At 42.3% G+C, this 72,089-nt stretch overlaps 1 protein-coding gene across 2 annotated transcripts; it reads right to left on the bottom strand.

The window, feature by feature from the left end:
* Window positions 1–27,294: 27,294 nt before the first annotated feature.
* LOC126481173 (uncharacterized) lies at window positions 27,295–67,797 on the bottom strand. Of its 2 annotated transcripts, XM_050104741.1 has the most exons (4): window positions 67,624–67,790; window positions 42,887–43,063; window positions 28,517–28,646; window positions 27,295–27,470 (listed from the first exon to the last, which is right to left on the bottom strand). In XM_050104741.1, the coding sequence occupies exons 1-3, from the start codon at window positions 67,667–67,669 to the stop codon at window positions 28,540–28,542; spliced, it is 330 nt and encodes a 109-aa protein (XP_049960698.1). In that variant the 5' UTR covers window positions 67,670–67,790; the 3' UTR covers window positions 27,295–27,470; window positions 28,517–28,539. The 2 variants fall into 2 exon arrangements, with proteins under 2 accessions (XP_049960698.1, XP_049960700.1); XM_050104743.1 differs by lacking the exon at window positions 28,517–28,646 and having other exon boundaries at window positions 67,624–67,797.
* Window positions 67,798–72,089: the final 4,292 nt, after the last annotated feature.

Raw genomic sequence — 72,089 nt, 5'->3', positions numbered from 1 at the left:
TTATTTCCTGCTAGTCAAACACACTTCCAGTTAATAAAAAACATTCGGGTAAGTGCGAGTAGGACTCACGCACCAAGGGTTGCGTACCAACTTAATGATGTGTATAGATAGTTTGTCCTTCCCTGAAACCGAGAATTTCGACAATTTTTGCCTGTTGTCGATATCAATGCTGGTAAGCTATGATAACGTAGAAGCTTAAATTTTGTACACCACCAAGGGACGGTAGGCATTAGGTTGTGACGTAAATTTCAGCTCAGTACTACCCGTTTGTGAGGCAATGTGGTCTTCACAGGCGGACATGAAGGTGGTCAGATAACGTGGCAAAAAAATATTTTTTTTCGTATGATGTAATTACAAATGAACACTCTTAGGACTTTTTCCTTCACTTGTACTATGACACCTTGCTTCTTGTCAAAATTCATGATCCTGAGTCAGTGGGAAATCCCCTATAGGTTTTGATGAGTGAGTTTGCGAGTGTCAAAATATGTGACATAAATGGGCATACGAGTATATTCTGATTGCATCGACCTGGAAGCTTAAGTTTATTACATTGCCGAGGAACCATATATCTTAGTACGTGACATAAATTTCAACTCGGTACGTCTTAACAGACAGACAGACACACAGTCGATAACAAAAGACAAGAACAATATTTGTTTCGTTTGAGATTAATGATTTTAGGATTTTTTTCCTTTACTCGTAGGTGGAACCTTGCTTCCTTCCAAATTTCATGATTTTATGTAGTAACATGTAGGTTGTGGCGAGTTTGTTCGTGAGTATGAAAGTTATTGACATAAATGGCCGTATCTTTTGATACCACTGACGTAGAAACTTAAAATTTTTACATCGTCAGGGAACCGTAGACCTTAGGGGACCTTTACATATTCCGATTTGTCTGTGCAGACTGGATTCACAACGACTGTCTGCGCATAGTGTCTGCGTATTTAACGTCGCATTTACACGTTCCGACCACAGGTACAGTTTTTGTCAGTGTTGAATTCATCGGACAACAGCATGGGGGCTCTGGTCAAACTGAATAAATTTGCTTATAAAGTAATTCTGCTGTCTACAGCTGTCATTTCGGAAGTTGAAAAAAGAAAGAGACCACAGCGTAACAAGTGGACAAGGAACTGGCTTCTAAAACGTGCGTCACTCTCACATGTTAATCTTTTGAAAGAGTTAAAATTTGAAAAAAGGTGAATGATTCACCTATTTAAGAATGGACGAAGAGAAATTTTTAGTGCTTTTGCAACATGTCACACCACACATACGGAGACATTTTACCGTAATTAGTAAATCAGTAAATGCTTACGAGAAGTTTTTAATGACACTGAGATTTCTAGCTACGGGCAGAAGCTGTGCTGATCTTAAATTTTCTGCTTGCTGTCATCAACATGATTAAGTCACGTCATGTCGTGCTATATATGCAGTATTAGGGCTGCAATATTTGAAGGTGGGAATAGAAAATCAAACTCATTTTTTTTTATTTTTTACTGTGATTAAGTTTCTTAATCTTGCACAGTGGAGGAAAGTTGTCACAGTTATTAAACTAATATATTTGCAATTTGTGTATATGTAATGTAGGCCCATTAAAATGAGTGACACAAAAAAATACATAGTCTAATTTTGATTGAAGACCTGTAAAGATTTATAAATTCTGTTACAAACTCTCCGGAGTAAATCCACGAATCTCGAGAATCTCCAGAAACATCACTCATTGAATTCTGTGTATCAGAACACCGAATCAACAAAGACACGACGCTCGCCAAAGCAACAATGGATTGGGCGTTAATCTGAGATACCGTTTACACGCTCAGACCTGTCTGTATGCTGTCTGCGTGAATTCAAACCCTCCCAGACATAGCGCAGGCCGGACACCGATCAACAGCGCAGACCAAAGCTTCCGTCGATGAGTAATTGACACGCACCGACTTGTCTGTGAAAGCAAGGTCTGTACAGACAGATCTGAGCACATATAATTTCAACTTGACACGTCCACCAGTCCCTGACAAAAAGGATTCTTTACACTCGGACAGATAGACAAGTAGATGAACAACAAAGTGATCCTATAAAGCTAGTGTGTCTATCCCGGGGCCCGCGGGCAGCGGACCACATGGGGCTCATAGTACGTATCAGCTTGGTCCAAAGCAAGTATCAACGTGGCCCAAGGCGTGAGCATCTATTACACGACCTGTAATATAAAAAAAAGACACACTGTCTGTTATCGTACTGAGAGTTCAGTTGCTACTGCGAAACTAAAGATTTAGTCATAAACCCAAAGATGGGATGAAATACTCAGCCATACTTTTCATTTTGATGCAACAATTTGAAAATAGATGTCAAGATCTTCGAAAAACTAATCAAAAGTTTTGTATTTATGTGACAACTCTTACGCCCATTATGGACAATCTGCCAGACGATTTTCACATAAAAGGCATAGAATTGCAGTTGGCATTCAACTAACAGAAAAATTTGATCAAGTATCTTTGCTCGACCTTTAAAAATCATACCAGTTCACAGACAAATAGCCCTTGCTGTCCACTGATGTGTTATTCAAATGGTTCAAATGGCTCTGAGCACTATGGGACTCAACTGCTGAGGTCATTAGTCCCCTAGAACTTAGAACTAGTTAAACCTAACTAACCTAAGGACATCACAAACATCCATGCCCGAGGCAGGATTCGAACCTGCGACCGTAGCGGACTGATGTGTTATACACTGAAGAGTGTGATCTAACAAAATAGAAGTGATGTTGTTATTCAATGGAAAAGTTGGAAATTGAGATTTCGCTTACTGTTTTATCAATCACAATTGGCGTAAGAATCATGGATTGACCATTGTCATAAAATATTGCATTATGAAATGTGAATAGTCTTTACTCGCAGTTTTGCGTGGCTTGAAGCAGTCACAGCTAGAGTCCTATCGATCAAGAAATTGCATTATCGTCTTTCTAATTACTTCATGATCGTAGATACGATCATACCCGGTGGTGAAGTTATTGTTGCCGGCCGCGGTGGTCTAGCGGTTCTGGCGCTGCAGTCCGGAACCGCGGGACTGCTACGGTCGCAGGTTCGAATCCTGCCTCGGGCATGGGTGTGTGTGATGTCCTTAGGTTAGTTAGGTTTAAGTAGTTCTAAGTTCTAGGGGACTTATGACCTAAGATGTTGAGTCCCATAGTGCTGAGAGCCATTTTTTTGAAGTTATTGTTATGACAAAACAATTTCCTAAGGGACCAGAAAGTTCTTAAGGGCGCAAGAACAACTGTAACATCACACAAAAGGGAAATTCAATATTAAAGCTGATGCAAAAAGACGATAAAATAGTTTTCTTTTTATCAATGTAACGCGCACATTGGACTGCTGATCTTGGTGTCTGTAATCTTAGCAAAATGTGTAATTAAAATGAAAATAATACTAAGGAGATGATAGAAATGAGCACTGCTAAATGATTCAGTATTCCCAGAACAAATATTTATTATAACTAAAACATATATCGTACCTTAAGCGTAGTACTACAATGACAGTAGATTTTTATGTCCGTTTCATGTCCATTGAGCGCTCTTTTATATAGCCATTGTCCTCTTGAGTCGCTCGTGCGTCGTCACGATAAGTTATAACAGTTCTTTTTACACTTCACTCAAACCTAGACGGAACACGTTTTTATTTAGTTAGTAAAAATTAGATCAGACTGCCACAAATCTGCGTCCGTCTTACTTAAGAAAAACAGTACAAGTCTTTAGCGCTCAAGGCTTCATTTGTTCTCCAGCGAACAAAATAGTGAAGGATCGCATATCTATCCGTATTTTTCTGTTTATATTGCCGCCCAAAGACGACGAATTACGTTATTTAGGAAAATCCACCGTCGCTGTGCGGCGCCTTATTAATACATTAATCATTCTTTATATACAAGTATTTGCCTTCTGGCTGAAAGTATTAACTATTTTCTGTTTGAATGAAGCAAAAAATAGCGAATATCACAAGAGCCAAAGAAACTGGTGCACCTGCCTAATATTGTGTAGGGCCCCCGCGAACATGCAGAAGTGCCGCAACACGACTTGGCATGGACTCGGCTTATGTCTGAAGTGGTGCTGGGAGAACTGACACCATAAATCCTGCAGATCTGTCCATAAATCCGTAACAGTACGAAAGGGTGGAGATCTCTTCTAAACAGCAGGCTGCAAGGCGTCCCAAATGTGTTCAATAATGTTCATGTCTAGGGAGTCTGACGGCCAGCGGATGTGTTTAAACTCAGAAAGGTGTCCCAGTAGCCTCTCTGTTCCCATTTTGGAAGTGTGCGGTGTCGCATTGTCCTGCTGGAACTTCTCACGTCCGTCGGAATGCACAATGGACCTGAATGGATGCAGTGCACACGCCCCACACCATTATAGGGCCTCCACCAGCTTGAACAGCCGTCCGTTGACATGCAGGTTCCATGGATTCAAGTGGTTGTCTCCATACTTGTACACGTCCATCCGCTCGATACAATTTGAAACGAAACTCGTCCAACCAGGCAACATGTTTCCAGCAATCAATAGTGCAATGTCGGTGTTGACGAGTCCAGGCGAGGCGTAAAGCTTTCTGTCATGCACTCACCAAGGGTACACGAGTGGGCCTTCCGCTCCTAAAGCCCATACCGATAATGTTTCGTTGAATGGTTCGCAGCTGACGCTTGTTGATGGCCCAGCATTGAAGTCTGCAGCAATTTGCGGAAGAGTTACATTTCTGTTACGTTGGCCGAGCGGTTCTAGGCGCTACAGTCTGGAACCGCGCGACCGCTACGGTCGCAGGTTCGAATCCTGCCTCGGGCATCGATGTGTGTGATGTCCTTAGATTAGTTAGGTTTAAGTAGTTCTAAGTTCTATAGAACTGATGATCTCAGAAGTTAAGTCCCATAGTGCTCAGAGCAACTTTTTTCTGTTACGTTGAACGATTTCTCTTCAGTCGTCTTTGATCTTATTCTTGCAGGATCTTTTTCCTGCCGCAGCAATGTTGAAGATTTGATGTTTTACCAGATTCCTGATAATAACCTTACACTGGTGAAGTGGTCGTACGGGAAAATCCTCACTTCATCGCTATCTCGGAGTGCTTTGTCCCATCGTTCGTGCGCCGACTACAACACCACGTTCAAACTCACTTAAATCTTGATAACCTGCAATTATAGTAGCAGTAACCGATCTAACAACTGCACCAGACACTTGTTGTCTTGTATAGGCGTTGGCCATCGTAGCTCCGTATTCTGCCTGTTTACATATCTCTATATTTGAATACACGTGCCTATATGAGTTTCTTTGGCGCTTCAGTGTGAGTTTCATGTTTGGTTGGAACCACTTACCTTCTTGAACAGTTATTTTCAAGAGTAAAGCACACAGAAAGCAAAAATATACCAGAATCTCAGATGAACACCGGGAGGATTGCAGCCACTTCGATCGAACCTGATATTGATAGATTAGTTTCCCAAATTCGAAGAAAAATGTCATTTTAATTCTTTGATTTGTAATTATATATAAAATATTTAGGGAAATCACATATATAAAATGAAATGTCAAATTAATTACATCTTGCTTTTTATAATGAAGAATCATAATGTATACTAAATTACGTAAATGTTTTCACTATATACCTCCGACGGCCTGTATCTTTTTTTTCGGTGGTTATTAGTAGTGTTCGCATACTATGTGCGGCCCAGAAATACTCGTCTTTTTCCAATGTGGCTCAGATAAGCTATAAGGTTGAACACCTCTACTGTAAAGCTTTCGTCTTTACCGCCTGAGGTACGTAACTCTACAATCACTTCCAGTTAATAAAAAGCATTTTCATTATCTCGCAAAATCGCCATAGCTTCATTTTTCTCCTTTTAATCTCATGTTACAGCTCAGGTCTGTTTATACTCAATAGCTTCCACCTCAGATAATCGAGAATGATTTAACTTCGGCAACACGTTGTTAACAATGACACGCAACCGGTCTTAGCACTTAACGATAGTCCAATGTGACAGCGGTAAGGACCTCATTTGCAAATTAAATAGATTCCGACAGTTAGAAAACATCCACGTATTCGCTATATTATCGCCAGGTTGCAACACATGAAGAGCTGCAGCCGAGAGAAAATCGTTTAAGTGCCATTTTGGAATAACCTTGTACCGCAACAGAATAATATTTCATTCTCCTTACATAAGGACTTTTATTTTCTATTACACCCATAAATATTCCGGAGAAGATATTCATAAATACTCAGAGCGAAGGCAAGAAGGCAACGCGTCTCCTAGCCGAGTAACGCTGCGGCCTATTCAAGCTGTCCGGACGAGCAGAGAACTCAGATTCTGCAGGACCAGTCGTCCTCCAATAACCGCTTCTCGCCATCCCTCACCACTGCAGACAGTTCTCAGTACTGGCGTCGTGCTGCGGCAATTCGATATTAGCATTTTCGTTGTGGAGTATTAATCGAAAATAAACGTATGCATATATTCATTTGACCATTTCGTCGGTGCATGCAGGAGATGGAGCGTGAAATTACAAGGCAATCAACAATACCAACACACACCGACTGCTAATGGCTGTGTCAGTTCTCAGACAGGGGTCACAACAATTCAGTGAGCTGTATGCAGCGGGCAATGTGGGCTCACATCCACACCTACGGACCTTTACAATGCGAAAACGAAGTCTCCACAGAGTAGATTTTCCGTTTACGGAAGTTCACAGATGATTCGAGATGATAAAAATTTAGTTTCAAACCGAAAGAAGAAATTTTCTCCGCCATATTTGTGTTAATAGATACGTCTAATAGTAACCGCTATCAGTGTGTGGTGGAGTGAAGTTAGTTGACACTGTTGGTTATTCGTTTGCTGTTGAGTACGTTAAGTGAGCTCAGTTGCCGCAGCTGAATTATATCACATGACAAAAGTTCCACCCTCGGGCTTCTCTCACTCACCTTCATAAAAAAAAATGGATGTGAAATCTTATGGGACTTAACTGCTAAGGTCATCAGTCCCTAAGCTTGCACACTACTTAACTTAAACTATCCTAAGTACAAAAACACACACCCATGCCCGAGGGAGGACTCGAACCTCCGCCGGGACCAGCCGCACAGTCCATGACTGCAGCGCCTGAGACCGCTCGGCTAATCCCGCGCGGCCCACCATCATCAATAACACAAAGGCAACACTAGAGATGGGTCGTTCGCGAACTAGCGGGTCCAAAGGAACGGTTCACCAAGACGAACGGAACGAGCGAGGAACGAATTCTAAGGAACGGACTTTCATAGTACACTTCGGTCGCGGTTTTCTACTTATAGCTCCCGGGAACGGGAAACTGTCGATCTTGTTCTGTCGGCGATTTATTTCAATCTTTTTTTATCTCTGAACTTCTGGTTTTTTTCGTATTCTATTCAGCGTCCACGACAGGTAATTAAAATGTATTTTATAATTACGTAAATTACATAAAAATTATGTGGTATATAATACATACATCTTTCCAGGTAACAAAACGGCGTATCAGCTTACTTCACTTATTTCGATAAACAGCAGGAGAAATACCTGTAAAAAGGCAAGATTTTTTTTGTTATTACTAATGCAAACGAAGTCGGCACGGCACACACAAGCGGCCATTTTCCGTCTATTTTGATCCAAGGTAAAAGGGCATGTTCATTGTTATGGAAGGCAGACCGACTTACAACCGAATAAAGCCCACGCTCCATAATAGAGAGTCTGGTGTCACATTTTGTAAAGAGAATATGATAACTTCTACAATATTATTTCAGTGGTACAGGGTGGCGCACGAAAAATCGGTCCCGATTGTCGCCCACCAATCGTCATCTAATGTTTGGAAGTTGTTGCTTGCATTAGCTTATTTGCTGTTTCTTCACTGCCTAATTATTACATGTTGATCTATTCTGCTAGTAGCAGTCAACAAATCGAGCGTAATTGGCGAGCAGTCTGTACTCGGGGCCGGTTTTTCGTGCGCCATCTTATATTATTTCACTGCAATCAGCCACCTAATGCTACAGTTGGCTAAACGAGAGGTTTTGCAGACTCACGAAAATTACAAGTGTGTGAGAATTTTGTTATGAATAAAAACTCTTTACTCCAGGGGGAGGCAAGTGCCCCCTCTTGGCGCCTTCCATCTACAGTCACCTATGCTACTAATTTTCTATTTTTCGTAAGAACCATATACCAAGTACAAATGAACAGTGAACGAGTAAAAATGAACGGTTCCCAAAAAAGAGCGATCACCAGTGATATAGTTCCCAAGGATGAACGAGTTTGTCCATCTCTAGGCAACACTGCTGCTCTACTTACACTTCCATCAAAGCCAACGTAACTTTGCCCTACGGTAATACACATCTGTCGATGCATATACGCAAGCCACAAAAATGACGTCCAGTCCATAGTAAGGTTTGAACTAAGTTATCGGCGACATGAATGGTATTTAAATTGATTCCAGAAATCGTCTCGTATAAGACAACGGCTCGGAGCATTACTCTTTGTGATGGTGTTAGCAGAATCTGCCACGTTTTCTTCTCGCAGTTCCTTTCAAATGAGTCCCCATTGTTAACTACAATTCTCAATACATGTACAGGGATGGCAGAATCAGATTTTCGAAGAACGTTCTGCAGGAAGTTTGCAAACTGACACAGCAGATCGTTTTGACGCCCTGTTCTACGCTGAGATTACTCTTCCTGAGCGCGCATAATTGTCTCAAAATATGAAACCATAGAACAGAGAGCGAATGTGTGCTAAGTAAACAAACTTTTTCACTTTTTTTTTTCAGAGTCGGTGAAGATTGTCCTTACTTTAGAGACGGGAACTTTTAGTTTCTTCACGAGATCATGAATGTGATAATACCAAGAGCGCTTTTCACCATAAGATATAACTGTAAGTTATAAACTATAACGAACGATTTCCGTGATTATCTGATCAGCTCGAGACAGTAAATTGATTCCACGCGAGTTCCGAGTCAGAAACAGTATACACTGTGATGTTTTTATTTTTCTTTTTTTTCAGTTCACTTGAGTCCATGTTCTGTTACCCATGTACTAATGTTATCCACTGCCCTGTTTGCTAAATCATTTGTAATACATCCAGAGTCTTTCACGTTGATATCATCTTCAGAAAGAATTATTTTTGCAATGTTTTATGACAGGTCAATCATATATAAAGCAATGGAAGCAGGACAGAACCCAGTGGGAACCCTCATTTTACAGCGTCTCACTCTGTGACCGAGAGGTTCTAGGCGCTTCAGTCCGAAACAACGGTGCTGCTACGGTCGCAGGTTCGAATCCTGCCTCGGGCATGGATGTGTGTGATGTCCTTAGGTTAGTTAGGTTTAAGTAGTTCTAAGTCTAGGGGACTGATGACCTCAGATGTCAAGTCCCATAGTGCTTAGAGCCATTTAAACCAATAAGAGTCAAATCTGTTTCTGAAGAACAACTTTCTGTCTCATATACTCTAGGCTAGTAGAAATCCTTGGGTAACAGAAGAAATATTGAATTTAATTGATGAAAGGAGAAAATATAAAAATGCAGTAAATGAAGCAGGCAAAAAGGAATACAAACGTCTCAAAAATGAGAGCAACAGGAAGTGCAAAATGGCTAAGCAGGCATGGCTAGAGGACAAATGTAAGGATGTAGAGGCTTATATCACTAGGGGTAAGATAGATACAGCCTACAGGAAAATTAAAGAGACCTTTGGAGAAGAGAGAGCCACTTGTATGAATATCAAGAGCTCAGATGGAAACCCAGTTCTAAGCAAAGAGGGGAAAGCAGAAAGGTGGAAGGAGTATATAGAGGGTCTATACAATATTATGGAAATGGAAGAGGATGTAGATGAAGATGAATTGGGAGATACGATACTGCGTGAAGAGTTTGACAGAGCACTGAAAGACCTGTGTCGAAACAAGGCCCCGGGAGTAGACAACATTCCATTGGAACTACTGACGGCCTTGGGGGAGCCAGTTCTGAAAAAACTCTACCATCTGGTGAGCAAGATGCATAAGACAGGCGAAATACCCTCAGACTTCAAGAAGAATATAATAATTCCAATCCCAAAGAAAGCAGGTGTTGACAGATGTGAAAATTACCGAACTATCAGTTTAATAAGTCACAGCTCCAAAATACTAACGCGAATTATTTACGGACGAATGGAAAAACTGATAGAAGCCGACCTCGGGAAAGATCAGTTTGGATTCCGTAGAAATGTTGGAACACGTGAGGCAAAACTGACCTTACGACTTATCTTAGAAGAAAGCCTAAGGAAAGGCAAACCTACGTTTCTAGCATTTGTAGACTTAGAGAAAGCTTTTGACAATGTTGACTGGAATACTCTCTTTCAGATTCTAAAGGTGGCAGGGGTAAAATACAGGGAGTGAAAGGCTATTTACAATTTGTACAGAAACCAGATGGCAGTTATAAGAGTCGAGGGGCACGAAAGGGAAGCAGTGGTTGGGAAGGGAGTGAGACAGGGTTGTAGCCTCTCTCCGATGTTATTCAATCTGTATATTGAGCAAGCAGTAAGGGAAACAAAACAAAAATTTGGAGTAGGTATTAAAATCCATGGAGAAGAAATAAAAACTTTGAGGTTCGCCGATGACATTGTAATTCTGTCAGAGACAGCAAAGGACTTGGAAGAGCAGTTGAACGGAATGGACAGTGTCTTGAAAGGAGGATATAAGATGAACATCAAAAAAAGTAAAACGAGGATAATGGAATGTAGTCGAATTAAGTCGGGTGATGCTGCGGGAATTAGATTAGGAAATGAGACGCTTAAAGTAGTAAAGGAGTTTTGCTATTTGGGGAGCAAAATAACTGATGATGGTCGAAGTAGAGAGGATATAAAAGGTAGACTGGCAATGGCAAGGAACTCGTTTCTGAAGAAGAGAAATTTGTTAACATCGAGTATAGATTTAAGTGTCAGGAAGTCGTTTCTGAAAGTATTTGTATGGAGTGTAGCCATGTATGGAAGTGAAACATGGACAATAAATAGTTTGGACAAGAAGAGAACAGAAGCTTTCGAAATGTGGTGCTACAGAAGAATGTTGAAGATTAGGTGGGTAGATCACGTAACTAATGAGGAGGTGTTGAATAGTATTGGGGAGAAGAGAAGTTTGTGGCACAACTTGACTGGAAGAAGGGATCGGTTGGTAGGACATGTCCTTAGGCATCAAGGGATCACAAGTTTAGGATTGGAGGGCAGCGTGGAGGGTAAAAATCGTAGAGGGAGACCAAGAGATGAATACACTAAACAGATTCAGAAGTATGTAGGTTGCAGTAGGTACTGGGAGATGAAGGAGCTTGCACAGGATAGATTAGCATGGAGAGCTGCATCAAACCAGTCTCAGGACTGAAGACCACAACAACAACATACTCTAATTATGAAATTAACCATTATTCATCAACTCCCCTAATCACGAAATGATCTAACTTAATAACACCCCACAAGTAGTGACATTATTACCATGAACTGTGTTGGCCTGTTGGAACCGAAAATTAGCCTTTACCGGAAGTACATCACCTGCTAAGTTGGTGTCAGTCACACGCATTGACCCATGCAGGTGTTATCCTGTTATGCGCGTATCACCTGTACCTTATCACAAAGTTTATGGCAATTGCAAGCAGCTTTCTCACTTTGTCCATCTTTTAAGCTGAGTGCGCACAATTTGCTGGGTGAGATGAGAGTCTGGAAGATAGACCACATGAGCAGTCATCCTCAGTTGATGTTTGTTAGTTGTCGCTACGTAGTACATAGCATTAGCCATCAGTTCGTCCGTCTTGGAAATTGATTCCATGGATTTTCATCAGACAGAACAAATATCTATTTCCTCATGCAAATTATGCGCTTCCTATTGGTGATTCAAGTTCTACAGACGTGTACTCATTCTGAGTCCTGACGTTGCGATTATCAAAAACCTTTCCCTCAGGATAGCGAAAGCCGTGTTTCCACATTCGAGGTGACATTAGATTTCGGCATCAACGTTTGTACTTGTCGATACATGACTACGGAGGTAAGGAAAATGCAATATGCTCTGCTGAATTCGCCAGTGATTGTGATGGCAGGAGGAACTGGGTGGAAATGCGAATAGCTTGACGCAGGATATGTCTTTTTTACGTTAAGATCAAGGCGTTGTTTTCATCTGCTTCACTGGAAGCATTTAGAATAGCCTGTGTATCATCTTCTGAACCGTCAGAAACGACTTTGTCATCCAAGTATTGGAGCTGAATTGACGCTAGTTGAAGATACTTCTGTACCGGTCCTTATTTTTTAGACGTTGATAATCCTCAGTTTCAACATCTGGCGGTAATTTTGGTTTGACAAGACGAATGACTGCACCAACAAATAGTGAGAATATAGTGAACACAGCGACACATCCCTGTTTAATATTAAAGATTTCAAATGATTCTCCTTGTTATTACTGGTGAAGACAGTGTCTTCAAAGAAGAATCTAAGTATTTTCTCTGCAGAACAGATGCGACCAATTTTTGAAAAAAGAAGTAAAGTGTAATTTGCTGTTTCGCACGCAACAGAGAGAAATAAAATAAGAATTCTTGAGGATGGCTATGTAGACTGGCAGTTTGCCGTGAAGGCGACGAATTTGCCTCAGGATTTCACGTTAAATGCAAGTAAATGACATTTATAGCAAGTTGTTAATGGCAACTGAATCCTGCAGGTGACGGACATTTTACGTCGTAACGAGAACAGCGAACTGTTCATCAGTACAGTTTTCTATCCGCAGTCTGAGATCGCAAAGTCTATTCAGATATAGTCACAGCGGAAGCGATCTTCGTTGCGACATAAAAGAGTCTAACTTTTGTAAATTGTTACCCTTTCAGACTACTGGAGACATGTGAAAGTTTATTAGGATAAAACTGAAGACACTGAAGATAATATTTAAGCACACCTTTTCGATCCCAAACTGCTAAGCAAAAACTTGTATGAATGACATATTTCTGAAGCTATTGGTAAAAAGAAGATAAAGTACGGTAAACTTTTCAGGCTGTTTTCTAGGACCTATCGCAACATTTCGTAACTTAATGTCTAACATTACAGTTTTTATCCTGCTATCGTGCTTTCATAAGTTCACCGTCCGTCTGAAACAGTGGTCGTCAAACTGCGGCCCGAATGAAGTATTCGTGCTGCCCGCGGTTATCAGCCGTGTTTTGTAACAAAATGCGTTTAGCAACTAACAGTCGAATAATCCAAAGATTCACCTAACGTCAATATTATAGTGTTCATGTTCAGTAACGAACTAATATACTTACAGAGACAGTAATATTTTAAGAAATGCCTAATTTTAATTGACGTTGTTGAATTCGTTCGTTGGTTGTATGGCCTTCAGGCCAAAAGTCACAAATCAAAAGAAAAAATCGTTCGTGAGCTAGGAGAAGTTGGCCTTTTACGTCATGGGCAGAGGGATAAGTAGTACGGTCACTGCGGGGTTAGAGCACGTGAGGAAAAGGAATGTTTTATTATTTTCTTCCAGTACTAACATCTCACAGGCTTGAGCAACTTGTACCGATCAGCTGCTAAGGTATAAATTTTGACACAGCAGTAACATGGTGAACGAGCTTTACACAGACGGTCATCTTCAAATGCTTTGTATATTTGAAACAACGCATAAAATTAATTAAGGCTGTTGTAATACAACATAATGAATAGTAGAAGACAGGCATTTAAATAATTTATCAAACTGTATGATGGTGGCTAACATTCAGTAGCGTATTTAAATATAAAAGCAAATACTATTATTGATGAAAGTCATTCCAAACTGAAACCAACAACACTTCACTACCCAACTATAATGTCACAACTGCTAGATCTATGTGGCAGCCCCAGATAACAAATGTAAGCAACGGATGAGCATTTGACAAGTCAGCTGCAAGCAGGCAGTGTTAAATAGTGGAAGTTCGTCCGTTGTGTGTCAACGGTGTTGTCTCACAAACTGTAGTGCAGCAACGAACTTAACATGTGTAAATCAATTGTTCAAGATATGCTCCAATATGTTTTAAAAAAGAGAAACGTGTGTGCAGAATTTGTCCTACGCACCCTATCTCTCGAAAAACATCGAATATAAATTTAAGTGTTAGGAACTCTGTTCAGAAGGTGTTTGCCCGGAGTGTAGCGATATACGGAAGTGAAACATGGACGATAAGCAGTTCAGAGAAGAAGAGAATAAAAGCTTTTGAAATATGGTGCTGTAGAAGAATACTGAAGATTAGATGGCTAGATCGAATAATTAATCAGAAGATACTGAATCGAATGATCGAATGGGGGAGAAAAGAGATTTATGGATTTATGGTACAACTTGTCTAACGGAAGCGATCGATTGATAGCAGGCATCCTGTGACACCAAGAAATAGTCAGTTTGGTAACAGAGAGAAGTGTGAGAAGTAAAAAGGGTACAGCGAGTTCTAGCATTAATACACTAAGCAGGTTCAGATGGATGTAGACTGCAGTAGTTTTTTGAAGATACAGAGGCTTGGACAGGATGGACTGTTAGGGAGAGCTGCATCAAACAAGTCTTCGTTCTGAAGGCAACAGCATGAATAAAATAAAAGAGGAGACTTTAAAGGAAAAGGGAATAGACAAACTTCCTTTGCTGTGTGAAATTCTTTAACCTTTACGTCCAGAACCTACTGATAACAGTTAGCATTTTTTTAGGGTTCCGTAGCTCAATCTATAAAAACAGAACCCTTTCTTGTTTTTCTGTCTGTCAGTCGGTCTGTCCGACTATTAAAGACTCTTTTCCTCAGAAATGGGAAGGCATATCAAGTTGAAATCTATGTTGTATACTAAGATCTATGGTCCCTTGGCGGTGTAGAACATTGAAGCTTCTAAGTAAATTCAATCAGAAGAAACGGCTTCTATGCCATATGCCTATAGGGTACTTCCCATTGACCCAGAATCATTAAATCTGGCAAGAAGGGCAATGTTTCACAGTACAACCAAAGGAAAAAATTAGAAAATTGTTAATTTGTAATTTTACCACACGAAAAAAATTATATTTGTCATTTGTTATCCGACTATCTGTCAGTCTGTCCTCCTGTTAAGACCCCTTTTTCTCGGGAACGGGTAGACATACCAATTTCAAATTCATGTCACATACTAATATCTATGGTCCCTTAGAGGTACAATAAAAGTTAGCCTCTTAGTCAATACAATCAAAAGATGTGGGCATCTATGTCACATTTTGATATTCGTAAACACAATCATAAAAATCTATAGGGTACATCCCATTGATCTCGAATCATGAAATTTGGATGTAAACAACGTTTCATAGTACAAGTAAGAGAAAAAATCGGAACAATGTTAATTTGTAATTATATCACGTGAAAAAAATTTTTTTGTCATTTCTTACAAAGTCTGTGAGTCTGTTCGTCAGTCTGCTAAGACTCCTTTTTTCTCTTCGACAGGTAGACATATCAAGCTGAAATTTATGTCGCATACAAAGGTCTGTCGTCCCTTAGTGGTGCAATGAATGTAAATCTATAAGTCAGTGCAACCAAAAGATACGTCAACTTGTGCCACATATTTTTATACTGGCAAACTCATTAAAACCTATGGAGTACTTGTTGTTGACGTACAATCATGAAATTTGTCAAACAGTGACAGTAAAGGGAAAATCCGAAATTATTAATTCGCAGTTATGTAATATGAGAAATAATGTTGTCATTTGTTATCCAACAGTGTCTGTTCATCCATCTATTGAGACGCCATTTTTTTAGGAACAGATAGATGTATCAAGCTGAAATTTATGTTGCATAGTAAGGTCTATGGTCCCTTGCTGCTGTAAGGAAGTTAAGCTTCGAAATCAATGCAGGCAAGAGATATAGCCTTATGTGTCACATATTTTGATACTTGGAAACACACTCAATTAAACCTATAGGTTACTTCCCGTCGACGCGTCATCTAATTTGGGAGGAAACAAGGTTTCACAGTATAAGTACAGGGAAAAAAATCAGAAAACTGCTAAACTTGTAATTATGTCAGGCAAAAAAAATTTCTTGTATCATTTGTTATCCGATTTCTAAGTTGAAATTAAAAATTCTCTACAGTCTCCGAATCACCGGGTCCGAAATCTTACCAGTGTCAATGTCGATAAAAGGCAAAAACCTATAGATTACTTCCCGTTGACGTGTCATCTAATTTGGAAGGAAACAAGGTTTCACAATATAAGTAAAGGAAAAATCAGAAAAATGTTAACTTGTAAGAATTTCACTCGAAAAAAATTTTCTTGTATCATTTGTTATCCGATTTCTAAGTTGAAATTAAAAAATTCTCTACAGTCTTCGAATCACCGGGCCTGAAATCTTGCCAGTGTCAATGTCGATAAAAGGCAAAAATCGTCGATGTTCTCGATTCCCGAAATGGCTGAACCGTCTATGTACATAATAAAATTTTTTCGGGACCCTCAGAGTGCGAAATTTACTCGCACTGTCAATTTTATACAAACTATAGTTCTAATGGCACTGCTAATGACAATAGTGCTACAACAGATTAACGTCCAATACGATTCGCAGCGGCTCAGCTTGCAGTCCCTCACGGACACATTTAATGGTATGCGATAACCTGTTTGCACACTTACCTATGACAATCATCTGTGCTGACAGCATGTCTAAGCAGTGGCGAGCTCTGAGGACGCAGCAAGACTGCGCGTCTGTGCGCTGTCCGCGGCCTTATATAGCAGGCTGGACCAATCTGCAGCCGGCTGGTCGATTCAGGAATACACAGCGGGAAAACTACACAGATCGATAACCGACCTAGCGGATCCCACGCAGCAGCAAACCGTGCGCTATACTTGTGTAATAACCGCGTAACAGCGCTGGCTTGCGCTGAAAATGGCGTCAGTTTACGGCGCCTGCTTCGAGGTGCCGAGCTCATCAAGTGCGAGACGTATCTGTGGAGGGATGATGTTTATGCTCTTACTGAACATATAGTTACGCTCTTACAAGAATGAACGCGTAACGAGTTGTGAGGTCGCCGTTTCTGCATCTCCACCGACACGAGAACAAACAAAACCTCTATGGGACGGGACAAAGTGTGATTAAACTTTTCTGTGATCAGTACGACTTTTACTGCTGCTTGCTTTTGATCGCTCTCCAGTCATTAATGTGGAGTCTTCAGATGTGGTCGATCGCTAAAATGGATGTCTCGTAACGTAGCGCAGAAGGATATATCGGGCCAAACCAGCGCCATGTGGGCGACTATTTGCTCTTCAGCTTCACATTGGTCGCATCAGAGACATTCTGAAGTCCCTGTGCGAATCGTGCTGATGTTGCACGACTGTCTTCTGGGAAGAGAAAATCCTGGTACATTCCAAGTTGGAGCTGACTCGAGATGGGAGTTCGTGACTTGCAGATCGTGTCAAACTGATGTCCGATGATCATTGATGCTGAAGGTGTTGAGGTGGTTGGGGACAGCTGCAGATGGATGTCTTGACTTCAGTCTCTATTGCTAGCGTTTAAGGAAATCTGTATCGCTATGAATGGGAATGGATGGGTTGCCATTACATTTTTTTCAGCTTTGATTTCAAGGCTACCAGTCTTCTAGTATGGGGAGGTGCGATATTACTCATTAATGATAGCTACTGGATAGCGGAGTTGTTTTAATAGTTCCACTTACGGTTCGAAACGCCTGGTTTGGCTGTGGGTCGACAAGGTTGGTACTGAACAGTAATTCTCAAGTAGGGAATGCCGTTTGGGACTGAACCATTCACGAAATTTGAAGCTTTACTCGGATCCTGTGGCATGGTTTTGTTACTGTATTTCAGTAACACCTTTCGGCAAATGAAATCATAAACTAACAGTGGCATGTCAACGCATTATGCTTAACAAACTTCACCTAACCGATTATCAGTGAATACTAATAATGAAAAGGTGCATCTTCGGTAAGCAGAGGAGTAGTTATGAACGAACTAACCAACGAGAAGGAGCCAGTGTGCAACTGTGAGCTGTTTATTAAAGCATCCCACACAGTATCACTTACAGGAATAACGTAACATAATTGCATGTAAAAAAAAAAAATCGAACTCTGCAGTAGTATACGTAACGTAAATCTTCGCTTTTGAGATCGCCGTCTTCTTTTTATCTCCACATACATAAAAAACATTTTGCCTGAGCAGGTACGAATTACGTTTTCCTGTCCTTTAACATTTTGCAGTGATATTTCACGAGTTCAGCCACTGGCCAGTTTGGGCGCGATTTACCGTGTATTCCAGGCCTTGACACAGCGTCCACCTCTGACGTCACGCAGTATTTCACGGCGAAAATCCAGACGCACAGTGCGTGGCTAGCGTGTACTGCGCGTGAGGAGCACCTTAACAATTCGCTGACTAATTTACGCGTACAGCGCCTCTTCCCTCTCGTTCCCAGTTTGTTGCTGAACCAACTTCTCTTGCCTTCTGGCGTTTCCGACAGAAAATAACCTTTAAAATTCTGACTTGTATATTATTAGTCTTGACTTATATATTCTCTACTTCACAGTTACTATTTTCTTTGCGTAAGTAATTCGGATAACTTGTTGCAATTGACATGTGAGTCATATTTCCAATAGCTTGTAGTGAGTATATTTAATGTGTCTTTGTTCGTTTTTATATTCATCCGTAATTTCTGTCCGTTGAGAGAATACTGTAGCCGCACGAGCTGCATTTAATAAATTACCCATTTTAATCTTTCACCTAACTTCATCGTGCCGTTGCATATCGATAGTCGCTGAGAGGTATGTGATTAAATATACGCCAGTAGTTGCAAGAATAAAGAAGTTAGGGATGTGAGAGATGGAGAAATCATCAGCACTGGCAAAATTTCAGTCTGACATAATTTATTCATTGTTGTGGTATACGGGCATCTTACGTAGTTCAAAATGGTTCAAATGGCTCTTGAGCACTATGGGTCTTAACATCTGAGGTCATCACTCCCCTAGAACTTAGGACTACTTAAACCTAACTAAGCTAAGGACATCACACACATCCATGCCCGAAGCAGGATTCGAATCTGCGCCCGTAGCGGTCGCGTGGTCCCAGACTGAAGCGCCTAGAACCGCTCGGACACTCCGGCAGGCCTTTCGTAGTAAAGTGCATGATTCTCTATCACTGGTGTTCGTGTAACAGGTGGTGCGATAAATAAAAGAATAGCTACCTATAATTAGCCCTTCTAACTTGAAACATTCGTTATCAACGTCATCGTCCGATCTTGTTCATTATTAGGAAACTGGATATAGTTTGTTGTAAAACAAATCGTAGTATTCGAACTACACATAGTGTAGGGGAAGGTAGGCTGGAACTGAAGACGAGAACAGGAATGATGTGACGTCACCATTTAGGTGGAGATTTCAAACCATATCCGTCCCCCCTCCCTGCCCCTTGGAGTAGGAGAGACCGGCCAATATCGACACGTTAAGACATTTTTCGGTTTGCTTTGGAATCTGTCACTCCCATGGCATCGTGTCTGATCCAGGAACGTTAGACGTATACCTGTACCAGAAAAATCGAAAAATATTAAATGCCTTAGAAGCTATATAAATATTTTTTAAGCGTGCAACCTGTCAGTATTGCCCCGAGTACCTGGGTAAGAAATACAGACAGAATAATATTCCTAGTCGGCCGGGGTGGCCGAGCGGTTCTAGGCGCTACAATATGGAACCGCGCGACCGCTACGATCGCAGGTTCGAATAGTGCCTCGGGCATGGATGTGTGTGATGTCCTTAGGTTAGTTAGGTTTAAGTAGTTCTAAGTTCTAGGGGACTGATGACCTTAGAAGTTAAGTCCCATAGTGCTCAGAACCAATAATATTCCTATTCTACCAAATAACATATCTAATTATCTTAACATGTATCAAAATATATACACAAAAAGTGTTTATAAAAGTTGTTCAAGGTAGAAAAAAATATATCAGCCTCAGCTTTATTGAAACCTAGAAATCTATTTGGTACTTGTTGCTGATAGTTTTCTGAAGCTTACAAATATTTTTCTTTTTAAAAACAGAAGTGTAGTCTTCTCCAGATATTTTGGTAATTTTAATCAAATTGTTCTTATGGCCTAGTTTTTCAGCAAGTTCATGGGCAATTCACCCCAACTCAATCAGGGAAATGTCATAGAATTATTGTGCCAATGTAGTCACATTGTTGACCAATTATTGTTTTTGTTCAGCAATAAAAATAAATCTTCTCCTCAAGATCTTGTGTGAATTTGATTTTAATAGGTCATAAAGTGTAATGCCTGGTATTTTCAATTCCTCCTATACGATATTCAGTGATCTCCCTGACTTCATTAAACTAAAATGCCATTTTTAGTGTTACTGCACTCCACTTAGCACCTACCGATTTTCTTTTTCTTGTCCTCGCCATTTAAAATTGGATATAAGGCCTTACTTAAGTGTAAACACCTTTTTCCTGACGTTTAGAGCATGGGGAAATACCGACAGCCTGTCGACATTGCCCTACATTCATTTGTCAACATTACCTCACTCAGCTTCATGGCTGAGATTTTAATGGCTTTGCTAGTGCCCGAAAAGTTACAAAACCCACACTAAAAGACGCAGTAATAAACATACTATCTGCCTCCCTTATAGTTAATACCTTTAAACATGTTTACGTTCTTAACGCTGTATGATAGTGAACGAAATATAGTATGAAAATTCACTAAAAATTAATTTATAACCCCTCAATAAGACAGTCGTTTACAAGAACTCTCCGCCTCTGCACCCTGCTCCTGGCATCATCCGCTATGCTTCAGTAGTTTCTCCTACTCACTCCAGCGCTACTCAGCTGAGAAAACGATTTGTCGGTATTAACTGATATGCCGGTGTTCTCCCAGTCTCCCCTACACTGTTTACCTTGAGCAAAAAGAAAATGGATTACTTATCAGCAGTGTATAAGATTTTTCTTAGTAAAATATTTCTGTAACATAATTGTAATTATCGTTTCATAAAATAAAACATATAAAGTGCACATAACGTGTGTCATACCAGTAACCATTATGAGTAATGATTTTCTTGATGTGCTACTTCATAGTTTTTTTAGGTATTAACAAAATCGATATCGTCATCAGCGTCAACCATTAAGTTACAGGTTATTTAGGAAAACTATAATCAGGAAATAATGCTTTTAAACTGGTTCATTATATTCCGAACCGTATTTTTGTTATGAAGTTAGTATTTTTAGCAACTTTTAGTCTGCTGCTGAGTTGTGTGAATAAATATTTTACTGTGCAGGAATGGCAAGGCGATGACAAAGTTAATGTATCATATGTGAGATGTTAATTATTCGATGACACAGAAATAGAAGGAACTATACTGACTTAGACGTACACCAGTGACCAATTTTTTAATCGATTGGCGACAGAATTAGATTTTCTGAAAATATTCGCTACATCAGGGCAACGGACAACATTTTGCTTTCAAATATTCTATCGTCAGACATATATTTAAGAAGCAATCTTTTGCTTCAGAGGCTAAGACTCTCTTAAGTAAACATGGAAACGGGTTTCTATTAAGCAAAGGCTCAAAAATTTTAGTGTAGGTGTGGATAATATAGTTTTTTATTCGTGCAAATAACTAAATTTCATGTGCGAAAAGTAATAATTGATGTTTTAAAACGTATATATGATGCTTTTCGTCTTCCTTCCTTCCTTGCAGTTTGTGTAATTTATTACGGAAGTTCCATTATCAACAACATCGATTAAAATTTTAGCTTTAATTATTTATCAATGCTGTTACTAGCGCTGATAATCCCTTAGTGCTGGGACTAATACTTTTGTAATCTCACATTCACCGCTCAGTGAAAAAGGCCACTACGTGCACTCAGATGGGATTTTATTACTTCGATAGTACATATATGAGCGAGGTTTCTACGGCCTCTCGCATCCCAAACACCATCGTTCACGGTCATTTCAGTCGCCTTCATTAAGAACTATCGCCGCCATTGCTTCGTTGAGGTCGTCTTTCCAGCATCTCGCAGGTCTACCGCGCTTTCTTCTTTGATGTGGAGTCCATTGCCATACACGTTTTGGCCATCTTGTGTCTGGCATACGCTGTAAGTGACCATACCAGAGTAGGCGCTTCCTTTCTATGTAGTTTAGGATTGTGCTTTCGACATTCATAACCTCTCTGATCCTATCATTTCTAATATGATCAAGCTTGGAAAATCCACAACCCCGTCTCCAGAAATTCATCTCGACAGCCAGCAGGAGATCTTTCTGCCTCTGAGTTAGTTCCCACAACTCTGCACCATAAGTTGTGATTATTTCAATAATTGTGTGGTGGATGGTATGTTTTGTTCTGCGCGTTATGTTTTTGTTCCAGATAATACCATTCAGTTCCAGAATGAGATTTTCATTCTGCAGCGGAATGTGCGCTGATATGAAATTTCCTGGCATATTAAATCTGTGTGCCAGACCGAGACTCGAACTCGGGACCTTTGCCTTTCGCGGGCAAGTGCTCTACCAACTGAGCTGCCCAAGCACGACTCACGCCCCGTCCTCACAGCTTTACTTCCGGCAGTACCTTGTCTCCTACTTTCCAACCTTCACAGAAGCTCTCCTGCGAAATATTAATACCATTAGTTGTTTTATGGCTCGCTTGCCCTGGCCAATTTTATTGTTTATATCGTCCATACTTCTACCATTGACAACCTTTAATAGTATCAGCACCAAGTTGTAAGTCGTTAACAGCATTTTCTCCCACTTTCAGATATTCTGTTTTAGATGCGTTTATGTAAATACCCCATTTTTCATATACTTCTTTCAATTTGCGCAGCATGTAATTTGCAACTTCCTCATATCCAGCTACTAACACTTGGTCGTCTGTAAAAAATAAAGTGAACAAGATCTCATCGTCGCTGGGGATACCCATTCCTCCTCATTTCCTTTTCCGGAATTTTAGTGCCTCCTCTACGTGGATCTTAAAGTGTGTTGGGGCGAGTGCGCATCCCTGGCTTAGTCCCTTTGTCACCTCAAGCTCTTGAGATAGTTGATTTCTCACTTTGACCATTGTCGTGCAACCTTGGTAGAGGAGTCCGACAGCTTTCACACAGCGTGTCACCGAGCTATGTGAAAGCTGTCAGACGCCTCTACCAAGGTTGCACAGCAATGGTAATAGAAATAGTAATGGAGATATTCTCAAGTATAATAGACCTTCTTTTGGACCACTCAAGTATTGTTGTCAAGAAGAGTAAAATATCATCAACGTACCACGGTCCTGCTTCCTCGTTGCTAATGCTGCTCGTGAGGCCAGCGACCCATTAAAGCTGGTGCTACTGCCTAGACCTAGATTTATAGAATTCACAGTCCAGCATGGCCCTTCAGCTATTCTTCATGGCCGTGGTGATCCGCTGTGTCGGGATGCTCCACAGGAAACAGGGCTTTAAATGAGGAGTTGGTTTGAGAAACCACATTGATGTAGCCCAGCAGGAGTATTAAATATTAAATTTGTATTTATTTTTAAAGCAGACATGTACGAGCACAACAGCACTGCAAGTCAACGGTAAAAGCTCAATGAATAACTTTATCGAATGTTTACTATTAATGGCAGTTCATCGTCCTATGAAAGGTGTAAGTGCGACAGCCCACGAACAAGGTGTATCGCAAACAGCGCTCTCAGACTCACCGACAAGGGAACCACAGCAGCACGTCTGAAATCGAAGACTTACTGCCGACCACTTGTGCTACCGCCGCTGATCGTTGCAAATCTCCCCATGCGCTGCTCTCTGCTCTTATTTTTAGACGGTACCTTATCCCACACAGTAGCCTGTCGTTCTACCGCTGCAAAAAGTACATATTGATTGCTATATGTTGTACGATAAGCTGGGTATTCAAAATAAGCATCTCAGCGTTCTGATCATTTTGGTACGTTCTGCTATGTGTGAGGAATAAACAGCATTTCTATAGAGACCCATATTATTCTCGATCTACATGGACCTCCATCAAATGGCTACCAAAGGCCGTGCATTATATTGGGTAGCAACTGGTTACTCGGTATGTCCCGGTTTCTGATTTACCTTACTAACTGAGTTCCCGACGTTGCACGGGTATGTATTTATTCCATTCTTCTGTTCGTCCGTCTGCTCCTTCTCCATTTGTCCGTCCGCCCCGACAGCTGAGTGGTCACTGCAGCGGACTGTCGTGCCAGGGGGCCCGGGTACGCTGGGTCGGAGTTTTCTCTGCTCGAGGACTGGGTGTTGTGTTGTCTTTATCACCATCATCACCTCATTCCCATCGACGAGCCAAGTCGCCGAAGTGGCGTCAACTCAAAAGACTTGCACCAAGTGACCGGTCTACCCGACGGGAGGCACTGGCCACACATTTTTTCCCTTTGTCCATCTCCTCTTCCCACCGCTCTCTTTGCGTCACCTCCTGCCCTTCTTTCTGCCCATATGCTCCTCTCCCCTCTCCATCCATCATCTTCTCCCCCCTAAGTCGATCTGCTACTACATCTCTCGCTGTCCTCTCTCCAAAACGAGCGAGGTGGTGCAGTGGTTATCACACTGGACTCTCGCATTCGGGAGGACGACAGTTCAAATCCGAGGCAAGCCATCCTGATTTAGGTTTTCCGTGATTTCCCCAAATCGCTTCAAGCAAATGCCGGGATGGTTCCTTTCAAAGGGCATTGCCGATTTCCTTCCCCATCCTTCCCTTGTGCTCCATCTCTAATGACCTCGTTGTCGACGGGACGTTAAACACTAATCTCCTCCTCCTTCCCCTTCCTCTTTCTCTCTAAGTTATGATGCCCACCCCAATAGCAGGCTGGCAGTTCTTACCACTACAATATTTCTTTCCAGGCGGTAAATAATATGTGAACCAGATTTGGGTGAAATCGGTGCAGGGGCTTAGAGGATCTTTTCAGCCACGACTTTGCCAGAGTACGCACATGTCCCATACATTTAATATATTTCACACGTATTTGTACCGTATTTCATCTGTATCTGTAGCGAATTTCACCCTGTAGTTTGTCTCTACGTCGTATCTCCTAAACAATATGTCGTGTAATGACATAATTCCTCATGTACATACAGTGGTTTATTTGGATAGTGTCTGCGAAATGTATTGCGAATACAGTAAGTATCAAAGACGAAATAAATTAAAACATCAGGTATGATGCGCATTTTTTCAGGTATCTCAATGATTATGACGTCATATATCCTGAAATAAGTGTCGTACAATAAGTTTAAAAGTCATGCGTGATACGGCAGTTTCTTACTCATCTCAGTGTTTATGACGTCATGTTTCCTGAACTATGTATGTACATGTGAACACTGTCTGCAAAATCTGTCGCGAATACAGTTAGCAACAAAGAAGTAATAAATTAAAACGTCGTGCTCGATGCGTCAGTCTTACTGCATGAACAGCGAAAACCTAGTAAGCGATAAACTTTCTTCCTTTCATCATTTTGCTGGGGTTGTTACAAAGATTAAATGTCGTTAAGGTTTGAAATTATGTATAAAGTTCGTCGCAAGTCAATAAGTGCTCTCATTTTCAAATACTGGATGAATATATTCTGGGTATTCGCGCGTCATGGGCTACACTACTTTTTCGTACCCACCCCCACACTTTTGATAAGTAGGTGGTTCTTACATCAACAATGATTTTTTACAGAGAGAAAGTGACATGTCTAGAAAGTCTGGTTGCAATCGTTACAATGTTTTAGGGGGAAATGTGGAACACACATACATACGTATATAAAAACACACGTACAAATATCCATTTTTGTAATATGTATGGATTTATCTTACTGAGACCTGGTTAGAGTACAAAGATCCTTTAGTTTATTTAGACGTACTAATGCAGTACAGAAATTATAAAGTAAAATGTGTATGTATTCTAGTTTTGTTTGCAATGAACCTGTCACCCCCGAAAACGGATGATTCGACTCTGACACTAATATTGTTCGTTATCGATTATTTTGATATGTCACCCACTTGTATATCCCGTCCGCTCCAAGTACAATGCATAGAACGGTCATGGATATAACTCGCTCGTCAGACTGGCATGAATTTTTGCGTTTTGTCGGTTTTGGTTGGTTTCATTTTATAACAAAAATCTCGTCACTCTTGACATTTCTTTCCGGCAAAGAATTATCTACGTTTTGCACTCCAATCAAATCTCGGAAGACATTCAAAAGTCGTTGATTTTATTTGTGAGTCACATTCTGGAAAAGATCCTGAACACCTGATGTAGAGATGTTGCTCCACGTCCTCTACTAAACACTGCGTGGTTGCAATTGACTAGTAGAAAACACATCTGTTGTTGTACACCAAGAATGAAATCAGTCTCGGAAATTTTTGGACGGATGATATATGAACCCCACGCGCAACGGGGCACTGGCTGTCTTACCCAATAATTATATACGTACCAATCTCCGTTGCAATTGCTCTGGGCGTTTCAGAGCATTTTGACTAATGTCGTGAAACTGTAACAGAGTTGATGAAATTATTTCGGATGATCAGCCGAGTAACAGCATCGTCTCGAAGCAATTTTGCTAATTGTCAACTTCAGGTTAACTGAAATTCCCATCTCCACGTTGCTCTAGCACAGAGATCTGTCATGTGTAAATATTGCCGTGGTCACATACAGGCTAACCAAGTGCTGTGCTGCGGTGGAGCAAGTCACAATTTCTCCTGAAGAAAACTGCAGCTAAAACTCGAAGATGTCTTATCTCCTAGCGTTTGCGCCTCTCGCAGGATAACTTGATAACGTTTTCCTCTATCACTTATTTACAGACAACTCGACACACATTATTTGGAACAGCGCTTCTCTGCTACATCTGAAATGTTTTCTTATCACTTATTCTTTTCCAGACAAGTCTTAGCTTCCCCGCGTGATGTATTTGGCAGCTAGCACTGCTATGCACAATATTTTACCTCTACAGTATGGCGCCTACCTATATCCTATCCTCCACTTGTGTAAATAGATGGTTGTGTCGCCTCTCTTGTGTCTTGGATACATTTCGTTTGGGGGGGGGGGGGGGTACATGAATAGACATGGTATTCACTTAAATGCATTAGGTTAATCAGCTCAGTAGACGCTACTTACACTACGTTTCCTATATATTTTGTGGGAACATTGACTGAGATAAAATATGGATCACGAACTCTAGAACGTACACTTTCAGTTGTATAACCACGTTGAAGATTGTATTTTTAGGATCGTGTGTTCGACGACAGGTCAAGTCATTCGAATCAGCCCCAACATCGCTTGTAGTGTAAGCAGTAAAGAATGTCGTTGTTTTCGGACTTGATGTAACGTTTGCAGGCAGCGTACCCCAATGTGTCTACTATTATACGAAATTTAGATACAGAAATAAATAGAGAAAACAGAAGTTATTGAGTACTGATATCGTTTATTAAATAAATTGTTAATAAATACAACGATGGCGAAGCTGAAGTGTGGTCCCAGTATTACCGCTGGTCTGGAATTCGATTAACGTTTGTTGGTTTCTTGGTAGACGCCGCGCTGCTTAGAGCTATACAGTCTTCTTTCATCGCGAACTGGAAATCTGAAAGATATAAGAAAGATGTTCCATCAAACAATGAAAATAATTAAATTTCTTATCTTTTATGAGTTATTAGCATTTGAAGATCTCTTCAAAATAAATATTTGAAACACAGAAAAATATAAAAGTCTCTAACTAATCGCCAAATCTCTAATTCATAATCGTGGTGAAGAAGTTCCTACGATCAACATCTTATCAAGTAAAGGGATGTATACATACTGATGAGAGGAAAGAACAGTAGGAGTGCTAAATTAACGATGGTTGTTTTGAGACACTTTATACAAAATTTCAAACATAACAGACCCTGTGTCTCGATTATCATAACCAATGAGATCCTACATTTAAAATACTCATTGTTTTATTTCTCTGTACTCCAAGATCTACCTATGTTCTGCTCTAATTGTTTGGTGAATTACTTAAGAAAGCAGTCTTTGTCTTTCGAAAACAACGTATGTTGTTTAAGTGAGACTAGATGGCAAACATGTTAGTCTGTTATACAAACGTACACTTTTCCGCAGCCTAATTTTTATTTTCGTACAACCTAGACTCGAAGCTATGAGCTCAGTTTCCAATACAATAGTATTACAATGAAACAAGTTTTATTACATATCTCAATAAATATCTAGCAGCCAAATCAGTGAATAAGCCTAATGTCTACAATACAATAATTGTAATAATACAAGAAACTAAGTTAACAAAATCCCGAAAGAAACAGTTATCGTAGAATGGAAAATCAGTAAAGTTTGAATCATTATACTTTTCGTAGGTACTACAACACAAACTAATCAAGGTTGTGTCTTTTAAAATCATTCCAGGTGACAATTTTTAGTGACCCTTCATTTCCAGAACTTCTAAATCAATAAGTCCCTGTTCTCCGTGGCCTGTTCTACGCTCCTAGTACACCAGCACCGTAGCCATCATGACTGCAAAGTAACTGCTTTGAATTCACAGATTCATCTTCTGCGCTCATTTTCCCCTTCCGTCTCGATGACACTAAGATTAAATTGACAATGCAGTACTAAACGTCAACTATAAGTAAAAATACGTACTTGGCAAGTTGACTAGCAATATTTCATAACGCATTGACAGAGTCGTTCGGTGAATTCTTGTTGGGGGATGGTTTCGGACGTCCACTGTTGACCAGGGCTGGGCAGTTTTTGTCAAGCGTTATTCGAAAATCTGAAACATTTAAACAACAACTGCAGAATTCGGAAACAGCGTATTTAACCGTCGCGAAATGTTAGTTTACTCATACATACATGGCAGCATTCTTTTGCAGAACCATTAATTGTTTACTGCCACCTGGTCAGTCTACTTTGTACATGTAGCTCTCTTCTGTCATCTACCTTCCCTGTCTTCCTGCATCGACTCTGCAATTCCTATCCTCCAGTGTTATAGGAATGATTCAAAATAAGTTTTACACTACCCTAGTGACATATTGGTTGAGGATATTTTTTCATAAAAACTACTTGGGTCACAGGAAATCGTCACGTTTGAAGTGGAGGTACTATGGAACTTCGTTTGAATGTGGTAGTTTGGGCCATATATCAGCCGAATAATCGAAAATATACGTACACGCGGGAATTCAGAAAAAAAATAGAATGACAGATAATACAATATTTTACATAAATGTTGACCAGATATTAAAAAAAAGAGTACGTTTCGTACACTGAAATAATCAGTTACGTATCTGTTGAGCCAGATTCGTATGTCGTTTACGTGTAGAACGATCACGTTATAGCTCGGCCGACATTGTTTCATCATGCCGTTCCAAAAAACCGTTATTTGTCCAGCTGCGATGTGGCAACTGTATGCGTCGTAATGTCTTCAGACTGAGTGTCAAATTCGTGAGATAATCCGTCATCACCATCAGAAACCATTGTCATTTCGCAGCGAGTCGTTTACGTTGATAACGCCTATGTCTGAGTATCTCGAGATCCTTGTAAATGTTGCAACACCAAATTCATCAGCAATGTCTTTCTACAATTGAAGCCATTAATTAAAAAACAGCACAAATGAATAGTTTGACACTACACGAGTTGTGGCTATTTGGTATCAGTGTATTCATTGACGGAATCCATTCCTCTGACAAATGATCGAGATAAGTGGAAAGCGACGACATGTAAAATCATTTGAGTACCATAAGAACTCTATGACTGTGAGTAATACTGGAAGTGGACCGGTCACCAACAGAAACAGATGCTTAATCACTGGTTCTTTGACTGTGCTTATGAACATGACATACCAATAAAAGCCCCTAAGGCAAAGGACGTTGGGAAGTATATAGCATCCGTTGATGCTCGTCATCCCGATATTTTGAAGAACTGGTGCAGAAACACAGAACGCAACAGATGAAACATGCTGACTCAGATAGTCAAGTCTGGACACAGATTAAAACTGACACTGTATTATTCACAGTATCATAAACACGTTAGAGTCAAAATAAGTACGGTTTATATCTTGCCAATTTAATTCGGACTCCCTTACTGTGGAGTTGCACAACATGAAATATAATGATTTCCCAACCAGCAACAAAAAAAAGCAAGATTTCTGGCAGTGCTTCACACTTAAGCCGTCGGATTTCACTAATTTGAATCAAAGTTATATATATATATATATATATATATATATATATATATATATATATATATATATATATATATAGTTAACTGGGCACAAAATACCAACATAACAATATAACAATCTAAATGTTTTAGAGATATGCAAAAATAACTGGTTTCCTCAAAAGTAAGGTTGGTGGACTTGTGGTGCTCTTGTTCTGGAAGCCATGGCTTCAATTCTCCGTTACCCTATGCAGTGCAGCTACCTTTTTGTACATGTACACTACCAGTTTCCTTCTCTCTGATGTCATTGTTCACTTGTAGCAATCGTAGGATATGCTGTACTGTACAGCTCTGTTTCAACGTAGTAACTGACTTGCATATGACGGCTGTCTGAATATAAATCTAACAGGTCTCGTCGTCGATTGTTGCAGCTGTAGAGTTAGAATACTGTAGAGTTATTGTACTAAAAACCATACAGATGAACTGGGGATCCCGATTTATGAGGGTCTGATAAACGAGATCCCACTGAAAAGCTAAACCTGCATCTGTATGACTACTCTGCAACTGGCACTCAAGTGCCTGGCAGCGAGTTCATCGAACTGTGTTTGTGTGTGTGTGTGTGTGTGTGTGTGTGTGTGTGTGTGTGTGTGTGTGTGTGTGTGTGTGTGCTGAGAGACTGAGTAACATGGAAAGTGATAACGATTTTGTAAATACGATGAAATAAGAAGAGCTCTCATTCAGTGTAAATGCCTCACGAACTATCACGCCAGAACAGAGAGAAGGAGTACATGTTAAAGTAAAAGAGGAGGTTTTTGACGATATATCTGTGTTATTTACGGACAGTGGTGTAGAATCTGCTTCAAGAATGTCAGTTAATGTCACTACTAGGGATAATGCAAATCCTGAAAGTGATATTAAGCATGAAATCAGTAACAACCAATTGTGTGATGACATTGTTGGTATTATTACTGAATCAAATGTGGATACCAAATATGGAATACTACCGGTCGAACAAGATAAACAGGAAACAGTAATGCAGAAAATAGATCCTCTAAGTATGCAAGAAATGTTTGCAGCATTAATGGGTTCTATAGACGATGGAAACAAACAACATACTAATTTGGCTGAAACAATTGGTCAGAAAATTAGTAAACTTGATGAATAACTCGCAAAGTGCACTAATGTTCTAAAAGAAATGTGGAAAAATGATTTGAAGTCGTTAGAAAGTAAAGTGGTAGGCAAAATTTCTCAAGTTGAGAATAATTGCCAACAATTCGTTTAAACTGTAAAAAGTGAATTGACAGATGCTTTGAAAAAAGCTGCTATTGGAAACAAAGAAAGGGTAGATTTGATAAAAGAGAGTGTGCAGAAAGTAGAGGTTAAAATAGCGGCGGTAGAGTCTATATGTGTAAATGATCACAAATTGTTAGTAAAATCAGTTCTGAATATACCAAATGGATGAATGAAGTAAAATGTGTGCCTGGCTGAGTGTGTGTGTCTGAAGAAAGTGTTCTTCAGCTAACTAACCAGGTAAAAGAGGTTGAAACTAAGTAGGATGAGCATGAAAGTAGATCATGCCAAGTTGAAACTAACCTCAGACATTTAACGAACGGGAGTGGGTGTAGTTTTGTAGTAGAATCGTCTGAAATATCATACGTCACTAACAGGCAGGTTTTACGTTTTGATCCAACAGGAAATGTACATCCAAAAGAATTTTGGAATGACTTTGAAGGTTTTTTACCTAGTTTGTGGTCGGACAGACAAAAAATAGGGTTTATTACGTTTAAATTCTTGGGAGAGGCTAGAACTTGGAGGGTTATCGCTACTGAACAGTACGATACTCTACATAAATTTAAACAGGCGTTTTCTAAAGAATATTGGGACAAGCAGAAACAAATGGAGTTGCTAAATACCTTCTGGGCTGGGGAAAGTTTAGCCACAGAGAGGAAAGCGTAAGAACGTTCGTGTTGAAGTGAATGACAAATTTGTCTTATTGAAACAATAAAGTAGAGCAAGATCAAATTGTTATGAGCCTGGAAGGTAAACTGCCCATGAAATGGCGAAACAAAGTTATTGCAGCTCTGAGGGATGACATTCATAAATTCATTAGTTATTTGTAGAGAATGTAGAAGTTGCTGCATGAGGAGGAGCATGCGAATCGTAATGTCAAACCACCAAATAATGCAGAATTACAGCAGAATGTAAACTTTAACAGAATATGTGTTTACTATGGAAATAGCAAGAGCAGAGATGCCGGGAGGTGGTGCTATCCAGCAAATGATAGGCGAAATAAGGGGGACCAGGTGCACAATTATCGATCGTATTCTCTGGTGCGAGAGGATGATGTTGCGCCGAGGTGACAGCAAATGGAGATAAAGGTAAGAAATAGTACAGAATCCCAGAATCCCTCAAAGTAAATGCCGTCTGTAAAAGGGTAGCGTTTACAAGACGTGAAGTAGTAACTTGAACCCGCTAGCAAAACCGTTTGTATTGTACTGTTAGCACTAAACAGACAGGGGTTATAAGTAGGGAGCAGAAGAAGGTAGTAACAACAGACGAAACGAGCTACATAAAAATCTGTACATTTAACGGAGGTTTAGGGGATTTTTCGAACAGGCATAAACAAAATAAGCACTGTATTGCAAACTAAATGGATGATGTAGCAGCGGCAAATGTGACAGAACCTGAGTGCCAGAAAGTATTTAGCAACCAAGTTGAAGTCGAGTCATGTTCTGAGGAAGGAGAAATAACAGGAGCTGCAGAATTACGGGAGATTAGTGATGTCAGTGTAGAAGGAATACTAGCGTCTATAAACGACGACATTTGTGAGGCTATAAGGGAGAGGCAGGAAAACGGTGTCAAAAATGGGGTCCAGTCAGTTAATTGTGGAAAAAAGTAAAAGAGAGAGAAAAGGGAGAATGGCAAAACGCCGGAAAAAGTTTTTGCGCTGTCATTAATGGGTAGAATAGTTAGTTTGGGGAAGAAAAGTGAAGAGAGTAATTCTCCAAAAATCTGTGTAATTTCTGGAAACAGGGAAGGTTTCGGCAGAAAGGATGTTGTGAACGATTTGTTGGAGGAGGGTTCTGACATTAGCAATGAAAGGAAGGTGTTGAGTCAGCCAGTAATTAGTCTACAAGTGTGTAATGAAGAAGTACGGTGTTTAGCAGATAGTGGCAGTGATTTATGTGCTGTGAGTAAAAGTTGGTTAGAATCGTTGCCAAGGAGAAATGAACTTGTAATAATGCTAGTAAAGGGGAAACAGATAATTGAGCTACAGGAAAAGTTAAAAAACCTGTTAAACACGAAGGTATATTGCCATTAAAAATAAATGTACTCCATAACTCCTTTATAATCCCTGATCTACGTATAAAAATGCTAACTGGCGTAGACTTCTTTAACCAGTACAAAGGGAGATTAATTTTTAATGAAAATGTAGTAATTTTTGAAATAAATGGGAAAGATGTGATGGTACCATTTTTTCGAAAAAATAATTTGACCAAAGAAGAAGTAGCCAGTATACCAATTAGGTATTGTAGAAAGATGGAAGATTTAGAGGGCTACAATAGGTATGGGGACGGTGTGGGATTGGACCCTGAGGAATGAAGGTGGTACAAGAAAAAATAGCTAAGGCTCTACCAACGAATCTCCAAACTGGCGAACTGGACTAGCGGAAACAAAGGAAAGTGAAAAAAGATTACTACACAAAGGCGAAAAAGTTTACACATGAATATATGTGTCAATTTAGGATTACTTAAAACCAGAGCCAAATGCGTATAGATTAGTATACTGGAAATCGGGGAAACCATTGGGCTTAAAAAATGTTATTGATTTGAAAAGATATATTAGTCCAGAGTTGATGTGAGCGAAGCTTGGAGGCTTCAGAGGGCGTTGTAACATATGCAATGCTAAGTGTTTGACGAACACCAGGTGCTTGAGTTATTCACAATGCAATTTCAGTTTCTTTTCGTATTGTCAATCTTCCTCTTCTGTCATTCTGAGCTGAATCTATCATCTATAATTTTCTTCTCTATCGCTGAAGGTAAAGTGTTTGAGAGCCTCAGAGGGCGTTATGGTGTCTTATGACGAAATAAGTTTCATGGTGAGAGAAATGGGAGTCAAATTGTAACGGAGTGAAGTGACGACATAAATATGTTGAGGTAGGAAAGTAAGTAAGGTACGAAGGTGATGACATAAACGGAAAGTAGAAAAAGGGTGCATTATCCTGCTGAAAGCTGACAGTAAGGATTGACTTTAGTAATATGAGAAGTTATTCCATGCTATGTGGAAATGTATAAAGCATTAATGTATCAGTGAAAATAATGGCAGATAGGAAGGAATATCCTGCTGGAAGATGTAACAATAAATAGGAGGCTGTGTGAAATGTAGGGAAATGAAAGTAACAGGATGTGACAAGTGCAGTTAGTAAAGGAGATATTTATGATGAACACTAAAGTGTAGTGATCAGGAAAAGACATGCTGTAATGATGAAAAGGACTATACAGTAGCCACATAGTTAAAGGAAGTTCAACAAATATGACGAAAAATATGCTGGGTAAAACTGAAGAACATTTATTATGAAAGGAACATGAATGAATATGGAGATTATATATACTGTAAATAAAAAAATTATTACTGTTTAATAGTGGTGAAAAATATGAAGAAGAAGTGATGCAAAGAGACACTGCATAAAAGTGGTAACTATGTATTATAAAATGTTTGTAAATAATTGCTTTGTGTGAAATGTGTTAATCAGAAATAAATGTTCTCAAGCTGAGTTAAAGTAAAGAAAAAGTTTAAGTTTTGCTTTCAATAGCAACTAGTTTTTAAATAAAATCATTAATTCTTCTAAAGGAAACGAAATCGTGAAAAAAAATTCTAGTAGATTGGATTTCACTGACTAAAGCAAAATAAAGAAGCAACACTCTGTTAATTTACTTTCATTTGAAGTCAAGTTAAATGAAATATAAAATTTGTAATTAATTTCTTGGAGTAATAAGTAATTGTGTGTTAGGATGTATGTAAAGAAAGTAGTCTTAGACGGAAATATGGTTTCAGGAACAACGTTGCACGTAAACTCTGGAAGGAAAGATAGGTGGAGAATGGGCGAATGTTACAGACACTACAGTGAAAAGGTGCCATAGTCAAAAACCAGGGAAATATATGTGACAAACAGACTACAGTGATGTGCTGGTGCTAAGGTAAGATAAAATACCATTACTAAATGGAAGGACACAAATCGCAGTGCCTTCAAATAAAAAAAGTGAACAAGTTGTTAATTTCAAAAGACTTTCATGAAACATGAATTTAAAAATGTTGAAAAAGTTATTAAAATATTGAAAATTTGTTTTGAAAATTTGCATCAATTTTGTCAAGTAAGATATGATTTTTCATAAACAAATTAAAAGATTAGGTTAGGTTAGTTGTAGACTGTCAAGACCAGAGTAATAAATTTGTAATTTTAGTTTCTAAGAATGAGAATTATTTGAAAGATGCAAAATTTGAAGCCAAGACCAATCATTTGTATAATTCTAAATTTTTTGGAAAAAGACTTTATAGCCATAGGGGGGGGGGGGGGTGTCAGGGCCTGTGTATTGGGAGAATGACTCATGCAAGCACAGTCACAAATGGTCTGAAGGGACCCCAGTCGAGTACACAGTTCTAATTTTCATTCACCAGAGTCCAGTAGTGGACACAGACACTCAGAAAACAAGTCAAGTGAATGTCTTTGTGGATTGTTCTGTTTATTTCTTGAACAATTTTTTGTTTTATTTATGTTTGTACAGTTTTGTATATACTTTTAATAATGTGAATGATGCGTCAGTGTGGTCTAAAGTAAATATGTTGATCATTGTTCTACTGATAAACGCTGTACGAACTAGTGTGAGAAAGTTTTAAGACAGTGTGAATGCAGACGACTGGGAATTTTGTATCATAATATGTTAAATAAGTTTATTTTAAAAGGAAAGCTAATTATACTTCAAATGACAATAGTTAACAACGTGAAGTATAAAAAAAATATCAGAATATCAAATTTTTATTTCGGGAAAAAGTACAGTTGGAAAGAGTATTATTTGTTGATTGATTAGTCATGAAAAGCGCGGACTAACGCGGGACAATAATGTTTTTCTATTGGCCTTAAAGAAAGTTGACCAATCAGAATTGAGTATTCTTCACGCGTCTTTTCTCATGGAGATAGAGAATGCTTAAAGGAGTCTAAGTAGTTGGATCTCAGCCTTTCAATGGTACGGTCGTGTGTAGTATGAACTCCGCAGAAAGTTATAATTTGCCAGCTTTAGTTGTGCTACATGTTCTAAAAGTGTTTTAAAGTGAAGGCATATATATTCCTGTGTGTCTTTTAGAAAGTACGAATTTTTAAGTAATTTTGTGTATGAGAAAAGGCAGTAATTTCGCGTGGCATATTGAGCAGATCTGTGACTAAAAACTTGAGTGCATTAGACACCGATAAACTTAATATTATGGCGAGCATTTTCATTTAAGAACAATCCGTGCTTAGTAGCTGTTCACATTTCGTGCAATATATTACCATAAACTTGCTAACGTGAATGAAAGGGTTTGTGCATGACTGTGTTAAGATTATCACGGGTTTGGCAGTGAATATGTACATTATCAAGGTTCAGAATATACCGAACTTTTGCCAGTATTCCCAACTTTCATTCAAAATTAAGACTTTTCCGCGATTCTTCGAATAGTTACGTTACATGCAGTCTGGGACGAGCTGCAGTGCGGTAGGTTTCTGCTCGTCTTTCCTACCGGCGATCTGCTGCATAGAGTTCACAGGTAGGTGCAGGTAATGGAAGAAAGGAATCGCGCCGCCGCACAGTCGTGAAAGGGACGTTGTATACAATGTGAGCACTACCCAGTCCGCCAACGTGAGTCGGGGAGCCCGCATCTCGTGGTCGTGCGGTAGCGTTCTCGCTTCCCACGCCCGAGTTCGATTCCCGGCGGGGTCAGGGATTTTCTCTGCCTCGTGATGGCTGGGTGTTGTGTGATGTCCTTAGGTTAGTTAGGTTTAGGTAGTTCTAAGTTCTGGGGGACTGATGACCTCAGAAGTTAAGTCCGATAGTGCTCAGAACCGTGAGTCGGGGAGTCATTCCAAGATTAGACCGAGCACACGTTGTCACTTTACGGCGACTAAGAGTGTCTGCAAGGAAAGATGTTAGCCGATGCTGTACACCTCAGCGACGTCATTCCAACAGTCGGTTGCTATTGTGAGTGAGAACGCATTGAAGATCTGACTCGTAATGGTCGCCCGCGGTCAGTAACACCAGCTGATGGCCGCTTCCTACAGATCGCAGCTACCCCGAGTCGAGTGCAGCAGAAGTGCACGATACCTTCTTGGAGGCAACATGGATGTCTGAATCGATCCAGACATTACTCATCCGTCTCCTCATCATCAGTTTTGCCTCTAAGCGTTCATCACGGACAACAACAAAGTCCCGTCAGTGGTGTGCTTTCTCTGCAGTGAGGAATTCAATGATGACACGTTGCTTGTAACGCACATCAACTACAGATGCCATTTTGAAACTGTCCTGCAGCTACGCTATCTGTCGGAAGTGAAGGAAACTTGGCGTGCTCACTCAGGAGACTTCAAATAATACATATCTAACGTTTCGCATTCGTAACGTTGCGTTCGGCTGAGAAAAAGCTGCCGTGCATTACTTTCTGGGCAACCCTCCTAGTATCCATTTACACCTCCCCACAACTACACGGAATCCTATAAATTCCTGCTTTTTCCAGCGGCTGGCGAGTATCCGTGGCCAATTTTAAGTGATCTTGTATCTTCCGGGTGGGTTTCTAGATCATCGCTATGTTCCGTTTTTTCAAGATATTTGCTGTGCAGTGAGTAACGTCCTTAATGAAAAGCGCCTGTGCATCACTACGAATTCTGCGCAGTGATTTTAACTCTCTTTTTACCTCGGCGGACGGATAACCACTCTTGAGCAATGCATTGGTCAGATGTTTTAATTCTGCGTCAAGCAGCTCTGTTTCGCAAATGTCCCTTGCTCTACTCGCCAACGTTTTTATGATGCCTCGCTTCTGTTGTGGGTGGTGGTTCAATTCCCGTTGTAGGTCATGGTCTTTCTTGGAGACTAGCACATCAAGAAAATGTTATCTTCCGCCTGATAAACTGAATCTTCGGATTGATCCCGTTGAGATGTTTGTGAAAACGACCTAATTCCTACCATACCTCCATGAACGTATCATCCACGTACCGGAACAAAATTTGTTGGCAGTTTTCAGTGCCTGTTCCTCGATTTTTTCCATAAAGAAGATGGCTGGCGGGGTGGTCGAGCGGTTCTAGGCGCTACAGTCTGGAACCGCACGACCGCTACGGTCGCAGGTTCGAATCCTGATGTCCTTAGGTTAGTTAGGTTTAAGTAGTTCTACGTTCTAGGGGAATGATGACCTCAGAAGTTAAGTCCCATAGTGCTCAGAGCCATTTGAACCATTTTGAACCATAAAGAAGATGTACGTTACTACGAAAAAGAACGGTCAAAAAGCGACTACAAGAGCACAACGGCAATTGCAGAAAAGAAGATTGACAGATCAGCTCTTCCGAAACTAACATTGCGAAGAGAACTGCATGTAATGGGCATTTAATCAGGTATCTCGCAAAAAGGCAAAGGAACTCGCACAGCTTGTATGTATCAAACAACACTGAAACTAGACAGTAACTGACTGAAAGCGTCTGGTGTGATCGGACGATCATTTTGCCTCTTTTCAAATGAGGCCCAATGATGAGTTTAACCCGAAGTGAGTGGAAGGTGTAGCTCAGGATACATGTCGATCGGCGTTTAGTAAAAGAGTCCGCAAACGTAGGGGTGCAGTTCTCCACTGGACGTTCTCTATCTCTTCTACTTAACCTGTCAACGAACGGTCCCAGACTGATAAGCAGTACTCAATAATCGGTCCTACTTTTGCACACTTCCGCTTCTATTAGTACCCTTGTATTGTATGTATTGAATGTTAACCGGGGACCTAGAAACGACGGAGAGGCTCCGTCCCCGCCACAGCCGCAGTGGTCCACAACCCCACGACGACTATCGCAGTCCACTTCACCCCTCCACCGCCCCGTACAAAACCCAGGGTTATTGTGCGGTTCGGCCCCCGGTGGACCCCACAGAGAACGTCTCACACCAGACGAGTGTAACCCCTATGTTTGCATAGTAGAGTGATGGTGGTGTACGCTTACGTGGGGAACTCGTTTGTGCAGCAATCGCCGACATAATGTAACTGAGGCGGAATAAGGGGAACCAGCCCGCATTCGCCGAGGCAGATGGAAAACCGCCTAAAAGCCATCCGCAGACTGACCGGTTCACCGGACCTCGACACAAATCCGCCGGGCAGATTCGTCCCGGGGACCAGGCGCTCCTTCTGAATCCGGAAAGCCGTGCGTTAGACCGCACGGCCAACCGGGCAGGCATTTGTACCCTTACTGGTCATGTTTTATGTTAATAGCCCGACATCAATGGCAACACCAAAATTTTTGCAAATGGTACATTTTTCTGTAATGAAAACAGCTGCACATGCATAAAGTCGTATCTTGTTAATATGATACAGCAGTGTCGTTCTTGTTCAGAAATACGACACATATTCCTTCGCACATGCATACGTGTCCGAAAGGACATTGTACCGTAATTCTAACAACACACCGACACCGGGCAAGCGGCTGCCAAGTAAAATGTCTCCCCTGTGCGGGCAAATACATAATGAATGGAGAGCGCACGTTGTAGACACGTGGTTGACGACAAACAGATTTTTGGGTCTGGTTGTAGAGCGTACTCGGATATCCGAATGGTAAGGCGACCGCCCGCGATAAGCTGGAAATCCGTGTTCAAGTCCCGTCCAGCACAAATTTTCATATTCGTCGTTCCATTATACAGCTGATGGCTGACCATAATCGCAACTGCGAATACATTTCATATCTTGTTAAGATTTCTAAGACGTGCAAAGATTACCCATACGCTTTACATATTCAGAAATGTTGTATTATGCACTTCACAAAACAAAAACACGTAGTAACCTTTGACTACTGTATCGGTAAGTCACTACTGGAAACATTCAACTGATTGAATTAGCTGGATGTAACAATCTGTGCGAGTATAAAATGGAATGATTATATGGACTGTGTTATAGGTAAAGCAGCCGCCAGAATTCCGTTCATTATTAAGATACTAGGAAAATGTAATAAATGTTTAAAGGAGATTGCGTAGAAAACGTGTGACCATCCTAATATATATTTCATAGGTGTAGAGCCCTTATTGAATATGACTGATAAAAGATATTGTACACAGAGAGTGATTCAGCTGCCCCTAATACTGTGTTTTATGCAGCCAGCAATACCTTCAGTTACCACGAGCAAAATTTTCCTTTTCTCTCGCTCGCTAAGGCCAAACTGTTAGTCCACCAAAAATGAACATTATCTTTTTGTAGGAAATTTAATGTCATTAAATTTTGTATTGGGGTACGTTTTCCTAGGCCACAGTTTTCAGAAACTACGGCCTCTATCAAAAACACACACCAGTGCATAATTTAACTACACTACCGGCCATTAAAATTGCTACACCACGAAGATGACGTGCTACAGACGCGAAATTTAACCGACAGGAAGAAGATACGGTGATATGTAAATGATTAGCTTTTCAGAGCATTCACACAAGGTTGGCGCCGGGGGCGACACCTAAAACGTGCTGACATGAGAAAAGTTTCCAACCGATTTCTCATAAACAAACAGCAGTTGAACGGCGTTGCCTGGCGAAACGTTGTTGTGATGCCTCGTGTAAGGAGGAGAAATGCGTACCATCACGTTTCCGACTTTGATAAAGGTCGGGTTGTAGCCTATCGCGATTGCGGTTTATCGTATCGCGACATTGCTGCTCGCGTTGGTCGAGATCCAATGAACATTAGCAGAATATGGAATCGGTGGGTTCAGGAGGGTAATACGGAACGCCGTGCTGGATTCCAGCGGCCTCGTATCACTAGCAGTCGAGATGACAGGCATCTTATTCGCATGGCTGTAAACGGATCGTGCAGCCACGTCCCGATCCCTGAGATGGGGACGTTTGCAAGACAACAACAATCTGCACGAACAGTGCGATGACGTTTGAATGGCTCTGAGCACTATGGGACTTAACATCTGTGGTCATCAGTCCCCTAGAACTTAGAACTACTTAAACCGAACCAACCTAAGGACGTCACACAAATCGATGCCCGAGGCAGGATTCGAACCTGCGACCGTAGCAGTCCCGCGGTTCCGGACTGAGCGCCTAGAACCGCTAGACCACCGCGGCCGGCGCGATGACGTTTGCAGCAGCATGGACTATCAGCTCGGAGACCATGGCTGCGGTTAGCGTTGACGCTACATCACAGACAGGAGCGCCTGCGATGGTGTACTCAACGACGAACCTGGGTGCACGAATGGCAAAACGTCATTTTTTTTCGGATGAATCAAGGTTCTTTTTACAGAATCATGATGGTCGCATCCATGTTTGGCGACATCACGGTGAACGCACATTGGAAGCGTGTATTCGTCATCGCCATACTGGCGTACCACCCGGCGTGATGGTACAGGGTGTCATTGGTTACACGTCTCGGTCACCTCTTGTTCGCATTGACGGCACTTTGAACAGTGGACATTACATTTCAGATGTGTTACGACCCGTGACTCTACCCTCCATTCAATCCCTGCGAAACCCTACATTTCAGCACGATAATGCGCGACCGCATGTTGCAGTTCCTGTATAGGCCTTTCTGGATACAGAAAATGTTCGACTGCTGCCATAGCAAGCACAGTCTCCAGATCTCTCACCAATTGAAAACGTCTGGTCAATTGTGGCCGAGCAACTGGCTCGTCACAGTACGCCAGTCACTACTCTAGATGAACTGTGGTATTGTGTTGAAGCTGCATGAGCAGCTGTACCTGTACACGCAATCCAAGCTCTGTTTGACTCAATGCCCAGGCGTATCAAGGCCGTTATTACGGCCAGAGGTGGTTGTTCTGGGTACTGATTTCTCAGGATCTATGCACCCAAATTGCGTGAAAATGTAATCACGTGTCAGTTCTAGTAAAATATATTTGTCCAATGAATACCCGTTTATCAACTGCATTTCTTCTTGGTGTAGCAATTTTAATGGGCAGTAGTGTAAATTAAATTTCCTCCAATAGCGTCCTATTCATTTCTTCTCAAGGACTAATAGTTTGCGTGTAGCAATTGAGAGAATTTGTAAAAATCTTGCGCGTAGTATTTGAAGCCGTTACAGGTCGCATAAAACGAAGTGGTAGGGGTGGCTGTATCACCCTGTGTACAAAGAATGGCAACAATAATTGTCACAGCTTTGTTTAACTTCTAGGAGACCATCACAGAAATGTCATAAACACTGAACCAGCAGACATTTGTGGATAGACATCGAGGATACCTGTGAAAGCCTACTGACAAAGTTCTGAGAACCAGTATCTGTGAGCAATCTAGGAACATACTGCAGCTCCCGAAGAATTGCTCCCAAAGCGATCACGAGGACAAGATTAATTTGAGTTGAACAGAAATTCTTTTCGCCCTCCATTCGCGAATGGAACTTGAGGAAACCCTAACACATAGTACATTGGTAACCTCTGCCACACACTTAGCAGTGGTTAGCAGAATATTGACGAAAATGATGATGTAGTATTGCATCCCCCCAATAATATCTGCTATCGGATTTCCGCTCAGTTATGCTAATAACAAGGGCTGCTTAACGCTGCAAAAGAACAACAGCCCATGTTGTGAACAAAGGACTGAGAAGACATAACGCCTTGCTCTCGACTTGTGGGTTGTACGTGGAAGCTGCAGCACTCACTGGTGCGGTTGATGCAGTTGAACCTCTTAAGGTGGCAGTAGGTGAGGAAGGCGCTGGTGGTGTTGAGCTCGGGGTCCCTGCCACAAACGGGGGACCCGGCGCCGGAACACGGCTGGCAGGAGGCTCCAGCTGACGGTGGCGCTGGCAGTGGAGACGCCGAGGGCAGCGTCCAGATACCTGAGACAGAAGGAGGTGTCACTCTCTGCACTGCAGTCTCAGTGAGCTGCCCGCAGTTACTGGTCGTCCAGCTCTAACAACTACAGCGTTCGTCAAACTACTATATATATTTATCACTAACGTTTTACTTGCCGCTTCGCGTGCATATGTGCATGGCACATATATTGCGTGTTCCCCTCTTCTCACTCTCTCTGCCCATCTCCTCCTTCCCTTTCTCTCTCTCTGCCAATCTCATCCTCCCCCTCTCACTATTCACCTCCCCCTCGCCATTCTCTTTGTTTGGTCCTGTCCATCTGCACTTACACCCTCTGGACTGAATCCTGCTGCAACCTGCACAACACGTTGTGAATTGTGGGATCAGTTAAGGACAATCTGTTACTACGAAAGGCCGGAATTTACAAGATACCGTGCCAATGTGGTATGGCTTACATAGGTGAAACCACACGCACCGTGAAAGAACGCTGCAATCAACATCAACGTTACACCCGCCTTTTGCAGCCAAGCAAGTCCGCTATTGCTGAACATTGTATTTCTACTGGACATTCAATGGAGTATGAGAAAAAAATGATTTTGTCCACAGCAACGTCTTTCTGGGACTCCATTATTAAAGAATCCGTAGAAATACGACTGGCGGAAAATCTGTTAAACCGTGACAGCGGCTACCAGCTGGACAGTGCATGGAATCCCATCATCTCCACGATTTGCTCAAATCGAAGACGACAGAGTGCGTCGACGGCCGTGGCAAACAGCAACGCAGAGGGCGACTGAGTTCCGCTATTCCACCAGCGAGGGCGCTGCCGGCGGGCAGTGTTGGTTCAACTATCAAGTTTTCGACGCATGCGCAGAATAGTTACAGTACGCTATATATTGCGGAGCGGAGGACGTTATCGACAGTCTACGACGGCTCACCTGAAGATGACGGGCAGGTGCCCAGTTGAAATATCGTGCGAAGTATTGAACGACGACCGGCTGCAAGCCCGAAATTTGTTTGAACTGCACAACACGTTAGTTGTTCAGGACAGCCTAGATCTCAGATGTTACCAAATCTTGATAACCCCACTCCCACCCCTATGGCAGATAGTTCGTTCTTACACAAATAGAACTTGTTTCCAGAGAGTAAGTAGTGAGTGTACCAAATTTGGTTACAATCGATGACTTAGGAGGAGATGTGGAACACATATAATCTACAGGAATATCCAACGATTGGTAAAAGCGGTGCTGAGGAAAGCGTACTTTGGGTCCAGGAGAAACACAGGTAATACTGACACTTTGGGTTACCTTAGAAGATGGACTGAGGGAGGGCAAACTCGCATTTATACCGTGTGACGAAAAGTGTTTTAAAGATTCAAAATTGTTAAGGTTTTCGTGGCCACTTTTTGGCAAACTGCCTGTTCGCATATGCCTCAGGTACCTTGGTCGACATTTGTTTGATGCTTTTCCTGGCGGTTGGCCAGCACGATTGGCTGGCATTGTCCGAGCTTCACCCTTCATTACTGGTGGCGGACTGGAGTCGAGCTCGCGGCCGCACATTATGTTATCTGGCGCGTCAACGTCCATGGGCTTTTCTGTGGGCGTTTCCAGTGCGGTTCTGCCCTTGCTACCTGCAACGGTCGTTTGCTACAGCATGGAAATCAAGGAACCATTCATTTTTATGTTTTCTTCTTCCTTGTTGAAGCTGTTCTCGTGTTTGTCTATCTCTATAACTTCTCCGAACAAGCGGGTGTTATATCTCTTCTCTACGGTAAGAACTTCCGTATCGGCGAATTTTACAGTGTGGTCGGTCTCACACAGTGCGTGCTCCACCACGGCCGATTTCTCCGCTTGCCCCAGCCTGCAATGCCGCTTATGCTGAAAGATCCATAAGAATAATGTTGCAATAGGACTGACTGTTAGCGCTCTTGGCTCACCGATGTATAAACTGGCGAGAGCGAAACACTTGGTCTCTCCGCTCCAGCAGCATGTGGAAAATACTGACACATACATAACGGACTCAGAATATTTCGTTGAGAAGGTGCAGAAACTAAGACTTGGACTAATGGACGTCCTGGTCAGCCTTGATGTTGTTTCTTTGTTTACCAAAGTGCCACTCAGCGACTCTCTGGATTACATCGGTTCCATTTTGCCGTAAAAATCACCAAGCTCTTTTATGTAGAGCTGTTTCGCAGCTTCTACGAACAGCTGGAAGGCATCGCCGTGGGTAGTCCACTTAGTCCAGTGGTGGCCAACTTCTTCGCGGACATTTCGAAGCAAAGTCACTGGACTTGGCACCTTGTGTGATACAGGTATGTCGACGGCAACGATACCTTCTTTGTTGGGAACCATGGTAAGGAGCAGCTCGGTGATTTCCTTGGACACCTGAACAGCCTCCTTGTCAAGATAAAATTGACCAAGGAAGTAGAAAAGGACGAACAGCTACCCACTCTAGATGTGCTGGCCACGAGGGATGGCGAAGACCGACATATATGGACTGATACCTACGCAAACTTTCAAATCTCCAGTCGTACCACGAGCAACATGGTTGTGTGAGCCGCAGCGCTCAGACGCGAGATGAAACACCTGAAAAGCATCTGAGGAGCAGTGGGTACTTACATAAGAAGCGCCACAGAATCGAACACTCGGCGAAGTGACAAATGAGAAAAATAAATGTCGGGTCGGCATTTCTGCCACCCCTTTCCAGAGTGGCGAGCAGAATTGGATATACACTCCTGGAAATTGAAATAAGAACACCGTGAATTCATTGTCCCAGGAAGGGGAAACTTTATTGACACATTCCTGGGGTCAGATACATCACATGATCACACTGACAGAACCACAGGCACATAGACACAGGCAACAGAGCATGCACAATGTCGGCACTAGTACAGTGTATATCCACCTTTCGCAGCAATGCAGGCTGCTATTCTCCCATGGAGACGATCGTAGAGATGCTGGATGTAGTCCTGTGGAACGGCTTGCCATGCCATTTCCACCTGGCGCCTCAGTTGGACCAGCGTTCGTGCTGGACGTGCAGATCGCGTGAGACGACGCTTCATCCAGTCCCAAACATGCTCAATGGGGGACAGATCCGGAGATCTTGCTGGCCAGGGTAGTTGACTTACACCTTATAGAGCACGTTGGGTGGCACGGGATACATGCGGACGTGCATTGTCCTGTTGGAACAGCAAGTTCCCTTGCCGGTCTAGGAATGGTAGAACGATGGGTTCGATGATGGTTTGGATGTACCGTGCACTATTCAGTGTCCCCTCGACGATCACCAGTGGTGTACGGCCAGTGTAGGAGATCGCTCCCCACACCATGATGCCGGGTGTTGGCCCTGTGTGCCTCGGTCGTATGCAGTCCTGATTGTGGCGCTCACCTGCACGGCGCCAAACACGCATACGACCATCATTGGCACCAAGGCAGAAGCGACTCTCATCGCTGAAGACGACACGTCTCCATTCGTCCCTCCATTCACGCCTGTCGCGACACCACTGGAGGCGGGCTGCACGATGTTGGGGCGTGAGCGGAAGACGGCCTAACGGTGTGCGGGACCGTAGCCCAGCTTCATGGAGACGGTTGCGAATGGTCCTCGCCGATACCCCAGGAGCAACAGTGTCCCTAATTTGCTGGGAAGTGGCCGTGCGGCCCCCTACGGCACTGCGTAGGATCCTACGGTCTTGGCGTGCATCCGTGCGTCGCTGCGGTCCGGTCCCAGGTCGACGGGCACGTGCACCTTCCGCCGACCACTGGCGACAACATCCATGTACTGTGGAGATCTCACGCCCCACGTGTTGAGCAATTCGGCGGTACGTCCACCCGGCCTCCCGCATGCCCACTATACGCCCTCGCTCAAAGTCCGTCAACTGCACATACGGTTCACGTCCACGCTGTCGCGGCATGCTACCAGTGTTAAAGACTGCGATGGAGCTCCGTATGCCACGGCAAACTGGCTGACACTGACGGCGGCGGTGCACAAATACTGCGCAGCTAGCGCCATTCGACGGCCAACACCGCGGTTCCTGGTGTGTCCGCTGTGCCGTGCGTGTGATCATTGCTTGTACAGCCCTCTCGCAGTGTCCGGAGCAAGTATGGTGGGTCTGACACACCGGTGTCAATGTGTTCTTTTTTCCATTTCCAGGAGTGTATATTGCGCAACTTCGGCGTAAAAATTATTCATAAACCGATAAAGAAGATCAAAGAGCGTCTCAGATTGGCAAAGAAGGAAAAGGACCCACTTGCAATTCCGGGAATATACCGCATACCATGTACACTCCGTCTTCAGGCCACGAGTGGTCTACCGGGACCATCCGACCGCCGTGTCATCCTCAGTGGAGGATGCGGATAGGAGGGGCGTGGGGTCAGCGCACCGCTCTCCCGGTCGTAAGATGGTATTCTTGAACTTGGCCGTTACTATTCGGCTCCTCAATTGGCATCACGTGGCTGAGTGCATCCCGAAAAATGGCAACAGCGCATGGCGGCCTGGATGGTCACCCATCCAAGTGACGACCACGCCCGACAGCGCTTAACTTCAGTGATCTCACGGGAACCGATGTATCCACTGCCGCAAGGCCTATACCGCATACCATGTACGTGCGGTAATGCCTACGTTAAAATGACTCGATGATCAATCAGCACCAAGATCACCGAACATAAGCGGTATTGCAGGTTGGGGCAGGTGGAGAAATCGGCCGTGGCAGGGCACGCGCTGTGTGAGACCGACCACATGATGAAATTCGCCGACACGGAGGTTCTTGTTGTAGATAAGAGCTATCACACCCGCTTGTTCAGAGAGGCTATAGAAATACACAAACATGAGCAGCTTCAGCAAGAAAGAGGGAACATCAAGGTCAACGGTTCGTTGATTCCCGTGCTGCAGCGAACGACCGTTGGAAGTAAGAAGGGCATAACTGCAGCGGAAATGCCCACGGAAAAGCCCTTGGACGTTAGCACGCCAGGTAAACTGGTGTCCAAAATTAAACCAAGAAACAGGTATTTCTCCGTCCTGTGTCTAATTCACGATATAGTCATACAAACTGTCAACCACATGTCCGTAGGATCATGTTCTGCACGGAAGATGGCATTCCTGTCAACGGTCAGCCATGCCAACGATGACGTCTGGGAATTCATGAGACGAGGTAATGTTTGCCGGGTAGCCCTACAGTCACAAGCGCTGTATGCACAGTCACAGACGATGCAGTATGTCTCAGAAAAGATGCATACCAGACTCTCTGCGGTGGAGGGCCATAGAAAGAAAGGAAGGACTGTCGCAAACTGATTTGGCCTGATGGCTTAATGTGAATTGTTCTTTTGTTTCTCGGATGTGTTGACAGTTTACAGAGACCGAAACTATATCCCGAAGACCAGGACAGAGCCGACCACGTGTGACTTCAGAAAAGAGGACCTTAATTTGGCTGTAAGGGCACGACAGTACCGCCTTAGTACTACACGGCTACTTGCGTGTGAGCCCGCAGCATCCACTGGACGTGTTTTATCGAGGCAAACAGTGCGCACAAGGCTTCGGCAGAGTGGCCTTTACTGTCGGAGACCTGCTGTACGTGTGCCTCCGACGCGTCTTCGCGGAAGGGAATGTCTAGAGTGGAGTCATCAACATGCCACCTGGACAGTCGAACAGTGAGCCAATGTTGTTTTCACAGGTGAATCCCGATTTAATCTGGAGAGTGGTTCTCGATGGATTCGCATCTAGAGGGAACGTGGAACACGATTTCGGGACCGAAACATTGTAGAAAGAGACCGAGATCGAGAAGGATACCTAATGGTGTGAGCAGGGATAATGTTTACCTCTCGAACCCATCTTCATGGAACTGTACAGGTGAATCGTTAGTGTTTAACTGCTGTCATGTATCGTGAGTAGATCTTGGGATCTCATCTGCGGTTGTTGCGAGGTGCTGTGGGCCCAGACGCCGTACTGGTGGACGACAATGATCAGCCTCATAGATCACATGTGGTTGATGTTTCCTTGGAAACAGAAGATATTGCACGCATAGTGTAGCCTGCTTACACTCGCGTTTTAAATCCCATAGAGCATGTCTGGGATGCACTAGGGAGACGGCTTGCATCACGTCAGCTTCAACCAACACTCTCCAAGAATGCGAGCTCCTCTGCAGGAACAATAGGCGTTATTGCCTCAACATGAGACTGATGACATCATTCACAGCGTGCCCCGTCGTTCTCAGGCCTGTATTGCTGCCAGAGGTGGTCACACCCCATACTGAGTACATTAACCAGTTGTCGGAGTGTGTGTGCAAATCCGTTAAGTTGGAAAAAACGGAGAGCATCTTTGTCTACCGTAATGCATGTTGCAGTTGTTTGCGTTCTGAATTCTTCACATAGTTTCTAATTTATTATCATCTGTTTATACTGTTTTGTGGCAAAATAAACGCAACCTTGCAAAATTTCCTTTGGTTGATTTTATTTTGGACACCAGTGTATATATTATCTGCGGCCACGAGCTAGACTCCAGTCCACCGCTAGAGGGTGAAGCTTTGAAAATGCCAACTACTCGTGTTGGCGAAAAGTCGGGAAAATAATCAAACATATGTCAACTGCAGAACCGCACACAGAAACCAACAGGTGCTTTTGAAGATGCTGATTGGACTACAATCTTTGAAATTCTGTATTTATCAGAGATGGAATATACAAAGCGAAGTGTTATCAGCTATTTGTAGATGAAACGGACTGCAGGTACGAAAGGGGCACAGTAGTTGGGAAAGAAGTGAGACAGGTTAACAGCCTGTCTCTCGTGTTATTCAGTACTGACATTGATCAAGTTGGAAAGAAAACAAAGCAGCAATTTAAAAATGGAATTAAAATACATAGAGATGAAATGAAGCCTTTAATTAACATAAAGCTGAGAATAGTATCAAATCATATTGTAATAAACATCAGTGACAAAACAGACGTTTTGGCCGCGCTTGCAGTGGGCATTCTTTGTATCTACTGTGACTGTTTATTCAGTTACAGTTATTTTACGAGAGCTATTCGGAAAGCCAGGAACGATCGGTCGTGAGAAACCACAGTGAAAATCTGATAGAGCTTTGCACAGGTGAGTCGAGCAGTGTCCCTATTATGTCCGTAGACAGAGTCACGTCGCTCTTCTCCGTTATGAACAAGCAGTGAGTGCCTAAAGATGCCTAGAAAATAGTGTCTGCCGTCAAGTTCGAGTACCTTGATCACCCACCATACGGCCCGGATTTGCCTACCTCTTATTTTCATCTCTGCTCACATGACTGGCGGACTACGAAGACAACATTTTGGTACAGACTACGAACTGCAGTCCAGCGTAGAAAATTTTAAAGCACGGAAGGCTGCCTTCTCTGACAAGGGTATTGGAAAGTTGGTACAAAGCTCCGATCGATGTCTAAATCGGAGTGGCGAAAATGTAGAGATGTAGCTGGAAGGTGTAGCTAACTGTTGCAAAGAAAACGGAAACCTATGCACTTACAAATGAATTTCTGGCTCGTCTACGACATTGAAATTCTGTCAGAGGTTACAAAGGACTTGGAAGATCAATGGAATGAAGTGGTAATGTGTTTAAAGGAGGGTACAAGATGAATATCAATAAAAGAAAGTTGAGTGCGGATTGATGACGAATTAAGTTAAGTGATGTTGTGTAAATTAGTTTAGGGAATGAGACACTAAAAATAGTGGACTAGTCCTGCTACAGGGACAGACAAATAAATGACAACGTAGAAGTAAAAACAGCATAAAATTGTACCCACAATTGATACAGACGCTTTTATATAAACGAGAAATATGTGAACGTGGTTCAGTTTGAAGCTCTAACAACATCCGTGCGTATAGATTCAGTTATGGGTATTCAGTTCTGGCTCTTCTGGAAACAGCTGTTTTTTATTGTCCAAACAAGTTTCAGCACAGAATGAGATTTTCACTCTGCAGCGGAGTGTGCGCTGATATGAAACTTCCTGGCAGATTAAAACTGTGTGCCCGACCGAGACTCGAACTCGGGACCTTTGCCTTTCGCGGGCAAGTGCTCTACCATCTGCGCTACCGAAGCACGACTCACGCCCTTTCTTTCAGGAGTGCTAGTTCTGCAAGGTTCGCAGGAGAGCTTCTGTAAAGTTTGGAAGGTAGGAGACGAGGTACTGGCAGAAGTAAAGCTGTGAGTGCCGGGCGTGAGTCGTGCTTCGGTAGCTCAGTTGGTAGAGCACTTGCCCGCGAAAGGCAAAGGTCCCGAGTTCGAGTCTCGGTCGGGCACACAGTTTTAATCTGCCAGGAAGTTTCAACATCGAGTATTGATTTAAGTGTCAGGAAGTCGTTTCTGAAAGTATCTGTATGGAGTGTAGCCATGTATGGAAGTGAACCATGGACGATAAATAGTTTAGAAAAGAAGAGAATAGAAGCTTTCGAAATGTGGTGCTACAGAAGAATGCTGAAGATTAGATGGGTAGATCACATAACTAATGAGGAGGTATTGAACAGAATTGGGGAGAGGAGGAGTTTGTGGAACAACTTGACTAGAAGAAGGGATCGGTTGGTAGGACATGTTATGAGGCATCAAAGGATCACCAATTTAGTTCTGGAGGGCAGCGTGGAGGGTAAAAATCGTAGAGGGAGACCAAGAGATGAATACACTAAGCAGATTCAGAAGGGTGTAGGCTGAAGTAGGTACTGAGAGATGAAGAAGCTTGCGCAGGATAGAGTAGCATGGAGAGCTGCATCAAACCAATCTCAGGACTGAAGACCACAACAACAACAACATGAGGTGGGCCCCGTCCCATCTGCCTAGTGACAAAGTGGTGTGGCGCTGGATCTGGACTAATGCTCTTCGTGTGCAGAGCTTTACCCCATGACGCCACAGAGGAGTCGCCGCGGGCAGTGCCAGCCGTTCTCTCTTTAATGACTGAGCTGCTCGCTGAACGCCCGACAAACTACACACGTTGCTGGATCTTTGTTTTCGATTTCGCTCGGACTTCGCTTTGGACTATTGGTCTACTACTGGCATCTCTGCTGCTGTGTAAGGCCATTCAGCTTACTATCTACAGGTTGGGCCAGAAGTCCCAGTACCCGCTAGTATCGAGTGAGGCGCTTCGTCTTGCTACAGCCATATGCGCTCTGTAAGGACGCTTTCCTTAAGCAGAGGTATTAAACGTTTTTGTAACATGTGTCAATAATTTTCGCCATTCACAGTCTATTAAATAAAAGTGCGGTCCAAGCAGATGTGATGTCATCGCTAACCATATCACGTGAGGCGGGTTCCTTTCCAATTCGACTGTGTAATGATGATTCCCTTTGGTTCAAACGACAATAATTTTGCAACGTGAGCTGCGATAAATGGTGTAGTCATCTGAAAACAGAATCTTAGCACGGTTCACTGCATTGGAGAACGAAGTACGGCGTGCTAAAACGCGCTCATTCCAGTCTGTATCCGATAACTCGTTTACGAATGTCGGTCAGAAAAGTCTGACCATAAGGTCTTTCTTCATGTGATCTCACATTGTTGTCCTCAGTACCGAGTTCTGAAGAACGTTTAAGCGTCCACTTCACTGAAGATTAATCAACAGAAGCAGAGACACTGGCACACTTTTCTTCACATGTCTGTTTTTAACACTGCCAAAAGCAAAAGAACGTCTTTTCCAATTCGGAAGTGTTGTCTTTCGGTTTGGAGCCTTATTAAATCTTTCCTGGAATGCTCCCATAATCTGTCCTATTGTCTGCCCTGTGTGTTATCGTTCGTCCACCCACACACTTGTCACTAAGCGCTCCTCAATAATGTAACTATGACCGCTCACATCTCCCGTGGCTAAAAATTTAAACGCGAATGCGGCTTCAACTGCGAAAACATGTAATCATGAATTCCAAGAACTCTTTTCAACAACTGATAAGAACTAACTTAGCTGCCATCCTGCACAACAGCTTTTCCCACTAAACAAAGGTTACAGAGGCACGGGGACCACTCATCCACACTGTAGATTTAAGTCTGTTTTTCGATAGCAGATTGCGCTATGCCCTCAGCAAACGACACTTGTGTAGCAGGTGGACTTTTAAATTTGCTGCGTCGAGAATAGGACTGTTGATGTTATAAAAATATCGGGAATCCGATACATTGATATTTTAAAAAATATGATTATCGGCACTCGTTACAAAGGAAAAATGTATCGATATGTCGACGGAAAAATATCGATGTACCGTCCTATAAAAATATCCACTTCATACTGGCGCTTTTAGAGCTGTAGATATGATTCATTATTAGATATTCTGTACATCAACAAGGAAGAAGCCTGCCTATCCCCCTTGGAGCAAGAATTGAAAGGAAAATGATGCATGTTACGTTTGGCGATAACCACTTTGCTAACAATGGTAACTGCATATAAGTGGGACACTAAAAGGTGTCCGATGGGTCCGTCATTCGGATTCGTCACATATCGGATTTGTCCGGAACACTTCAGGTCGACTTTCTTTGTAGTGCCAAAATTGAGTGGTGAAGCTAAACGTTGCAGTTTGTGCTGGTAGAGCCAAGTGCCGATTACGTCGTCATTTCTCCTCAGACGTCTCCACCCACCCCAAAGACTAATCTTTCCATTTAGATTTTTGTTCATAATTTTCAGCAGTTGTTTATGAACAATGCCAATGCGAAGAAACAGCACACTAAAAATTGTTTTTAACGCAACTGGCTTGCTATTTCTCCACATCGAAACTCTTGTTGTTCTATTCACACTGCCCCCCTCACCGGTGTAGTCGGACTTCTTCTTTTATACGACATAGAGTTGTTTCACACAGTCAAAGAAAATATTAGACGTGATGAAAGCGCAAAAAGTAGCAAGGCTCCTTCCCACAGTGAAAGTAAAATCATGTTCTACTACAATTTCAAAAGAACAACTTCAAATATTTAACGAAAATTGTGAAAAAATATAATGTAAAATAAAAATATAGGCATTCGGTATAGCCTTTTTGACATCAATATATCGTTGTATCGGGGAAAAAGTCTCGCTGATATATACAGATACATTTTGGAAATAATATTGATATATCGATATTTTTCCGATTGCCATATTCGAAAACGCTCGCTCGGTACTAGTTGCGAATGGGCACCCTTACACTCTGTTTGTTGACTCGTATTGTGTGCATGTTTTGCCGAACAAGAAAAAGGTGGTTTGACAACTACTTTAGAGATCGCAGGCACAACACTTGTTATAGCTATCCTCGATTGTGCGACGTTGTTCAGATGTGGGACCCACGTCGGGTCGGGTCAGTGATTGAAATATAATACAGATGTTTCACTCCTGCGCGTGCAGCGGCTGGTGAGGCCGGAGTCAATCAGGGCCCACAAGAAACACGTGCAGTGCAACGAACTTGTGACGTCACTCTAGCTGGCTTGTCCGCCACACTTTGCGTACGCTCGGCTCCATGCAGGCCCCACGGGAAATCATTGTGTAATTGAAAAGGTACCCTCTAAAGGCATTGACTTTGTGTGCTATCGAGAGCTTGCATGCATCTAAACATGCAGACAAGAATTATTAAACTAGTCTGAAATATTTACTCATTCCCCGCCGGAGACGGCTGCTGGCACTCGTAAAGCGTGCAGTGTCACGTGCTATGACGTACGCGCCACGGCGTCTTTCTCGAGGGTCTCGGGAGGCAATGGTGTGACGTAGAACAGACCAGCTTTCCAGGCCAGAGCTAGCTTTGGTCACTTTAGCCGGGTCAAGCATGCACCTGAGCGACTATGTATTGGGTAAGTCAACGACTGAACGTCAAGACTACTCGACAAAGTTTTGCGACTACACAAAACTTATGTACGTCACATAACAACGAGACAAGCAAACTACTTTAGACATCTCAGAAATGAGGTCATATTGTTGAAAATAAGATAAATAGCTGTAAGCACCAAAATGTTTCATTAAAATTCGATAACATTAATAAAACGTTTGAAAGTTAGCTAAATACGGTATCGAATCGTCCGAGGAACATATGGACTGGACTACAAACAACAAGGGCAGACCACGTAAGATGAAATTCCATGAAGAGCGGCGGCCCCGTCCAATACCGCATGGGGTGCACTTATCCAGTGCCAACGCTGAGCCCAAAATCTATCACTAAGCTCATTATTAATATATACTCAAAACCACTACATTACTGAACTGAATTGACATGTAAACATGGGGAACAGATCATTTTTGTATGAGCACCGGTACGGTAGCTCAGCGTGTTCGGTCAGAATGCTGGTTGGCCTCTGTAATAAAAAAGTGAGTGGAAGGATCAACAAACGAACATTAACGGATGTCATGTGACGTCCACAACGACCAAATACAACGATCAACAACGAAAAAAAAGTGCGGATCATAGTAGACTGTTGCATGGAGGGTCGTGAGTTCAAAATTCCCCTCAACTGTAAAATTTTAATTTCTATATTCGGTTCGAGTATTGTCTAGAAGTATCCACAAATGTCAAGAATCATTGTACTGGAATGTTCTGTAACTGTATTATACCGTATGTGTTCTGGTCAGAGGTAGACTATGTGTGTATGTCCAAGTGCTGAATAAACCTTCGTTAAGTGAAGTTAGTGGTCGTCATTCATCTAATTACACCTTCTTCTACGTGGCAATATTGTCAAGGATTTTTCGAATACTAAAGTGCAGGAAATAGGTTTTCTCTCAAAACTTCTGTTATTTTTAAAATTGGATGACTAACTATAGTTTTTTGTGTAGTATGTGAGATAATAAATGGCGATTCTATAAAATGTGTTTTTGTTAAAATCTGAAACTAAATTAATGTCCCAATAAATTTTTGAATACTACAGCTGGACTTACTACACAATCTAACTTCAACATTAATTGTGGGGGATGGAAGGGGGGGGGGGGCAGGTGCCAATGCATTGCTCGCTCTAAACTATGGACAGGCTAGGGCCGTCTCCACCCATTAAGTACCGGGTGACCAAAAAGTCAGTATAAATTTGAAAACTGAATAAATCACGGAATAATGTAGATAGAAAGGTACAAATTGACACATATGCTTGGAGTGACATGGGGTTTTATTAGAGCCAAAAAAATACAAAAGTTCTAAAAATGTCCGACAGATGGCGCTTCATCTGATCAGAATAGCAATAATTAGCGTAACAAAGTAAGACAAAACAAAGACAATGTTCCTTACAGGAAATGCTCAATATGTCCACCATTATTCCTCAACAACAGCTGTAGTCGAGAAATAATGTTGTGAACAGCACTGTAAAGCATGTCCGGTGTTATGGTGAGGCATTGGCGTCGGATACTGTGTTTCAGCATCCCTAGAGATGTCGGTCGATCACGATACACTTGCGACTTCAGGTAACCCCAAAGCCAATAATCGCGCGGACTGCGGTCTGGGGGCCTGGGAGGCCAAGCATGACGAAAGTGGCGGCTGAGCACACGATCATCACCAAACAACGCGCGCAAGAGATCTTTCACGCGTCTAGCAACATGGGGTGGAGCGCCATCCAGCATAAACATCGTACGTTCCAGCAGTTGTTTATCAGCCAGGCTGGGGATGATGCACTTCTGTAACATATCGGCGTACTTCTCACCCGTCACGGTAGCAGTTACAAAACCAGAAACACGCGCCATCTGTCGGACGTTTCTTATGATAAATAAACTAACCCGATGTTTGGCCCCAACACCAAAATGTTTTGCTATGCACAGTGCTATTAGAGATGATTAGCTGCTGCCTTCTTCCGACCTCTGAACTGACTTACCCCAGCTAGTTACAGAGGGGACCTACAGTTTAACGTGGACACTGAAACACGGTGCATCTCCGCATTTTTCACATCAGCAGTTACTACCAGAGGGGATTTCGTTATTGCAGGATTATTAGATGCCAGCACAATTTTATTTAAAAATTATGTTAACTATCGTTTTGTAGTTAAACTGTAGATCGTAGATAAATTTCAACGCCGCTGAAGTTTAGATTCATAAATAATTCTTACATTAATTGTAAGATTTATGTGTCTCCTTGTTTCCTTCATTCACTTATGTCGTGAGACACTTCTACAAAAAAATCAGTGTGATATAAAATATTACACTATTCTTATGTCGTTTAATATGATACCGATCAGCATCGGAAAGCGCATGTAGCTATACACAGTATTCAAACCGAGTCCTTCACCAAACACCAAAAAGAAAACGCCGTTGTAAATTGTAATAATTTGTGTATGTGAAAAATGCCGAGTTAGACCGCGGTTCGAAGTCCACGTTAAACTGTAGGTCCTCCTATAGCAGTCCGAGAATGTCAGTTCAGAGGCCGTAGGAAGGCAACGGCGTACCACTTCCAGTAGTAATATCATGGCTAATTAAGCACTGCGCCCTTCAAATCAACTTTCGGGTTAATGATAGCGTTACCTAAACTGTAATAAAGAACTTTGATCGTTGGGAACTAAGGCATGTAAGAGGAGAATGGGGGAGGGGGAGATAGGGAGCGCGGCAACTATCCATAGCGTGACTCTTTGTCGTGTTCAGTTGAGGATGAGGTGCTGAACCTGTGGCAGTTTTCGCGGCGATTCAGCCTTTTTCGAATTCTCCACTACTGTGATCTGCAACATGCACTCTCCAGAAGGTCGCGATTTACCTACTGGGCATGCGGCAGACGATGCCTTCCAATCAAAATAAGGATATGCTTCCAACATGACACCGTGCCAGTCATCTCCACAGAACAGGTGTCACTGACTCTCTAACTTGTTTGTGCAACGTAAAATAACAACGTCATTTAAATCAGATATTCTTCGAGCAAGAGACCAAGGAAATTGTAAAATTAATTTCCCAAAAATATCACCTTTATCTTCGTCTCTGAAAATGCGACAGCTTACAAAATAATTTCATACATTTTAAGAGCTTCTAACCCGCACATACGATTCAGAGTCTGCTACAACGGGGAACATCTGTACCATAACAAGGACCGTGTCACGCAGTTGTGCCATATCTACGTACTGCTTAAGTTTAGCGTTTGGAAAGCACTGCAAAACTGAAGTTAAAGTCGCAGCATCACCCCACAACAAATTAGCGTATTTGTATTGTTCTTTATGCTTTTTCCCTCAACAATCTAAAAGAATAATACCAGCTTCCCGTCACGATGATATCTTGTTATGATCTGTTGACAGCTATCACGTGATCTGTAGCGACTTACACTAATCTGTGTTAATCATCAGATGTAGGCCTGCTACTAACCTAATATTATTCTACCGTGCTGCATGGAGAGTTCACAGAACACTGTTACTCCGTTTCGAATACTTTGTATGTCGGTCGATGTTACCCTCTACTGCCGTTTCGTTCGATTCTCAAGAGACTGTGCCACTTTGTCAGCTTTATTATGAATATATCATGCAGCGAACTACCCTAACCGTCTCGAAAAAAGCGGAGCTACTTCCGTATGTATGAAGGGTAAAAATACGCCCCAAATTGTGTACCAATATTTCAATAATTCTCATGACTGACAGCTTGCCTCAATTGTGAACAATTGTGGCTAAGAGAAACATCCCTTTAGTGTTTTTTGAATACAGGATTACTGGCATCCAGCTTCAATCATTGACGCAGATTAAATATCAGGGCGAAACGACATTAAATGCAACGAGCACGTAAGATCAGTTGCGATGATGCCGAATGAACGAGATTTGCAAGGAAGTGTAGTGAACCTGTAAAAGAGACACCGCACAGAACGATTCTTGAGTACTCCTAGAAAGTTTGGTATCCACACCAGGTCGGTTTAGGGGAATACATTGAAACAAGTCAGATACGTGCTGCCAGATTTGTTACCGATCGGTTCGATCAGTGCGAGAGTGTTATGGAAATGCTCCATGAGCTTATATTGGGATCCACGAGGGAAGTTCAGAAAACCAGGATTTGCGACATGGTACGAGGGTCAGTCAAAAAGTAATGCCTCCTATTTTTTTTTCTACGTTTAATTGTCAGGAAATTTAAATGCAATTACATAGGTTGAAAACCACAACATTGAGGATCATTTTGTCATTTTTCAATGTAATCTCCGCCCATCTCTACAGTTTTGGTCCATCTTTGAACAAGGGCATGTATCCCAGCACGGTAAAAATCACAGCTCTGCTTCCTAAGCCATTGACGCACGGATGTTTTGACGGCCTCCTCATCTTCAAAATGAATCCCACGATGAGCTTCTTTTAGTGGCCCGAACAGATGGAGGTCTGATGGTGCCAGGTCAGGGCTGTATGGGGGATGAGGCAAAACTTCCCATCCAATTTTGACAATCTCGTCAGAGGTGTGACGACTGGTGTGTGGTCTTGCATTGTCATGAAAAAGAAGAACATCTGCCATTGATTTTGTTGGGCGAACTCGCTGAAGACGTGCTTTAAGTTTGTTGAGGGTTGTGACGTATTGAACAGAATTTATTGTGCATCCCTGCTCCAAAAAATCAACCAGAATCACACCCTCTGTATCCCAGAAAACTGTTGCCATAACTTTCCCTGCCGATCGCACAGTTTTGAATTTTTTCTTCCTCGGCGAGCTTGTGTGACGCCACTCCATTGACTGCCTCTTTGATTCGGGTTCAAAAAAATGCACCCATGTTTCGTCCCCGGTCACAATTTTTTTCAGAAACTCATCTCCCTCCAAACGGAAGCGCTGCAAGTGTTGGGAGGCTATTGTTTTCCTTGCCTCTTTATTCTGATCGGTTAACATTCTTGGAACCCACCGTGCACAAACTTTTGAGTACCCCAATTGTTTAATAATCGTGATCACACTGCCTTTACTAAGAGAAATAATGCGACACACTTCATCTGCAGTCACCCGACGGTCACCACGAATGATGTCATCAACTTGCTGAATGTTGTGTGGAGTCACTGCACTCACCGGCCTGCCGCTCCGCTTTTCGTCAGTCAACAGTGTTTGCCCTTCAGCTTCCTTACAACGACGAACCCATCGTCTAACAGTGCTGACATCCACTGTCACAACACCATACACCTTCTTCAGTCTTTCATGAATGCGTATGGGCGTTTCACCTTCTGCATTCAAGAATTCAATCACACAACGCTGTCTCAAACGAACATCGATGTCGGCCATCTTACAAACTTCTGCTGTGCTGCCACCTGTTGACACAGAAAGTTACTACTGCAGTGGATTGCAGAAGAAGGTTTGAGGAATGGCGCCAAATTCAAATTTTTCACTTAACTTAATTTCTTTAAGTAGAAAAAAAATGGGAGGCATTACTTTTTGACCGACCCTCGTATAAGACGATTCTACCGCTCCAACGTTCATCACGCATGATGATAAAAGGGGCGAAAGAAAACAGATTAGGGTCCGTAGACATGTACGCAGGTAATTCTATTTTTTGCCTCGCTGTATTAGCGACAGGAAGAGGAAAGGGAATGTCTAACAGTAGTACAGACTACTCTCCGCCGTACATTAAAGAGCGTCTTACGGAGTATATACAACAAGCTTCCGTTTACGTGGATATGGATCACACAGCTTGCGCATTATCCAGCTACCTTTCGGGGATTTTTGAAAAATAAAAGATGCAGCCTCAAGTATTATTGTGCAGTTGTAATCAACATTTTCGAAGGGAATGCAAATTTTTAGTTGCGAAGACGTAGATGACGAAAGCATCCGCGGTTGGTTAATTAGTGATGTCTCTGAACCGGGATTTGAGCGGCTATGTAACACGGATGTAGTGAGCAAAGAGTATCCTGTAGAGGGAGACAACGAAGATGAGGCGATCGAGAAAGCCATTATCACGCATACCGAGGCACTGAAATGCATTTATCTGTTACTAGAGTATGCAAGGTAAAATTCATTTATTACATATGGTGGCCGTCTTCCTCTGGCCGCCTTAAGGAGTCGGAGTGTCCATAGTCGCTATACAGCAACCTGAGAGACTACTGCCACGGGAAACATTCTTCTTTAACATGCGCAGCAAAGGAAGTAACAAAGACCGTAACTAAAGGCTATTTGCAGGAACCAGTATGTGGCCCACAGTTTTTGGACGTAGCACTGGAGACCATACTACACACGTTTTTCAAATTAGGTGCTTTGTGCTGCCTCCTACTGCCAGGTACTCCATATCAGAGACCTCAGTAGTCATTAGACATCGTGAGAGAGTTGAATCGGGCGCTCCGCGGAACTCACGGACTTCGAATGTGGTCCGGTGGTTGGGTGTCACTTGTGTCATACGTCTATACGCGAGATTTCCACACTGCTAAACATCCATAGGTCCACTGTTGCCGATGTGATAGTGAAGTGAAAACGTGAAAGGAGACGTACAGCACAAAAGCGTACAGGCCGACCACGTCTGTTGACTGACAGAGACGGCCTACAGACGAAGAGGGTCTTAATGTGTAATAGGCCCACATCTATCCAGAACATCACACAGGAATTCCAAACTGCACCAGGATCCACTGCAAGTACCATGACAGTTAGGCGGGAGGTGAGAAAACTTGGATTTCATGGTCGAGCGGTTGCTCATAAGCTACACATCAAGCCGGTAAATGCCAAACGACGCCTCGTTTGGTGTAAGGGGCGTAAACAATGGACGATTGAACAGTGGAAAAACGTTGGGTGGAGTGACGAATCACGGTACACAGTGTGGTGATTCGATGGCAGGGTGTGGGTATGGCGAATGCCCGGTGGAAGTCATCTGCCAGCGTGTGTAGGGCCAACAGTAAAATTCGGAGGCGGCGCTGTTATGGTGTGGTCGTGTTTTTCATGGAGGGGGCTTGTACCACTTGTTGTTTTGCGTGATACTATCACAGCACAGACCTACATTATGTTTTAAGCACCTTCTTGCTTCCCATTGTTGAAGAGCAATTCGGGGTTGGTGATAGCATCTTTGAACACAATCGAGCACCTGTTCATAATGCACGGCCTATGGCGGAGTGGTTACACGAGAATAACATCCCTGGAATAGGCTGGCCTGCACAGAGTCCTGACCTGTGCAGAACACCTTTGGGATGTTTTAGAACGCCGACCTCATGACAGGCCTCACCGACCGTCATCGATACCTCTCCTCAGTGCAGCACTCCGTGAAGAATGGGCTGTCATTCCCCAAGAAACCTTCCAGCACCTGATTGAACGTATTCTTGCGAGAATGGAAGCTGTCATCAAGGCTAAGGGTGGGCCAACACCATACTGAATTCCAGCATTACCGATGGAGGGCGCCACGAACTTGTAAATCATTTTCAGGCAGGTGTCCGGATACTTTTCATCACATAGTGTATAGACAGCAGTAACCTAAGCGGCCTAATTCCTTTTGCAGATGACGTGTTGTTCGTTGTAAGCGGTGATTCGGGAATAATCACAGACGACAAATGTAACACAGCACCCCATAAACTTGAAGGATGGTGCCGAAGTGTCAAATTATGACTAGCACCTCAAAAAAACTATGTACCTCCTGCTGAAAGGGACCCTAGCAAGAAATACTAAAATAAAATTAAACGATGTAAGGATTTCATGATACGTTGTAATGAGGCATCTATCTATCGCTTGCTGGCCAGTGTGGCCGAGCGGTTCTAGGCGCTTCAGTCTGGACTCGCGCGACCACTACGGTTGCAGGTTCGAATCCTGCCTCGGGCATGGGTGTGTGTGATGTCCTTAGGTTAGTTAGGTTTAAGTAGTTCTAAGTCTAGGGGACTGATGACCTCAGATGTTAAGTCCCATAGTGCTCAGAGCCATATCTATCGCTTGAGCCTTGTCCTGCAGTTACGCAGGGTCAGCCATCGTTAATCGGATTTGGCATGTTAATGTTTAAGGGATGGCCGGATGCCCTTCCTGCCGCCACCTCGTACCCCCAGGACGGAATTAGTGTACCCCAACTGTCTGCGTCGAGTGTAATCAATGGGAAAGTGCGAATGTGTTCAGATATCTGCGAGCCGTGTGACTGTGGCGGAACATGGGGACCAGCTCGGTATTCACCTAGCGGGACGTGGAAGACCGCCTAAAAACTACATCCAGGCTGGCCGGCACATCGGCCCTCGTCGTTATCGTCTGGGCGGATTCGATCCGGGGCAGGCGCGCCTATCCGAATCCAGAAAGCAGCGCGTTAGTGCTCTCGTCTACCCTGGCGGGTTACGTTGTAACGAGGCATCGATGATTATTAAATCAAACAATGGAAAATCCGGAATGGAATGTAACGATATTATGAAAAGAAAGTTGCTACTCACCATATAGCGAAGATGCTGAGTCGCAGATAGGCACAACAAAAAGACTCTCACAGTTAAAGCTTTCGGTCATTGGCCTTCGTCAACTCTATGGTTATTCCTTGACGAATGTCGTAACTTGGGACAGCATATAAAGGAGGCAGGTACAAAAGATACAAACGTCTTGATTATTTCGAAATATTCATAACCCAGGAATAAATAATTAATACTTACATTTAGTGCTGTCGATAAAAATGTGACTGTACGGCCTACGTTAGCTTCCTAGACAATAGGCTGTAATTGTGAAGAATAAATAAATAAATTTTCTCTGTAAGATTGTGGAGAAATCCATTAAGTTTAATAAACCAGCCTGCCTGTGTTTTATTGACTTGTCGAAAGCCTTCGATAGTGTTGGAAAAAAGGATATGTTCCAAAACTCAACCGACTAGAGAGTGTCAATGGGTATCGTAAAAATCAAAGATATACAGAGTGTCCCAGGAAGAATGGTCAGTATTCAGCAATATGAGAGGAACGATCATTCGTAACAAAAAGCCTAGTAAACATGGTCTTTAAAATGCATCCTTAAAAGCTACGAGCATTTCTTCAGCTTCGAAAGTGTGCAACACATCTCTTCTACTGCAAACTATTTTCTTTCCGTATTTTAAGAGGAGTCAGTATGGAACAAAACAAGAAAAATTTGTCAAGTAAACATGGTGCTGACATGCATACCCTTAGAGCCATGAGTACTCGTTCTTGGCTAATGTGAAACACATCTCTTCGGACCTCTTTTTCTTGTTTCAGTCTTTACTACCACCAGCCAAAATATGGAAAGCAAAGAGCTTGCAGTAGAAGATATTTGTTTCACAGTGTCGAAGATGAAGAAGCTCTTAAGGTATGCATCCTAGAGCCCATGTTTACTGGACCTTTTTGCTACGAATGGTCGTTCCTGTCGTATCCCTGAATATTGACCAGCCCCCTGGGACACACTGTATATATAGGTAATAAAGCTATAATTAAAACACACGAACGATTGAAAGATAAAATTATGATACATAAAGGAATTAGACAAGGAGAATGATTAAGCCTACCCCTATTCAAGTTGATAGGGACAAAATAACTGATGTTGTAAGAGACGAACCAGCATATAAAATCTGAAATAAAGTCTTAAATGTTGTAAGTTGTGCTAATGCTGCTGTACTGGTAGCAGATACTGAGGATAATTTGCAAAGTTTACTTCGCCAGTTCAATAACTTGGAAAATTCATCTAAAAATTCAAAGTGTATGGTAATATGGTAAGTTTTAGATATGTTTTCTGTTATTGTAAATAATTCACCTCTAATGTACTGGGACAAAGATGAATGAGTGCACTGCATGGGTAGTGAATAAGATCCTTGACTCTGTGTTCAGTTTTATCTACGGTTGACTTGCTAGTCAGTCAGTTGTGCAGCACTGAGGCATTCTTATTTGAGACATGGTAGCGAACAGTTGAGTTTTTCAGTGAATGAAATCTCTTATTTGTAAATATGAAAGAAACTATCTGGAATACTTCAATATGGAGTTGAAAACTCATTTATAATATTTTGTTGTTCTTTATATTGATGGAGAATATTTTAGAGAAATTTTAAAGGTAATGAGAGAATTTTGTAATTGTTAGTCTTCTAATGTTGTGCGGTCTCTTTGTCAATAATCAGAGTTTGATTTCTTGAGAACGATTTTCTTCAGTGAACAAGCCTTCTCCATGATTCATACCAAAATTTTAAATATTCTATCGTGTTTCCATTGCAGCTTACGCCAAACGGCCCAACAGATTGTTTCTGACGAGTAAAAAGAAAGAAATTAGTAGTGAGAAGTTTATTTTACTTTAGCTATTGCATCTGCTGATACGTATTTGCTTTTGAGAACGTCAGTACTCCAGAGACAAAAACAGCATGCTGAGCAAGATGTAAGTCACGTTTATTTCAAGGCAGATCTCACCTTGTATTCTTGAGCAAACAATGTGTAGTCGAGATTGTCAGGTGTCGTGCTAGCAAGCATATTAATTTTCAGTGCACAGTGTTGGTGATTTCAAACAATTATTTTCTTCCGAGTAGAGTAGTAATTTATTTTTGTGGATATTCCAAGTCAAACTTTGCAGTTCATTACACGCAACATTCATAATGTACTTCGGCAATGAGTTTTAGTTACATAGTTTTCATTGAGCACACAATTAGTTTCTTTTGGCATCTAATTAGATTCATTTTCTTTATTTAAAATTTTGTATTTCATGAACTTTAAATTTTTATTTCACGACACTGTTCGCATGCGCAACACACGACCTACCAAAAGTCAGTTTTGCTCAGCAATTGAATACGATAGAAAACAAGAAAGTTTTTGAAATCAATATTTATAATCATATTTCTCTCACATACAGAAAATATTTCATAGGAAGTTTAGAGTATCAAAAACACCTCCTATTTGTTAATTAGAAGTAGATGGTCTGTCAATTGAACAAGTGATTTGCTTTGATTATCTAGGTTCTGTTAAGCATCAGTTATAAAGTCTTAACCTTGGAAGTGAAGAACCAAGTGACAAAGGCAGTAAGGGTAGCTGGTTGTTTGCAAAATACTGTATGGAGAAACAAATTTATGAGAACTGAGGAGAAAATAAAAATATGTAAAGTAATGGTGCATACTGTTGTGACATATGCATCAGCATCTAGAAACAGAAACGAAAAAAATAAAACAAAAGTTAATGGCAGTGGCAATGAGGGTACAAAGACAGACCAAGGACTAACTATGTGTGACAACAGAACAATTTTATAGATAAGAGACCAGTGTGAAATACAAGATATAAATAAATGGATGAAGGCTAGAAAAAGAAATTGAAAGGATTATGAGGAATGGTTGGACACCACAAGACTAGCTAAAATTTGTAAGCTTGGGAGACAGCAAGAGGAATGACTGCCTAGACGACTACCCAGAAGATGAGACAACAGCTGGTCCAGAACATACACGGAATGAGGCCAACAAACAGGGGAAAAGCTAGTCAGCAGAAGCAGAAAATGACGTAAATAAATAAATACACCGATTACCTGAGTCTTCTGAAAATGAGAACCATCGTCAGGATGAACGTGAATGACAAACAGAAGGAAAATGGGAGATTATTTCCCTGAAAATGAACTGAAAGCGTCTGGAAGCAGTGTGTCTAAGGTGGGCTTTTTCATATAATTTGTCAGTGTCCGATAAGTAACTCACAAGTAATTCAATGGGCTTTCAGTTGTGACATGTGGTATGTTTTGAAAATACAATAAATAGCATTGTTATTTATAGATTGTTCCGTTACTTCTTGGTAAAACAATTCCATATTTACAGTTGAATAGCAAGTACATTGTTTTTTTACTCCACCGATTTTTTTTTAATTTCAAACTAGTTTTCGGCTTTTTGGGCCATCTTCAGGAAACAACTGACCAGCCTCTGGAAGGGACATTAGTTTTTAGGTAAACAAACATTATAAGCAAAGATGCATCCAATTGCATGGAGTGTTGTGCATCAAAGCTGTTTCTTAACTTTCCAATTACTCTTTACCCAATAGGCAATATTAAACACGATAAATACTTAAACTACACAGTATGACAAGATATGTGGTTATAACGCTAAAGTTTGTGAGGTCCTGACACTGACTGAGAAACTGATAAACAGAGCACTCGTCACTTCCGTTTTGCAACATCTTTTTTAACAATGTACGCTAAACTTTAGACAACGGACAATATTATACACAATAATTAAAATACACAATCTTACTGAATTACAGGCAAATAACATGTAATAATATAAGACTGTGTATTTTAATTATTGTTTGTAATATTGCCTGTTACCTAAAGTTTAATTTACAATACTGAAAAACATATTGTTGCACAACATACGTGAGGAATGCTCAGTTTAACAGTTTCTCAGGAAATGTCAAAACCTCACAGACTTTAGCTTTATAACCACTTAACTTGTAATATTGTGAACTTTCATTAGTTATGTCAAGACCTCACCGACTTTAGCTTTATAACCACTTAACCTGTAATATTGTGAAGTTTCATTATTTATTTTGTTTATTGTTGTTCTTTGGGTAAAGAGTAATTTCAGTGTTAAGAAACAAGTTTGATGCACAACAGTGTACGAAAGTGGATTGTATCTTTGCCTACAATATTTGGTTACCTACCAACTAGTGTCTCTTCCACACGCTAGTCAGTTGTTTCCTGAAGATGGCGCAATAAGCTGAAAACTAGTTTGAAATAAACAAACCTCAGCAGAACAAAAGCAGTGTACTTGTTATTTAGACATAAAGTGTAAGTAGCAGTTTCCAGTAAAGAAATGTGTGTTTCTTATTATCTGTGTTTTCCGATTATCCATGCAGTCTCGGGTCTGTTTTAACGCGGAAAGTCGGGAGCCAGTAGTCTGCAGATGTAGGTAGAGAGACAGTGCTCGGAGAAGTGGCGGTGCAGCCCCGTACTCACCGAGTAGCACGGCGAGGCTCAAGCAGGTGACGGCCGCAGACGCCATGGTGTGGTGTGCCGAGATGTGTTGCCAACAGCTGGCCCGCGACCGCCGCTTTATACCGCCCCAGACCGCACCACGGCCAGCACCGGGCGTGACCCCGCGACCCCTCGCTGTGATGGACGCCCTCCGGTCGCGCCGCTAACTGCCGGCCAGCGTCCTGTCCGGCCACAGCCTGCCTGAGAGGGACTGCCCGTGGCCTCCACTGGCAACGTGACCTCTGTTCCGCGTCACCGACCGCTGGCACCGCGCTGCCGGCTCTCCGCTCGAATCCACGTGCCATCTCTCACCTTACTGTGCAAACACTGTTGCAGCACAGGTGGACGTCCCGTCGCGCACCTAACACTGCAACAAACAAAATAATACCGTTTTGTGTCAGCAGGAAATATGGTAATCTTCCGTTTGAGACGCTGTAGTGTGCCACACATTTCGCCGCACTATCTTCCTGGAGAACTGAGTGAGGTTACGTGAACTTCGTGTTATTTAAGTACATGTTTGCAATTGATTTTAAGCTATCTTCCCGATGAGCTAAAGACTTGAAATTTTAAATAGCTCAGAACCGTATGACAATCGAATATTAAATCACTTTCTTTTCCGTCTGTTCGGCAGAGATGCGGGGTAGGGGTGAAAAGGTTCATAACTCCATACGTCTCAGCTGCTCTGCAGGACTGGTATGTCATGCAGGTAAAACCGGAATGCACTCCAGGCGGTACGCGAGTGGATGGGATACCTGAGCAGAGAGAGGGGGAAAGGGAGATGGACAGACAGGCGAAGCAGGGGAAGGAGGTGATGTGTAATGTATGTGACATACACATATATTGGCAAAATCTTCACGTAAATAGCTAGTACACACACCAAAATAAGTTTTACATCAAACCAGTTCTCAGATATCCTGAAGATAGACGTTGACTGTGGATATTGTAGCCGGCCGGTTTGGCCGAGCGGTTCTAGGCGCGTCAGTCTGGACCCGCGCGACTGCTGTGGTCGCAGGTTCGAATCCTACCTCGGGCATGGATGTGTGTGATGTCCTTAGGTTAGTTAGGTTTAAGTAGTTCTAAGTTCTAGGGGACTGATGACCTCAGATGTTAAGTCCCATAGTGCTCAGAGCCATTTGAACCATTTGGATATTGTATCACAGACACAGTCCCCTTGACTATTCAGAGATGTCACTAAACCCGCCCAAAAATGGAAACAACCACGCATCAGCAGCGCCTATTAGACGGCGGTAGTCCGACAGCCGATCAGTTCCAATCATTCCACCAGGAAGGAGGTACACGGCTCGTGTTGTCTGTAGTTCAACCATACCTAGACCGTCAGTATCGCGGTTCGATCGCGTCCGCATTGTTACTTTGCGCCAGGAAGGGCTCTCAACAAGGGAAGTGTCCAGGGGTCTCGGAGTGAACCAAAGCAATGTTGTTCGGACATGGAGGAGATGCAGAGAGACAGGAACTGTCAATGACATGCCTCGCTCAAGCCGCCCAAGGCCTACTACTGCAGTGGATGACCGATGCCTACGGATTATGGCTCGGAGGAAGCCTGACAGCAACGCCACCATGTTGAATAATGCTTTTCGTGCAGCCACAGGACGTAGTGTTACGACTCAAACTGTGCGCAAGACTGCATGATGCGCAACTTAACTGCCGACGTCCATGGCGTGTTCCATCTTTGCAAACCACGACACCATGCAGCGCGGTACAGATGGGCCCAACAGAATGCCGAATGGACTTCTCAGGATTAGCATAATGTTCTTTTCCCTGATGAGTGTCGCATATGCCTTCAACTAGACAATCCTCGGAGACGTGTTTGGAGGCAACCCGGTCAGGCCGAACGCCTTAGACACACTGTCCAGCGAGTGCAGCAAGGTGGAGATTCCCTGCTGTTTTGGGGTGGCATTATGTGGAGCCGACGTACGCCGCTGGTGGTTATGGAAGGCGCCGTAACGGCTGTACGATACGTGAATGCCATCCTCCGACAGATAGTGCAACCATATCGGCAGCATGTTGGTGAGGCATTCGTCTTCATGAACGACAATTCGCGCACATCTTGTGAATGACTTCCTTCAGGATAACGACATCGCTCGACTTGAGTGGCCTTCATGTTCTCCAGATATGAACCCTATCGGACATGCCTGGGATAGATTGAAAAGGGCTGTTTATGGACGACGCGACCCACCAACCACTCTGAGGGATCTACGCCGAATCGCCATTGAGGAGTGGGACAATCTGGACCAAGAGCGCCTTGATGAACTTGTGGATAGTATGCCACGACGAATGCAGACATTCATCAATGTAGGAGGATGTGCTACTGGGTATTACAGGTACCGATTTCCTCTTAACTCAGACCTCACGCAATTAGAGGTAAAAGTCAAATCAACCCTTTTCTTGAAACTTGGAACTTCCAGGCAAATTAAAACTGTGTGCCGGACCGAGACTCGAACTGGGGACCTTTGCCTTTCTCGGGCAAGTGCTCTACCAACTGAGCTGCCGGCCGGTGTGGCCGTGCGGTTAAAGGCGCTTCAGTCTGGAACCGCGTGACCGCTACGGTCGCAGGTTCGAATCCTGCCTCGGGCATGGATGTGTGTGATGTCCTTAGGTTAGTTAGGTTTAATTAGTTCTAAGTTCTAGGCGACTGATGACCTCCGAAGTTAAGTCGCATAGTACTCAGAGCCATTAGAACCAACTGAGCTACCCGAGCACGACTCACGCCCCGTCCTCACAGCTTTACTTCTGCCAGTACCTCGCTTCATTCTGGGAACCCTGTTCTTATTTCCGCATGCGATATATGACATCGCGGCTGCACTTGAATTTGATTCAACTTTTCTATAACGAATGAGCAATATGATCGCTCTTTAGCCCTCCTGTACTGCATCAAAGAGAGGTTATATTTCAGGTGAATATTCTTAGATCATACTCACGCTTTTTATGGGACGCGAGGTGCGTTGGTTGAAAATCGTTTTAAAATTTTCAGACTTAATAAAAAATATAAAATTTCAGTTCACTTGATACAGTAATCCCTAGACGGACGTGTATTGAAACGGAGATAAATGCTTATGAATTAACATGTAAAACTAAAATAAATCTAGTATACATTTTTTACGTTTCACAACACATTACCCATTAGCTTTCTGTTCCCATTTCCTGATTCTTTAGTCTTTTTCGTAATATTTATATTTCTAAAATTCCCTGTTCTGTCCCAGAATTAAATCATAAAACCCCTTTGTAAAAATTCCTTGAAGCTATACCTGTTCTGCGTAAAACTAAAAATTCTGTTTTCTTGATTTTTGTTCTCTCTGGTTCCACCGCTGTTCTCTGCTGGTAATTACCCTCTGCCTCTCACATAATTGTGAACTGAAGAGTAATCATGTAAAAGTACATGTAATCATGAACTCCACGTTCGTGCTGCTTCATCACATCGTTCAGAGAGCGCGATTCCATTATCTAATAACAATATCTTTCGAGAATCTATAACTACCCTATTACACATCGAAGAGAAAATAGTAATAATTTTAGAATCTTATAACATTTTAGGATACTCATTCGTAACTCATTCCCATTACGTTACAAAATACACTGGAGGAGAGAAAAAGAAAGAACAAACCTTATGTTGGGTCCAGTAATGTCTGGACGAATTATGCCCTGAGAAGTCCATACGCCGCAAGCTGCCTTACCGCGTGCGACGGAGGCTACTTCTAGTTCAAGTACGTGGGGCCTTCAATAAGAAATGTAACACTATATTTTTTCTGAAAATACGTTGATTTTATTCAGGATTCCAATGCACCACATTATTGCCTACTCTTTTGGCTACAAAACCCTACTTTTCAACATAATCTCAGTTCAATGCGACGGCCTTACGCCACCTTGCTGGGAAGGCCTGAATGTCCACATGGTACCACTCTACTGCTCGACGTCGGAGCCAACGTCTTGTTGCATCAACAACCTCCCCATCATCCACGTTCTACTTCCCGCTGAGCTCATCCTTCCTCGGGCCAAACACTTGAAGCCGGAAGGCGCTTAGGCGGCGAGGAATCCAGTAAGCGCAAACGTTTGAGTACCCCAACTGATGTATGAGTATGTCAGTGCTACCAACAGAGACGTCCATTTGTACAACGAGGTGTTTGATTGTGGTCCGTCTATCACCTCGAATGACAGTGTCGGCACGTTCCCACATTGCTCGAGTCAGAAGGCACCTCCCTCACAGAGCCATTTTGAATGCTACGTTTAGCGTCGCCACCTATCGGAACTGTATGAAACCTTGCTAGCTGAAGCGGGAATATTCCACGATGTCCCACAACGAATGCCGCATTTTTTCAATCGAAATTGGCCGAGGTAAAAAAATGCGTTGCATTGCTTATTGAATACCCCTCGTATAATTGACGATCATGAGTAGTGCGGATATCGGTAAGCCTCCGTTCGAGCTGCAAGTTCAC

The sequence above is a fragment of the Schistocerca serialis genome, chromosome 5 (assembly GCF_023864345.2).
Source record: "Schistocerca serialis cubense isolate TAMUIC-IGC-003099 chromosome 5, iqSchSeri2.2, whole genome shotgun sequence".
Taxonomy (NCBI): Eukaryota; Metazoa; Arthropoda; class Insecta; order Orthoptera; family Acrididae; genus Schistocerca; species Schistocerca serialis.
Note: the sequence above shows the minus strand (reverse complement) of the source record. Positions and strands in the feature narration are given on the sequence as shown.

Excerpts from the sequence above, each read along its gene's own strand:
- LOC126481173 (XM_050104741.1), bottom strand. The coding sequence starts at position 67,669 with ATGGCGTCTGCGGCCGTCACCTGCTTGAGCCTCGCCGTGCTACTCG. Across the intron at positions 43,064-67,623 it reads GAGCCTCGCCGTGCTACTCG|GTATCTGGACGCTGCCCTCG; the intron begins GTGAGTACGGGG and ends CTTCTGTCTCAG. Across the intron at positions 28,647-42,886 it reads CAACTGCATCAACCGCACCA|ATTTTCGAATAACGCTTGAC; the intron begins GTGAGTGCTGCA and ends TAAATGTTTCAG.